General features: G+C 37.1%; 4 protein-coding genes and 2 pseudogenes across 10 annotated transcripts in view; 4 read left to right on the forward strand and 2 right to left on the reverse strand.

Moving 5' to 3' along the window:
* Window positions 1–31,905: 31,905 nt before the first annotated feature.
* Window positions 31,906–37,058, forward strand: LOC122026819 (annotated as a pseudogene).
* On the reverse strand, window positions 36,625–43,986 carry LOC122027298. 6 transcript variants are annotated; one of them, XM_042586234.1, is made up of 3 exons: window positions 43,793–43,986; window positions 40,798–43,687; window positions 40,129–40,715 (listed from the first exon to the last, which is right to left on the reverse strand). In XM_042586234.1, exons 2-3 carry the CDS (start codon window positions 41,296–41,298, stop codon window positions 40,692–40,694), a joined length of 525 nt encoding a protein of 174 aa, XP_042442168.1. In that variant the 5' UTR covers window positions 41,299–43,687; window positions 43,793–43,986; the 3' UTR covers window positions 40,129–40,691. The 6 variants fall into 6 exon arrangements, with proteins under 6 accessions (XP_042442170.1, XP_042442171.1, XP_042442168.1 ...); XM_042586235.1 differs by having other exon boundaries at window positions 40,798–42,804; window positions 43,722–43,986; XM_042586233.1 differs by having other exon boundaries at window positions 40,798–42,804; window positions 43,552–43,986.
* Window positions 43,987–48,409: 4,423 nt separating this feature from the next.
* LOC122026820 lies at window positions 48,410–52,685 on the forward strand (annotated as a pseudogene).
* Window positions 52,686–53,426: 741 nt separating this feature from the next.
* LOC122026821 (dynamin-2B-like) lies at window positions 53,427–53,997 on the forward strand. Its single transcript, XM_042585534.1, has 2 exons — window positions 53,427–53,761; window positions 53,860–53,997. Exons 1-2 carry the CDS (start codon window positions 53,427–53,429, stop codon window positions 53,918–53,920), a joined length of 396 nt encoding a protein of 131 aa, XP_042441468.1. The 3' UTR covers window positions 53,921–53,997.
* A 1,125-nt stretch (window positions 53,998–55,122) lies between these two features.
* On the reverse strand, window positions 55,123–60,312 carry LOC122027297. 2 transcript variants are annotated; one of them, XR_006124351.1, is made up of 5 exons: window positions 60,197–60,312; window positions 59,875–60,051; window positions 58,037–58,253; window positions 56,754–57,964; window positions 55,123–56,671 (listed from the first exon to the last, which is right to left on the reverse strand). XR_006124351.1 is itself a non-coding variant. In XM_042586231.1 (4 exons), exons 1-4 carry the CDS (start codon window positions 60,212–60,214, stop codon window positions 57,720–57,722), a joined length of 657 nt encoding a protein of 218 aa, XP_042442165.1. In that variant the 5' UTR covers window positions 60,215–60,312; the 3' UTR covers window positions 55,123–57,719. The 2 variants fall into 2 exon arrangements, 1 of the variants encoding a protein (XP_042442165.1); XM_042586231.1 differs by having other exon boundaries at window positions 55,123–57,964.
* Window positions 60,313–65,589: 5,277 nt separating this feature from the next.
* Window positions 65,590–66,219, forward strand: part of LOC122027300 (protein RRC1-like) — a 1,679-nt gene continuing 1,049 nt past the window's right edge. Inside the window, exon 1 of the mRNA XM_042586238.1 lies at window positions 65,590–65,735. Within this exon, the coding sequence (XP_042442172.1) occupies window positions 65,661–65,735 (75 nt within the window). The 5' untranslated portion in view covers window positions 65,590–65,660. The remainder of the gene's footprint in view (window positions 65,736–66,219) is intronic.

Raw genomic sequence — 66,219 nt, forward strand, 5'->3', positions numbered from 1 at the left:
TTTCTTTTCTTTATCTTTCTTATACTTGTTAATAGCTCTATTAAAAAGATGTCTCATACAAAACTGCACTAAAATGCTTATTAACTCTGCACTGAAATGCCTAACAGAATTGCATGGAAATACTTAATAAAACTGTACTGAAATGCTTATTGAAACTGCACTAAAACTAAATCTGCATACAAGCTTAATCAAATCTGCCTACAAACTTAATCAAAATTCTGCACTATAAACTTAATCAAAATTCTGCACTATAAGCTTAATCAAAATTCTGTACTATAAGCTTAATCAAATCTGCCTACAAACTTAATCAAAATTCTGCACTATAAGCTTAATCAAAATTCTGCACTATAAGCTTAATCAAATCTGCACTATAAGCTTAATCAAATCTGCCTACAAACTTAATCAAAATCTGCTCTAAGATTGGAGTTCTGCATATAATACTTATCAAAATCTGCAAGCAATACTTATAAAAATCTGCATACCATACAAGCTTAAACTAAATCTAAAACTTGTTGGAATTAAAACCTATACTGCATGCTTCGAATTAAGAGAACTAAACTAGCTGACTCTAACATATGTGAAGCTTGCTGGAATAAACGGTAGCAAGGAAACATATCTAAACCTCATGTTAGAATAGAGAAACTCAAATCTGTATCCTAGAATGAGTGTAACAAGAAAACATATCTAAACCTCATGCTAGAATAAAGAACTTCAAATCCATATACTTGAATGGAAGTAGCATATCTCAACCTCATGCTATAGCAGCCCTAAAGAACTACTATTAATACACGACAAGGAAACATAAAAGAAGTTCTGGCTGTACATGTTTATCAGATCAGCCTGAAGTAAACCCAAACGGACAAAATGGTGAACAAGGGACTAACAGCTAACAATAAGCTTCCAAAGGCTGATCATCTTCATTACTTAACACAAGACCAACCAAATTAAGCTTGCTAAAAACTTAAAACATAAACCTCTACAAAGCTGATTCACAACTTGAACTTTTATAATCAAACCTATGTAGAACTCATTCACAGCTTATGTCTTAATGGAGCAACAAAATTCGAAGACTTTAAAAATCCACCTTGATCCGAGCATGCTTCAAAAACTACATCCCAAAACCACAATCCGTTCCCCTATTCAGAACTACGGCAGAAAACCAAAAAGGAACAGAATACTCCACATAATCCAATTATGAGATGCTTATTATCAGAATTGAGAATCCTAAACTATATGCCAAATCCATTAAAACCAAAAGAAAACACCAAACCAAACTCAAAACTACTCTTACCGCAGGTGAGTAGCAACTTACCGAGGTGTTCTTGGACTTACAACCGAAGGGGAGACTTCTAATGCTTCTAGGGTTTTGGAGAGGCTCGCCGTTCAGCGATCTCTTCCCGTCCGCGTGCTCCCCTCGACGAGATGACCGAGAAGGTGTGAAAGACTCCCGGAAATCTCCCTTGGTCGGCCGCCGGAGAAGCCCTAGCTTCCAACTGCGTTTTCGCCCGAGAAGAGGAACGCCGCGCGAGAGGGAGGTAGGGAAAGGAATTAGGGTTCGGGGAGAGAAAATGATTCCCTTTTTATAACTTAGGTTATTTCTGTTATCAACTATTGCTTAAGAATATTTCGCGCCTTACTCTTTCATGAAATATCTGCGGAACACTTGGTCAGTCGGATTTGCTTAAGGCTTTGTTGGGGTCGGAGGTCATGGGTTCGAATCTCGGCTTGGATATTTTTTTTTTGAAACTTCTTTCGTTTAGTAAAAATACCAAATAACCTCCAAAAATTACATAAAAATACTCTAAAAATATCTAGAATATTTTTATAGCATTTTCAAATATTTTTAAACCAAAATTAGATCTCTAAATGAGGAAATTCGGGTTGTTACACCATGATGAAATTTTGATATATCAAAATTTTAGCATATCAAAATTTTAATACAATGTCAATATGATTTTTTTATATCAAATTTTGAATACGATATACGATATATAAGTTTGAAGTTCGGTATATCATACTGAACACACCTAATCAACACCCAACTTTGTTACATTATATAAGTTTGAAGTTCTTTATACCATATCGAAAGCACCTAATCAACACCCACCTTTTTTATGTTTGCCTGCATAATCTTTAACGATATGGGTGAGAGTTCCATCGATGTAGTTAACGAGGTACAAAAGATTTCTATTCAAGTCCGTACATAGCGTAATTTGTATTGCCTCTTCTCAGCTCTCTACTGCTTGTTTCAGAATGTAGTCAACTTGGTATACTTGGCCGGTAGTACCTTCATGACATTATTTTTGGGTAAAGGATAATTCTTGATTTATTTTATTGTTAATTTGAGATGATTGAGGTGATGACAAAGGGCTATTGTTGGATGAGAACAGGGAAAGGCAGGGGTCACGGATGTGCGCACTATATCTAAGGGTATTCATAATGGATATTTGGAGAAGATATTTATTCAAATATTCCCATATCGTATATATCCACCATTGGAATGGATGGACATGAAGATATTAAAAATTATAGGGCAAAAAGTTTTGCCTTATAATCTCTATTTTAAAATAAAAATTAAAAAACAAAAAAGGTTTGTGCACGATTAGCATGTGTGTGGGTCTGTTTGTAGCAGCATCCACCATGTATTGTGGCTCTCTTTAATTTTTATTATTATTTTTTAAAAAACCAATATTAAGAGTTAGAAATATTTGATAAATGAGATATTTAATTTTGAAATTTAAAATTTTTAAAAGTGAGATATTTGATGGGTGGAACTCATAATTTTTTATTTGTGGTATATTTAATTTTAGAATTTGTTGGGACCTTGACGTCCCTAGAGGGGGGTGAATAGCGACTCACCCAACGTTTGTTTCCTACAATGGTAGTATGCAAAGTGGAATACAAAAACAAATACTAATAAGAGAAAGCAAACTAACACGTTGATTTATCGTGGTTCGGAGATAAGACTCCTACTCCATGACTGCCCGTAAGGTGAACGATCTCGATCTTTCGGTGGATGACTCCCCGGAAAACCTCGGGTTAGCTTACGTAGCTCCTTGTGGGTGGAGAAACCTTGCCGCAAACTCGCACAAGCACACTAGGCACACAGGAGCACTTTGGAGACTCTAATAGGGGTTAACCACCTCTATTTTCGTTAACTATGGCCAAGCACCCCGAGTTCTCTTTAAAAGAGCTCAGGAGTAAACACCTAGCTGTGTTTCTCGCCACCAGTCAACTGATAAAACCACAAGTTGACTGGTACTAAGTGGAATTCCACCGTTACAGACTAACGACTCGATACCAGTCGACTGGTAAAAGTATCAGTCAACTGCTCCACATGGGTTGAGCGAACAGAGGCATTCTGTTCGCTAGCAATCGATTGATGAAAATATCAGTCGACTGCTATAGTAACTACTACAGTGTTGTTACAGTACTGCTATAGTAATTGCTACAATTAAACCCTAAACCTAGAATTTTACCCTGAGTACAATCTCTCATGCAATTGCCCTTGTCCGCACAACCTAGACCTAGCTTTCTAGCCTCCTCCATCAGCTTCGCATCCCTCGAATGTCCCACCATCCTTCATGCCTTACCTTCTAGAGCTTCCTTTGACCTTGTTCTTGTTGTCGGGTCTTCCTTTGCCAAGAGGTCGCGCCTCTGGGACTTTGATAACCATGATTTAGCTATATTATTTTAATTCATAATGTATGCTTTTGATGGTTAATTCATAGCCTAATCTCACATTTACATTACATTTCATAAATTGCATATGATCTTGGACTTAATTGCAATTTAGCTAATTATCACGGTATTTGATGCTAATATTTGATTATCATTTTGTAGGCATCAAAAGGGTCATGGACCCAATCAGATCAGGCCACACTTGGGCTCGAATCTAGGGTTAAACGATGCGATCAAGTTTTGGATCGATTTGGACCGTTCGTTGAAGATCGGAGAGATCTGAGCCATCCGTTGAGAATCTGGTCCATCCGACCTAATGAGAAGCAGATCACATCCGTAGATGAAGATCCAGGAAGTTTGATCCAGATCAGAGACGATCCAACCGTTGATCCAGCCCAAATCAATCTGGACCGTCCGATTAGTTTTGAGGAGGTTTAAAAACCCCGAGAAGCCATAGTACCCAGTGGACTCAGCTCGCGATTTTAGCTACAGTATTCTTCTTCTCCGCCGCGACGCCGAAGTTCCCATTCCCAAATTCAGATCCGAGAGCTTGCCTTCTTCTCCGACGACGATATCCGAGCTCCGGCGTTCACTTTCCGGCGTTCAGAGAGCGATCGAGGGAGGTCTCCAGTTCGCGATTGGGTTCTGTTTCATCGCCGCAAACCCGATCGAGGGAGGTTCCAGATCGACGTAATTTGCCTCCACCAGAGCTTCAAGGGAGGTCTCCGGGAGCTACTGATACTCTTCCGATCTTCATTCCACAGTAAGGCTGGGTTGATTTGGCTGGTCGATCTAGTTTTCAAATCCACAGAACTCGGCTCTGTTCTTCGGATGGTGAGGTTATTAGACGAATGTGAGCTTCGAGGGAGGTCGCCAGGAGCTGTGAGCAATCTCTGATGATAGTTTGAATCTTGGTTTATTGCTTGTTGGGTGTTTAAGGGAGGTTTCCGAAACACATCTGTTTCTGGCAGATTGAAGAGGTTTTGGCTACGATTTTGAGTTGAGGAATGTTTAGGGTTTAGCTTTCATTGTTTTTATCGTTGAATTGTGCTTGACTAGCTCAGATCTTCATATCTGATACCTTCCTTGCAATTTCATTTCTGTTTGAGTTTTAGATTTTTCGTTTTCAATTTCTTGCTTTCAAACCCGGATAATTGATCTGATACTGATACTAATCTTAGAGCTGTAGGTTTTGTTTGCAACACTGACACTGATAGTTTGTAGGTTTTATTGACTTAGTTAGCAATCCTTTGTTCTACACATTTAATCTTTGCTATGGTGAATAAGTGTGAATGATGAATGCTTTAACTAGAGATTTTTAATTTCTACTGTGAATGAGAATGTTGAAGGCTTGAATGATTTATTAATGTGAATTTGAGTATAAGGTACATTAATTGACTCATTTGATTCAATGTGGCATAAGAATCAGAATTTAGTTGATGCTCATTTGTTGAGATGGAAAAGAATCATGATTAGATGATATTGATTTCCTTTGAGTGAATTCTTGAATTTATTAGATGAATTTAATGGAATTGTGAGTTAAATGGAAAGACTAAGTTGAATTTGTTGATGTAAAGAATTGATTGGAATTAATTCTAGAATTATCACACATTTAATAGTTACCATCGGAAAAATACGACTTGGGACTCCATACTATACGAGTTTATTTTAGTTTATGTGAGTTTTAATTTTTATTAATTTGGAGCGCCTCGTGACATGCAAAAAGGCCGACACCAAATTTTGGCGCCGTTGCCGGGGAACACTAGCAATGTGTGTTTATTTTGGATTTGATTGATTTTATTTTGTTAGCATGTTGATTGATTTGATTGCTTATTTCTTTTTGTATTTTCATGTTGGTTTATTCTTGAATTTTTAAATGCTTTTACTGTTCATGTTTTCATGTGATTGAAACTTTATGCATTTGAGTCTTCTAACATTGATTTCTAGTGTTGTAGTGAAGAACAGGAGATTTCTTAAGCATGAATCCATATTTTCAGAATTTTGGAAGTGAAATGGAAAATCAGAACTTTCAGCCTAATTATCAGTTTTACCCAAGCATGGATCAACAAAATAGGTATGAGTCATTTTCTAATGATTTTAATGCTAATTGGGTAGATAATTCATGTTTCAGGTATGAAAGTGCACAAGGACAATTTGTAGAGTCATATCCAAGCTACCAGAGTTCATATGGATTTCAAGAGGTTTCAACAAATTTGATGCCACAATCTTTTCAACAAAATGACCCTCAGATGGATGAGTCAACATGGAAACTCAAGGAGATCATGCAACAAATGAATGAGCATCAAGAGCAACAATTTTCAAGGATACAGAACATACAGAATCAGTTAGATCAGATTGCATCATCCATCAATCAACTGCAAGCACAAAATTCTAGTGGAGAGATGGAAAGTAGCGATTCTGTCAGGCCTGACCCTACTTCCATTGATTCGCATAATTTTTCTAGTATCTTTTGTGATGATTATGTGATTATGCAAATTTCTGATCCTACTGATATTGTTGTTGAAGATGTTGTTAGTGATTCAGGTTCTGAACATATTTTTGAAGATGATCTAAGTGTAGGGGATTGCTTACTGGAAGCATTACCTCAAGAATCACCAAGAATTGAAGATGTAAGTGTAGGGACTTGTGTTATGGAGCCAAGCACCCAAGAATCACTACATGAGGATGAACATTCACCGGAACCACAGTTTGAGCCATATCTTGATGAAGAGGAGGTAACAATCACCACTCTAGGTACCTTTCTAGATGACAAAGTGAGTATTTCTTGTGATTTTTCAGAAAATTTCATTGAGGTACCAATTGTTGACTTTATTAGATGTGATTCATTCCTTGATACATATTTTACCCACAATAATATTCTCCTATATTCTTTTTACCCCACATGCGTGTGGGAGACGTTTTCTTTGATTGATGTTGTAGGAGAACATAAGCTTCCGGAGTGGATGCTTACACTGAACCGCCTTAGACCTCCAGAGAGAATTTACAATGGAAAAAGGGTCAATAAAAAGAAGTTAATCGCAAACAAAAGTACTCCACTACTGGCATGGATTATTCTTCTCACTCTTCTTCGACCACCGGAATTAAAGGGGAGTTGGTTCTAATTTCACTTTCTTTTGCATTTTAATTCATGCTTTGTTAATAAATTCTTGCTTCATACGTTTCTTTAGTTTCATACTTAGCAATTGCATTTTATTTCCACATTTTGCTTTCATATTTTGCATTTTGTCTAGTATATATAGCATTTCATAGGAATAAAATTCTCCATGGAATTTTCTAAGTAATATTTTTAAGATAATAAAAGCTTCTTAAATTTGATCATCAATTTAGATCATGTGACATGATTGGATGTTTTTCTTACATGATATTGGTTAATATGGTAGTGGAGTCCAATTTGATTGATTAAGCTTGTTTGCATGAATACTACCTAGTGAGGACCACTTTAAGCCTAAACTCTATTATATTTTTGTGTGGCATGTACTCATAACAATTGAAACCCTAGAACTTGCTTAGTTTCTTTTCAAAATCACAATATCATAAGTATGCATGGAAATTGAGGATTTTGTCAATTTTGTTCCCATTACTTTCCAATTCCTTTCCTCATAATTTTCTTGAAACATTCTCATCTAGCATTCTAAATCTTAATTCTCTTTGCTTGTCATATTTCTTTTATTTCATTGAGAGTTTGGATGAATTGCTTGATGAGTAAGGATGTCCAAGATTTTAAGTGTAGGGGAAGGAACATCACTGAATTTGAAATGGCAGAAATGGATCAAGATTTGAAAAATGTTTGAGCAAGGGCTGATTTTAGGAGGTGTTTATGGTGCAAAATTCGGAAAATTCGTTTGTGAAAGAATGGCTCTAATGTTCTATGCTAAATGTGTCCATTTCTTGAGCCTTATCATGTCAAGAGCAAGCTACAATTGTTTTAGATTTAGAGACTTGATACTATGTTGATACGTTTAAAGCTTTAGGAGATATTTGTGGTAAGAAGATGTTGATGTGCTAAATCCAGGCCCGGCCCAGAGGCAGGGCCATCCTGGGCGATTGCCCAGGGCCCCAACTTTGGGAGGGCCCATAAATATTAAATATTTATATAATATATATATATATATATATATATTAATTATTTTAAAAACTAAGTTTTATAATTTTTCACTGTTGCATTTGTCTTTCGCCGCCGCACAACCTAAAATTCTTGGAGGGGCCCACAACTTTTAACTTTTATATATATATATATATATATATATATATATATATATATATATATATATATTAATTGTTTTAAGAATTAGGTTTGGTAAACTATTGTCTGATTTTTATTTGCTCTCTTTTCTACTAGCGACTCTATGAGATCGCGACGGCATCACAGCGAGGCTGTGACTTTGCCACTTCTTTACACAGCTACACCACCACCTCTGACACGTTGCTCCTGGAGGTTTTGAGCTTACGGTGCGGAGGTTTGCGAGTTGCGACGGTTGCGGACTGTCATCTACAGATCTACTCATCTTTTTCATTCAAGTATAATTATTTTAATTGATTTAAATTATAGTTTTATTTAGTTTATTTAAATTATAGTTTTACAATTATTGTAATGAAAACATTTGGTGAAATGATAATATTTGAAAATATATTTGATTTTTTGTTTGATTCGAAAACATTAAAATCATTAGATAATAATGAGTTGAGAAAATATTGTATTAACATCCACTTTTACGCATGAAAATTTATTAGATGTTGAGTTAGATGATTTGTTTACGGAATTAAAAATATTACAAGTAACTTTACCAAATGAGATAATGTCAGCAATTGATATTTTTAATTTTATGAAAAATATAGATTGTTATCCAAATGTTGCAATTGATTAGAAAATATTGTTAACTATGTCTGTTACCGTAAGATCAACTGAAAGGAGTTTCTCGAAATTTAAATTGTTAAGAATATACATGAGATCAATAATATCACAAAGAGATTGCATGGATTAACAATTTTATCTATTGAAAAAAAGATTTTAGAAAATCTTGAAATTAATAATATTATAGATGATTTTGCATCTAGAAAAACTAAAAGAAGTTATTATAAATAATTTTTACTTTATGAAAAAAAATTAAGGGTCTATTTTGATTGTTTCGCCCCGGGCCTCCTGATTGTTAGGACCAGGGCTGGCTAAATCCTGCAGAGATGAGAATGAAACTGAAATTCTGCACTTGAAGATCAGATACAAGGGTTGAATCAAGGTTGCAAGTGTGCCATTTTGTGGATTGTTTGTGCAAAAATCAGTTCTGGTTTTAGTTCTTTAAATCTGAATGGTATGAGATCTGAAAATTAAAAAAAAAAAAAACAGAAAACAGAACTTGGAAATGTAGAATTGAAGATCTTAAAGTTACCAAAATTCTGTTATGGTGTGCTTAAGTTGAGTTAATAGTTGACTTGGTGGTTTTTTATAGAGAAATTCAAATCTGCAGAAATGGATTTGCAGGAAATCAGTAGAAATTGAAGTGCAGGGACTTTTATAGAGCTGGAAATTAAAGTGGAGAGCTGCAATATAAGGTGCGTACTGTATCAGAGTTGTATCAACAATTGGAATGCAATGTTCAATGAGGGAAGCTTAATTGAAATCTAAGAGTAAGCTGAAACAAATGGATTTTGAGAATCAAGTTGCTGAAATTCTGAAGTTGCAGTTAACTGTCTAATTGATATTATAAGTTGAGACAAGATGGAAATCAAGCTATCATTTGATTTAATGATTGAAAAAGTTCTATGGGAATAAATTGTTCAAGCTTGAACTGAAGCATCAAAGGTAGAACTAAACACATTCAAGGTTCTGCAATTGATTTGTTCAACTGAAATTTCTGAAACTGGAATCAGAAAACTGGAGATGCAGTTTTGTTCAGAACCTAGCGCCAGAATCAGAAGCCAAACAAAGTCTAGCAGAATTGTGAGAAATCTGCAGAGGAAGAAACTGACTTTGATGAATTAGTTGCATGCCATCCTCTGAGAAGTTGAATTACAGAGTCAAATCAGATACTCAGGAAACTGATGTAGAATTGCAGAATGCAGAAGTTGCTGAATTTGGAACTGGCCAGTTACTTTGAAGAAAGTAGGATGCTAGTATGTGCACAGCAGATTTCTTAAACAGGAAGAATGCAACTTTTAAGATGTTTAGACAACAAGTTAGTTTACAGAAAATGTGTAGAGGGAAGGAATTAAAACTTAATGCCAGTCAAGTGCAGAAAAGGATGTTAACAGAATGCAGATTGGTATGCTTGCAAAAACAAAATCAGTAACAAGTTTGTTGCCAAATTTCTGTACTAATTCTGACCAACAGCAACTGAAATTGAATTGTGGTACAAATTTTGTTTTGCCTCTTGTGATTAATTAAACTGAACTGAATTTGAAGGAATGAAATGGTCCATGAATGTATCAACAAGAGCCAGTTGTTGGATTGCTGCGAATTCTGTTTGCAGATTTTTAATTAGCAAATGCAAAATTGTCAAGAATAACAATTTTTAGCAACTGTGGAGTATCAAATTGCTTGCAAATTTTTAAGTTCAAGAGAATCTGTTGGATTCTAAATGTCATTTAAGATGAGATCTGTGATAGCACATTAAATTTTGATACACTGAAGTTGGCATTGGACACCAATCAGAATTAGTAGCAATATAATCTAATGATTTAAAGGCAGATCAGTTTGTGCCATAGATAATTTGCTGATTTATGCCATCTGAATTCTTTTCTTGCTGCTGTAATTGCATGAATTTCGCAACCTGAAGTCTTTGGAGCTGTGCTGATTGTTGTTGCTGGAATCAGAGAGTTGGAATCTGGGAATGTTGAAATTGAAATCTGGAAACCAGAGAAATCAGTTGTATTTCTTAAATTGGCATGATTCATGAGTACATGAATTGCAGTAATTAATTTGATTGGAATTTGATCTCGGAAGCTGCAGTTGGATACAATAATTTATCTTGCTGTGTAGTTATAGATACCATCTGATTTAACAGTGTAATTTTGGCATGCTGAAATTGGGAATTAGAATGGAATTTCAGAACCTGTACTAGGATGTAGAGCATGAATTTCAGAATATGGAATTATGAAAATACACTTCTAGAAACAGAGAAAAGAAAAGAAGAAAAGAACCTGCAGAATGATGCTGAACCATGTTGCTGAGATTCTGAAATGATCCTTTCAGTTCAATGGTAAATGGGATCTCATTCCGAGCTAATCTTTCTTAATGCAGGCCAATTTTCCATGAATATTGAATTCTGAAACTAAAGATCAGAAACAAGGTGAATTCAATACCATGCTTGCTGAATATAGCTGAATTTCAGATTTCTGTACAGAAATTTCAGAAACCAGAGGTGTAAAGAACATACCATGAAAGGAGGAATTATAATGAATTAAGATTGGATTCCTTTAATACCATGATTGCATTGCATTCCTTCTAATGCTTGTGAGAGTTTTATGTGCTAATTCTTGTCATTGATATCTTGGAGTTCCGGTTGTACAATTATTGAGGATATTCTCTTGAAACTGAATTTTCATGGGTACAAAAGTCTGCAGAATGAGAACAAGATCAGTACATTGAAGAGTATCAAGTCATTTTATACATGTTGTGTTTCATTGTCCAAGATGGCCAATGTTTTAAGTGTGGGGGAGGGAATTATTCTTCATGATTTGAGATTATTTTTGAGCTTCCAAATGCTGGAATGAAAGTGTAAGAGCTGGAAAAAACAGTGAAAACAGAAAAAAAAACAGAGAAGAGGAAATGGCAAGACAAAAGAGTATCAAAGTTGGAGATTGAGTATCAAGATTCTTTGTTAGCCATCAATTTGAAGGAGAGGTTAGCTTGATGCTTTGAATTGGTAACGACAAATGGTATACAACTCTTTTCACATCAAATTGGTCAATTCATCAAGTATATTCCTCTAATACTCTTATCTTCTCATTTTCTTCATTAAATACTTTTCTTTTGTCATTTTCATTCACTTTCATTGTTCTTTTTGCTTCCATTTCAATTCTTGTTGATAAAATCCTTTTGATTCATGTATGCTATGTTTATAGTGGTGGAGAATTAGAAAATAAGTAAGCTTATGGTAGTGAAATGTTGTGAGTGACATTGAGTGAGCTCCACTTATATGCAATTTTGAGTGTGAGGGCTAGAATAGGTTAATACCTTGTGAGATTGCAACTTGCTTAATTTTTCAATTGGATTGAAACCACCATACCTACTGATTATTGTTTGGATTGTATTTATGATTGTTTGTGATCTTTAAGATGACCTTAGTTTAATTCTTTTTACTATCTTCTAGGTATTGCTAGGGAATTTGTGTGGAGATGATTTTTAAATTTTCTTGACTTGAACAGGACGTCCAAGATTAAGTGTGGGGGATTTGATAACCATGATTTAGCTATATTATTTTAATTCATAATGTATGCTTTTGATGGTTAATTCATAGCATAATCTCACATTTACATTACATTTCATAAATTGCATATGATCTTGGACTTAATTGTAATTTAGCTAATTATCACGGTATTTGATGCTAATATTTGATTATCATTTTGTAGGCATCAAAAGGGTCATGGACCCAATCAGATCAGGCCACACTTGGGCTCGAATCTAGGGTTAAACGATGCGATCAAGTTTTGGATCGATTTGGACCGTTCGTTGAAGATCGGAGAGATCTGAGCCATCCGTTGAGAATCTGGTCCATCCGACCTAATGAGAAGCAGATCACATCCGTAGATGAAGATCCAGGAAGTTTGATCCAGATCAGAGACGATCCAACCGTTGATCCAGCCCAAATCAATCTGGACCGTCCGATCAGTTTTGAGGAGGTTTAAAAACCCTGAGAAGCTACAGTACCCAGTGGACTCGACTCGCGATTTTAGCTACAGTATTCTTCTTCTCCGCCGCGACGCCGAAGATCCCATTCCCAAATTCAGATCCGAGAGCTTGCCTTCTTCTCCGACGACGATATCCGAGCTCCGGCGTTCACTTTCCGGCGTTCAGAGAGCGATCGAGGGAGGTCTCCAGTTCGCGATTGGGTTCTGTTTCATCGCCGCAAACCCGATCGAGGGAGGTTCCAGATCGACGTAATTTGCCTCCACCAGAGCTTCAAGGGAGGTCTCCGGGAGCTACTGATACTCTTCCGATCTTCATTCCACAGTAAGGCTGGGTTGATTTGGCCGGTCGATCTAATTTTCAAATCCACAGAACTCGGCTCTGTTCTTCGGATGGTGAGGTTATTAGACGAATGTGAGCTTCAAGGGAGGTCGCCAGGAGCTGTGAGCAATCTCTGATGATAGTTTGAATCTTGGTTTATTGCTTGTTGGCTGTTTAAGGGAGGTTTCCGAAACACATATGTTTCTAGCAGATTGAAGAGGTTTTGGCTACGGTTTTGAGTTGAGGAATGTTTAGGGTTTAGCTTTCATTGTTTTTATCTTTGAATTGTGCTTGACTAGCTCAGATCTTCAGATCTGATACCTTCCTTGCAATTTCATTTCTGTTTGAGTTTTAGATTTTTTGTTTTCAATTTCTTGCTTTCAAACCCGGATAATTGATCTGATACTGATACTAATCTTAGAGCTGTAGGTTTTGTTTGCAACACTGACACTGATAGTTTGTAGGTTTTATTGACTTAGTTAGCAATCCTTTGTTCTACACATTTAATCTTTGCTATGGTGAATAAGTGTGAATGATGAATGCTTTAACTAGAGATTTTTAATTTCTACTGTGAATGAGAATGTTGAAGGCTTGAATGATTTATTAATGTGAATTTGAGTATAAGGTACATTAATTGACTCATTTGATTCAATGTGGCATAAGAATCAGAATTTAGTTGATGCTCATTTGTTGAGATGGAAAAGAATCATGATTAGATGAGATTGATTTCCTTTGAGTGAATTCTTGAATTTATTAGATGAATTTAATGGAATTGTGAGTTAAATGGAAAGACTAAGTTGAATTTGTTGATGTAAAGAATTGATTGGAATTAATTCTAGAATTATCACACATTTAATAGTTACCCTCGGAAAAATACGACTTGGGACTCCATACTATACGAGTTTATTTTAGTTTATGTGAGTTTTAATTTTTATTAATTTGGAGCGCCTCGTGACATGCAAAAAGGCCGACACCAGACTTCATCCATTGTCAAGTCACACTTGGACTTACGTTGTCAAGACTACATGCTTGGACTTATACCACCAAGACTCACCCTTGGACTTTCCTCCTTTGCCAAGATCACACTTGGACTCTCCTTTTTGTACCTGTATCCTATACATTCACAATACATATCAAATACAACAATAAACCTAACTTAAACATTTGCCCAAATATCAAAACTTAGGGTACCCATATTGCTCCAACAGAATTTAGAATATTTAAAAAGTGAAATATTTAATTGATGATATGGAAGTGGAGGTCACAAATATTAAGAAGAAATATTTACTCAATATAGTAATGCCCTTAGAGTGGTTCTCCAACAAGATATTGAATACTTTGACCTTAAATCCAGTAGTACTAGAACAGAAGTCATCACAAGCATCACCAACGACAACCTCATCATCCAAGATTATCATCGCGAGAAGGTGCCCAACTTCATCGTGAACAACACCACCTTCTTCGGCTACTACAAAGGGGGTTCTTCATGATGTGGCGGATGGCGTTGGTGGCATTGCGCAAGGTCGTGTTGCTTATCAACTCCAATTTCATGTACGTTCGCATTCTCATAGAGCTCTCTTGAAAGATGCAGGGAAAGTACTAGAAAGTCGACATGGTGAAACAGTGTGTCCTCTATCCACACAGTTTAGTCGAGAGAGTCCTCACGTGACTAAGACTTTTTTTATATTTCCTAATGATTAAAATTGATACTAAGGGTTTGACTGATACCTCCTAGTTAAGTCAGACAAAAGTTATTAAACTAATCAAAATAAAATCGGTGAAGAGTGCATCCCTTTCCCTTGTAAGTATAAAGGTAACCATCTCCAATTGTTTTCTTCTCATTTGTTGAGTTTATGTACTCATGTCAAAATGAGCTTTTCATCCTCCTCTTCATTTTCTTTGCTTCGATTCATATTCAGACATGGGGACTTGGTGGACATGCTACTGATCAACTAGGGTTTTGTCGGTGATGGCTTATCAACACTAAGAATGGGAAAAAATAATGAATTTTTGGTATATCTTATTTACCGTATCAAAATATATCGAATTATATCAATATTATTGGTATACTGGAAATTTCAGTATTGTATCATACCATATCAAATGTTTCTATTTGATATGGGATTTAGTGTTTCGGTAGGGTATACACCATACCGATATTAAAATTTTATTATAAATGGTATGAAATTTATATCATATCGAAAATTTGATATACCGAAAATTTAGTATATGAAAATTTTAATACAACATCAATATGAATTTTTTTATGTCAAATTTTTTAATACGATATATATACAATTTATAAGTTTAAAGTTCGGTATAACGTACCGAATACACCTAATCAACACCCGCCTTTTTTATCTTCGAACATGTGATCTTTAATGATACGCAGTTAACAAGGTACAAAATATTTCTATTCATGTCCATAGAGTATTTTTTGTTGTCTCTCCTCAGCTCTCAATTGATTGTTTTAGAATGTAGTCAACTTAGTGTACTTGGTTGACGATAGCTTCGTGGCATCATTTTTGGGTATAAGGATTATTGTTGAGTTGATTTAATTTATTGTTGATTTGGATGATAGAGGGTTATTGTTGGACAAGAACAGGGGGGCGATAGGCGTCACGAATGTGGGCTCAATATCTTAGGGCATCTATAATTGGATATTTGGAAAGGATATTTATTTAAATATTTCCATTGAAGGGATGGAGATGGATATATTAGAAATCATCGGATAAAAAGTTTTGCCTGAGGTTTTTATTTAAAAAAAAAAAAAAAGTGTGAGCTGAAACACCGTCTATATGCCTAGCAAGAGCACGTGGGTGGGCCTCTTGCAAGGTCCACCACGTGTTGCAACTCTATTTAATTTTTTTATTATTATTATTTTAAATTCAATGTGAACGGAGCTAGGGATATTTGATCGGTGAAATATTTGATTATGAAATTTGAAATTTTGGAAGTGGGATATTTGATGGATGAGAGTCATAATATTTAATTTATAGTATATTTAATAGTGGAATTTATAATATTCAAGAAGTGAGATATTTAATTGATAATGTAAATGTGGAGATCATAAATATTTAAGAGAATTATTTACTTAATATAGTGATGCCTTTAGAGCGGTTCTCTGATAAGACGTCGAATACTTTGACCTTAACATTGACACTAGCATAGAAATCATCACTAACATCACCAACGATAGCTTTGTCACCCAAGATTGCCTTAACAAAAAGGTGTCGAACTTCATCATGAATGATGCCACCTTCATTGGCCGCTACGTGGTGGGGGTTCTTCACGATGTAGCGGCTAATGCAGATGGTATTGCCCACGATTGTGCTGCTCATCATCCATGGCTTCATGTGCAGCTAATTTCATAGGGCTCGCCCGGAAGATATGAGGAGAGTACTAGAAGACAGGCATGATGATGGAACAGTGTGTGTTCTCCATCCGCACTTTACTCCTTTGTGGAGGAGTGCATCATGACCAAGTTCTCTGCCACACTTGATAACTCTATGAAATTCGATCTCCACCATGGTCTGGCCGTCGGTAGCAACGACATCACCTTTTCCATTATGGCCTTCTTGGTCTGGTATGGCAGCCACCTTGTCATGTATCATGGTGACAGGGGTGACACTGTAGTCTGGGTCATCTACAACTCCATCATCTCTTGAAGCCTGAAATTTGCTAATTTTATTCTTCTTTCCTCTCCTTTCCTATCACAAAGTTCATTGGGACAGGGCAGTTAGCTCATGACTTTCCAATGTAAAGTACTTCTTTGAGGTGAACTCCACCAACGAACGTAGGGGGTTGCAACTATTCGGTTAAAATGAAAAAGCCTACTAAACTGATTTATTTCAAAAAATTGGTTTAGTCAATTCGGAAATTTGGTTTTTATTTTTAAAAATATCGATCAATTCAGTTAATTTGGTTTAGTTTCAATTTTCAAATTAAAAAATCTAGTTAACAGAATTAACCAAATTATTTAAAATAAAATTTTGAATTTTATTTATTAGACTTTATATATAATATTTGTTTAATGCTTTATATTTAATATTGTTTGTAATTTTTACTATTTTAATGCGATAAAAAATATCAAATTAAAATTATTAATTTTGTATATATATTTTAATTATTTTTAAAAATAAATTCAATTAATTCGATGTTAATTGATATAATCAATTATCAATTCGGTTCAGCTAATTCGATTTTATTAAAACTTTTCAATTAGGTTCGGTTAACCAAAATTAAATTGATTTTCATTTAATTCAATTTAGTTAGTGATCGAATTAATTGAATGGTCATTCCTAAGCAAAATGATCTTCTTCTCCGTAAGTTTCTTAGTACCCATTAATCTTCTTCTCCATCAAGTTTATGTTCTCCATCAAGTTTATGAGTACCAATTTATTTTCTTCTCCATCAAGTTTCTGCCCCCTGTCAAGTTTTTGTTCTTCCATTGATCTTCTTTTCCGTCAAGTTTTTGAGTGCTCATTGATCTTCTTCTCCATCAAGTTATTGTACTCAATCAAAGTGAGTTCTTCATTCTCTTCTATTCGATCCATATTTAGCCATGGAGGCATGGTGGTCATGCTGCTGATGACCTTGGGCTTCATCGGTGTCGTCGGCAATGGCTTTCCAACACTTGCATTTTTTATATTCATCCGCCTAATCTTCAACAATATGGGTGAAGGTTCCACCGACGTAGTTAACAAGGTACCAATGATTTCTATTCATGTCTTGTAGTATTTTTTATTTTTCCCTGCAACTCTAAAATTTGCTTTCAGTTAAGAATGCAGTCAATTTGGTATACTTGGCCGACAGTAGCTTCGTGACATCATTTTTGGGTACAAGGCTTGTTGATTAGATTGAATTAATTTAGTTTAATTTATTGTTGATTTGAGTTGATTTAGTTTATACCAATACTGTATATCATATATGTTACTGAAAAAAATTTGATATAAGAAAATTTATACCATTATTATACTAAAATTTTGATATACCGAAAATTTGATATACTGAAATTTTGCTATAGGATAAATTTTATACCATTTAGCTTAAAACGTTGGTATCTCCCATAACGATACCGATACCAAAAAATTCTGTACGATATAATATCGTACTAAAATTTTAGATATACTTAAATATCAATATATTTCGGTATATTCCATTACAGTAAGTACGATATACTAAAATTTTGATATTTTTCCCGCCCCTAGATTATCTATATGAATTAAAAGAGATATGATAATGGTATAAATTAGTTATACTTTAATGCACAAAAATCACATAATTATCTCCAATCTATAGTATGTTAACACCCCTGAGTCTCCTGATTTGGAAAGACCCAAGTCTTCCTCTTGGAGGGTCGCAAATAAGATGACTAGGCTTTGGCTAAATTGCTGAGCTTAGAGTAGTCGAGCGACGAGTTATGAATGGTAGGACACCAAATATTAGAGCATCAATTCCCAAGCGCCGAGCTAGCACTTGGGATAGTATGTATTATGTGGAACTAGACAATATATATCCTTTTGTAGCAAAATTCATAGATCTTCCATGTTTAGACTAGAGATTAATGGATGATTACATTGTAAATTCCCATTTCTAATTGTGTAATTGCATTTAATCTCAGTTTCTATATAATGTTCGGGTATGATGTTCTAAGTTTTCTTTCTTCAGGACAGTGATTATGGTGCACACAATAAGCAACACCCCATATGCCAAACTATTCTGACCTTGAGATCTGTCACTAAACCACTTTCCTCTTCAGCATTACATGTAAACAACATGTTGAACTAGTTCAAACATGCTAAAGGTATACTTAATGTGGATAGTGGGTGGATAATTAGCTAAATTTATAGACTGTTAGATTTAACTTTTAATGGGTTCTCTTTCATATTTTTAGAATCACATAAAGAAGATTTGCCCTTTCCAATTGCCATAGTTTGCCCCTTCCAATTCATAAATAAGAACTATATCATTTTTTGTGTGAATCGTGAGTGAATCATGAATTTTATGATTCTAACCAACTATGTCTGCTATGATAATCTTCAGTTAATTAAGAAAGCTTGACTTAATTTGAACTTATTTGAGTTGCCCTCATTAGTTTTGACTTTGTGGGCCCTGTACACTTTCATCATATAGCCAGAAATGCTTGAGTTAAGAAGTAATGCTATATATTGGTTATTGTGCTTGTTAAGTGTCACTTGATGCACTGATGCATTTCTTCTACATTGTTGCTGTCATTGATACAATCTCTACTTTTTTATCTTTTTGATCTTTTACATTTCTTCAATATTATTAATTTTGAACATGATACATGCAGATTACAAGGTAAGTCCTAATATATGAGGTAGCTTGGTTCCTTCCATAACATCTAGAACTTAGGATTGCCCATGAATCTTGATGGCACATGCATACAATGAGTTCCAGACTTATCTATCAATATTGCATCTTGTGCAGCAACACGCACATAGAAGTTGCTTAGCCAATCAAGTATAGAAAGGTATAGATTTTTTATCTGAGTTTGGTTGACCAAGTATTTATGATCCATACGCACCCAATCTGTATTTGATCTATGATTTTGCATACAATCTACATGACTGTTGAGTTTCTCTTCAAGTTCTACTCTGTGTTATATATCCTAGTAAAGTGCATTATGATTTTTTGTAATCATAATGTTATTAGCTCTTAATATTTTTCTTATTAACTGCCTTACTTGATTAAGTTAATGCTTCTGCCTTGGGGAGCTGAAATTCAAGCTTTTTAATTCTTGTTGCTTGTGATCAGTTAATTGATACTTCAGCGAGATACGCTCACAAGTTCACTTCATTAAATTGAAACATTAACCTGCCTTGTAGCCAATCACAAATTACAAAATCAAGTAGCAAGGAAATCAAATTCAACTATATCAGTTTCAAGAAGAACACTCGTAATATTTCTACTATGATTGAGAAAAAAAAAGAGTCAGATTGTCTCCAACCAAACCTTTCAGGTATATGTAGTTTCTGTATGAAACTACAATTTTGGTAGCACAAAATATTGCTTCATATCAAACTTCAGCAGCAAATAGATCTGATTGCGACTCCTCTCCCATTGCCGCCTCCTTCTCCGTTGTGAGATGGAGCTCACAAATCTCTGCCTGCGACCTCTCCTCCGGTCCTCCCTCTTCCTTGTATCAAAGGGAAAAAAAGAAATGTCTCCTTTTCTCTCGACCCCTCGTCTCCTAATTCCCAATGCATTCCTTGCTACGGCAACAGAGACGTTTAATGCTGTGAGAAATTAGCAACCCCCAAGTTTGAGCATCTCTCTCCGGCCGCAAGTTGTCGGCCTTGCCTATCTATGCTGTCCGTGGGGGTAGAATCATTTGTAAGATTCCACCGATATTGTAAGATTACAGTGATCTTGTTCCAATTCCACTACAAAACTCAATGCCAATTGATTCTTCATTGATTTAGTACTTCCGGATTATAGGATCATATGATCTTAAGATCCCGATTGCGGTTTTACAAACCATGCCTGTACATGTTCTTTTTTCAGAATTCCAATCTTTTACTGATTTCGGTTGATGGACTTAGAAGTCATTGAAACCATTTCAAGGCTGATAGATTTTCCCAGTAATCAAAAGATTTTTGAAGTTTCAGTATATTTTTCCCGAATAACAAATGCTAATCAATATCAATGTATTATATTTGTAGTTATTTAATTTTTACTTTTTTATTTTTTTCTAATTATTTTTTTAAAATAATAATAATAATAATAATAATTTTTAATACCATTCCTTTAATTTTATAATGGTTTATTAATCTTATTTTGTATTTGTATTTTTATTAAAATTTTAAATTAAAAAATATGGATATTTTTAAGAGATGATCCTGGGTTTAATGACATAAATTTTTAAAAAGTAATTTTTTTACGAAACTTTTGTATAAAATTATTTGATAAATAATTAACTCTTTTTTTTACTTATTCAGTTAAGTTTAAATAAAGAATTCTATTTTTTTCATTAATTTAAATGTTAAAAAAGGGGAAGGATATAATCGAAAATAAGTACGTTCTTTTAAAAATATAAAATTTTGATTTTTTGTTAAGTATTAAATGTAAATAAGCTCGTCTAATTATGTTAAGTGGAAGAGTAATATTTTCCATTAAAAACAAAATAGTATAACTTTTTAATAAAAATTAATTGATTTATTAAAAAATAGTTGTGATAGTCATAATTGTGCGGCTAAATCTGATGCGGCAAAGACAACCATCATGAACAGCCAAGGTAGGAATGCCATGCGGCCAGATCAATCGCAACCAAGGCCACAATCGTCCCGTGAGAGATCGTAGGTATAATCATTTGCGTTAAATTTATACTGATAGTTTTTTATATGTATTTTTAATAGAAAAGATATTTTTTAAAAATATGCATCCTTTCTTAAGTACTAATATTTTTTTAAAAAAAATATGCATTTAGTTATATTTTTGAAATATAATTTATTTCGTGTTTGATTTATACAAATTTTATAAGTGATGCGATTGTATTCTCCAATTGGCCATTGTACTCTTTACTCCCTCAATTTCTAATATTTCTTAACGCAAATCAATCCTCGCACGCTGTTGTCGTTGCATCGTATTTTCAATTTTAGTTAAAGTCCTCACATGAAGAGGATGTGACTTTATTTTCTAATAATTAGAAGACAACTACCTCATCCAGTTCTCCTCCAGTTGAGAGAGTCCTTACGAAGAGAGTTCTCGCAAAGTTACTTCCCAAGGAAACCACCTCGATCTTCTTCTCCATAAGTTTCTAAGTATCCATCCTCTTCTCAGTGAGTTTCTCCGACAAGTTTCTGAATACATATTGTCCATTGATCTTCTTCTAGGTAAGTTTCTTTCTATGTCAAGTTTTTGAGTATCGTTTCTATTCTCCATCGAGTTTCTGAGTACCCCGTCAAGTTGGTATACTCCGGTCAACATGAGCTCTCCATCCTCCACTTCTTTTTCTTCCCTTCAATCCATATTCAGCCATGGAGGCATAGTTGACACATTGCTGATGACTATGGGCTTCGTCGGAGTCATCGGCGATGGCTTATCGACACCTACTTTTTTATGTTCACCCGCGTGACTTTGGGCTTTGTCGGAGTCATCGGCGATGGCTTATCGACACCTGCTTTTTTATGTTCACCCGCGTAATCTTCAACAACATGGGTGAAGGTTCAATCGAAGCGGTTAATGAGGTACAAATTATTTATGTTTGGTATTTTTCATTGCTCTCTTTTGCTCTAAGTTGCTTTCTGTTCAAATCGTAATTAACTTGGTGTATTTGGTCGGTGGTAGCTTCTTAGCATCATTTATGGGTAAGGCTTCTTGATTTGATTAAGTTGATCATGAAGTTTAATTTTTGTTGATTTGAATTGATTGAGGTGATTTGGCAAAGGGCTACTGTTGGACAAGAACAGGGGAGCAGCAAGCGTCGCGGATGCGCGCGCGATATCTTTTAGCGGTTCTCTGACAGGATGTCGAATACTTCGACCTTAACACCGGCACCAGTACTGAAATCATCACCAGCATCACTAGTGACAGACTCGTCATACAAGATTGCCTCAGTGAGAAGGTGTCCAACTTCATCATGAACAGCGCCACCTTCATCGGTTGCTACACAGTGGGGTTTTTTATGATGTGGCAACTGGTACTGGTGGCATCACCTATAGTGGTGTTGCTCATTATCCCCGGCATCATGTACGACCACATCCTCATGGAGCTCGCTCAGAAGTTGCGGAGGATGTGACTTTCTTTTTATATTTCCTAATAATTAGAAGGCAACCACCTCCTCAAGTTCTCCTCCAGTTGAGAGAGTCCTTACGAAGAGAGTCCTCGCGAAGCTGCTTCCAAGCAACCACCTCGATCTTCTTCTCCGTAAGTTTCCAAGTACCCATCTTCTTCTCCGTGAGTTTCTTTGACAAGTTTCTAAGTACACATTGTCCATTAATCTTCTTCTCGACAAGTTTTTGGGTGTCGTTTCTGTTCTCTGTCAAGTTTCTGAGTACCCCGTCAAGTTGATGTACTCCAGTCAAAATGATCTCTCCATGCATCCTCCATTTCTTTTTCTTCCCTTCAATCCATATTCAGGCATGGAGACATGGTTTTCACGCTGCTGGTGACTCTGGGATTTGTCTCAACCGTCGATGATGGCTTATCAACACCTGCCCTTTTTTATGTTCACCCGTGTAATCTTCAACGACATGGGTAGAGGTTCCATCGAAGCGGTTAATGAGGTACAAATTATTTGTGTTCAGTAGTTTTCATTGCTCTCTTATGCTCTAAGTTGATTTCTGTTTAGACCGTAATCAACTTGGTGTATTTGGTCGGTGGTAGCTTCTTAGCATCATTTGTGGGTAAGGATTGTTGATGTGATTGAGTTGATCATTCAGTTTAATTTATTGTTGCTTTGAATTGATTGAGCTGATTTAGCATAGGGTTACTGTTGGACGAGAAAAGGAACAGCAAGCATCGCAAATGCGGGATTGGTATCTTATAGCGGTTCTCCGACAGGATGTTGAATACTTTGGCCTTAATGCCAACACCATCACTGAAGTCATCACCAGTATCACCAACGACAGCCTCGTCATACAAGATTACCTCAGTGAGAAGATGTCTAACTTTATCATGAACGATGCCACCTTCATTGGTTGCTATGCGATGGGATTTTTCTTACCTATAATGGTGTTGCTTGTCATCCCTGGCATCATCTATGGTTGCATCCTCATGGAGCTCGCTCGGAAGATGCAGAGGATGTGACTTCCTTTTTATATTTTCCAATAATTAAAAGGCAACCACCTCCTCTAGTTCTCCAGTTAAGAGAGTCCTCGCAAAGCTGTTTCCTAAGTAAACCACCTCGATCTTCTTCTCCATAAGTTTCTAAGTACCCATCTTCTTCTCTATAAGTTTCTCCGACAAGTTTCTGAGTACACATTGTCCATTGATCTTTTTCTCGTTAAGTTTCTTTCTCTGTCAAGTTTCTGAGTATCATTTTGTTCTCCGTCGAGTTTCTAAGTACCCCGTCAAGTTGTTGTACTATGGTAAAAATAAGCTCTCCATCCTCCACCTCTTTTGTTGGTGCAATTTCCCTAGGTCATGGTTGGCCAGGTTGACTAAACTTGAGTTAGCTCAAGCTTAAGTCTTGATGTTAAGTTTTGATGTTTGACAATATATAGAGATTGTAGGTACAATTGCCCATTTGGGGAGATTGCTGTTGTGATTCCTCTTTGGTCAAGATTTGACCAGTTTGATGTAAATAAGAGTCAAGTAGGTCAAGGTTAATCGAATATTTAACTGGGAAAGTCTTAACTAGAGGTTAGGCAAAGGCTAGATCAATGGGAAGGTTGGCAGAAGAAGAAAATCTAAGTGGGTCAGTGTTGACCAGACACTTAGTGTGGAAAGTCCTAGTGAGTAAAACTAGGCAGTTGGAAATTTTTGGTGAGTGGAGTCAGATGAAAGTTCTAATAAGTGAAGTTAGGTAGATGAAAATCCTAGTGAGTGAAGCTAGGTGCTGAAAAGTCTTTGTGAGTGAAGCCAGGTGAAAAGTCCTGGTGACTGAAGCCAAGCGAAAAGCCCAAGTGAGTGAATCTGGGCACTGAGGAAGTCCTGGTGAATAAAGTCAGGCAGTTGAAAATTTAGGTGGGTCAAGGTTGACCGGACATCTTGTTGTTAGAAGTCCAAGTGGGTCAAAGGATTGACCGGACACTTGACATGAGATCATAAGTCCAAGTGTGTCAAGGTTGACCGGACACCTGGTATGAGGAGAAAAATCTAAGTGGGTCAAAGGATTGACCGGACACTTGGTGACAAAGTCCCAGCAGGTCAAAGTTGACCGAATGCTAAACAAGGAGAAGTTGTTAGATCAAGTCACACGTGAGAGGGGGGTGAATCACGTGGATTTTGAAAAACTGGTCTTTTCATTTTTAAGAACTCAGTACGCTGTGGAAAACTACGTGAAAAGACAGAAATAGAAAAGCAAGTAAAATAACACACGTTCGATTTTACTTGGTTCAGAGCCTTTGGTGACTCCTACTCCAAGACCCAGGTCTCGTGGACCTATCGATGGACAATCCACTAAAATACCTTTTCTGGTACCTCCGAAAAATGGAATCGAGTACAAAAAGACGGAACAAGTGCAACACCCTGCACATGTCCTATGGCAATATTTAAATACACAAATTACAGCTCGTTACCCAACACCTTTGATGGTTATCAACTTAGGCTAGGTGTCAGTCGGTTCCTCGATAGTAATCGGGTGCAACAGCGTCATAACATAGTCACAGCAGTAGACTGGAGCAGTCAAAACCTTAATCGGATGCGTAGAAGCTTGTATGTGAGTTGTGTCTTGAATCATGCACAAACAGGGCTTATATAGGCTGTGGAAGGAGCCTTCAACCTCCTCCAAGGTGCCTCCAGAAGCAAATATTATCCTCCAATCTTCAATGATGATAAAATCTGCAAACTGTAAGTTTTATCCACTAGAAGGCGCCTTCAAAGCACTTCAAGGAGTCTTCAAAGCAAGCTCAAGGTGTCTTCCATTGCTTGAAGGCGCCTCCGACTGCTGGTCCGACACAGCAATCTTCTGAAGGCCATAACTTTTGACTCCAAACCGGAATTAAGATCTGTTAGTTGATACGCGTGCAGAATTCGAAGGTCTACATTTTTCTCTACAACATAGAGTTAGAAAAATATATTTATGAATATTTTATAAATATTTATAAGTTAGATCCTGTCTTCCCAAGACCAAAATCTAGTCAGCGTCTCAATTTAGGTTTCTGAAATGGGCATAAATTGGACCGACGCTTGTTGTCCCCTCAAATGGGACGTGTCCTCACCAAGTCACTCTCCTCCAGTGACTTACCTTTACTTACCAGTTTGCCAGTTGTCCGATCTGTAGACCCAACTAGACTTCCTGGCAGATATTCGGTCAACCCGTCGACCTATCTGAACTTTTTGCTAGATATCTCGTCAGAGTTTGGAGGTTGCAGAAATCTAGATTTTCGGCCATTATTGGGTTTAGGGTTGTTTCCAGCGTGTCGGGGGTGGTCCGTCAGCACTGTTGAGCACTCCTTGAACTGAGACGCAGTTGAGATGCTCCACTGAGGTCCAGAGTTGGGTGTTCTCGACTTTGACATTCTTGTGTGACGGCAAGAGTGTGAAGTTTGTATGGATTGGTTGTGAATTGGATCGGTTAGGGTTTATTTCATTTTGTTACTGTTTTTTACAACTTAGAATAGATTCATTTTAATGTTTGTTATGTTTTAGCAAGTAATCTAGCATTTCATTTCCTTGTTTAAGTTTAATTTGTGTTTAATTTGATGCTTGGTTAAGTGTTTAGTGTTTAAGTTCTAAATTAGGGTTTACATCTTGCTTAAGATCAGATTTAATTTGATATTTGTTATTTCAATCTTAGGTTACGTATGTGTTAATAATTTAATCACAACGTAGAGTGACAATGTGTTTGGGTTTGATTGTTGGCACACAAGTAGATTTCATTTATGCATTAGATTAATTTCTTTATTGCTGTGCTTCACTTTTGTTAGATTTAGATTCAAGTTTTAGCCCCCATCTTTACATTAGAAATCCCAAAAATAGGAATAAAATACAATCCTAAATTACATCATACCGTTGGTTCCTCGAGGTTCGATCCTGTGCTCGTTACTACAACATTATTGCGAAATTAAGGGGTTCAGTGAATATTCATTGTTAATTTGATTTACGAGTGTGACAAATATTGTTATCAGCCAGCATGCTAAAATGGATTTGATTTAGCACGTTAAGTGTGTGCTAAATTTGGGAAGCTTGGACTTTTTGCTATTATGTGAATATATTCTACGAGGCTTGTTTTTGAAAAGCTCATTATTAAGGACCCATGAAAAAGATAATTCCAATTTCAGACAAGAAAAATGAGTGGATAAATAAATTCTTGTACATGAATGAAAACATTTTTGTATGGAAATCATATACACCAAATTTTCAGTTAGAATCTTGGTCTGGAAGCATTTTATTGTGTTGGAGCCATATTATAGAATTTTTAAAATGGAGGGTTATGCTTGGGTGTTTCTGAACAACAAAGGTCTTGATTGGGCTTTTCCCCAATTACTGATACTAATATCCTTAAAAGATTAGGTGTAAGCTGTGATGTAAATGAGAGAAAATAGTTTAAAATGGTACAAACCTGTTCAACGGTAAATAGATTCTATAGTTAGGCTTAATAAATTGATTAGAGTTGAACTTGTATGGGCTTAAGGGAGATAAAAGCAAACCTAGATAATGTAAAAAGGGCAAGCTAAGAGATTTGAATATTACTAAATAATAGATATAGCTTTGCATTAAGTTCAATGAAGGAACAATATCCATACAGCTGAATCGTAGACAAGTGTAGTTTGCAGTTTGGGAGTACCGTGAATCTCTTGAGGAACAAGGTCTCCGTAGTGATGAAGTAATAGATAGGAAGGTAGCAGTTTATCATCGACAACTTGAATTCGAATTTGGTTTATCTGATACTACAAATGATCAAGGAAGCAAGAAAAGTTAATCAGATAAGCTGGTTAACAAATTGTATTTTCTTCTAGATCATATTTTTGTGAAAGTTTTCTGTAAACTATTAAGCTCTTTAGTTCGATAGGAATTTACGCTGGCAAGTGGTTAATAGGACCATTAATTTCTATATCATTTTCCTGGACGGAAGTGATAACAAAATTCCATTGTTCGTTCCATTTTTTTTTCACTTTTGAATTGTAAATTTTCTCAATTGTCCATTTGTTTAGTGTACAATGGAGAGATCAACTGTCATTTTCTCATTTTTCCTTTCTAACAGTGTACCCTTTTTTTTTCTCTAGTTTACACTATTGATCATTGTAGTATGATCCCTTGTAACCAACATATAACAGTATATATATTTTAGTGCTAGAATAATTTATCTAGAAGTCATTTAATTTTAAATAATTATTCAGTTAGGAAAAGGTGAATTCTTTGTTCCACTATCAAACTTTCTTTTGACTAATATTCCATCATCTCTGATTCACCCTCCACCTCTTTGTGTATTTTCAAATCAAAATGTGTCTCCGGTGCCATGGTATCGTGGTAGGATATCCAAGTTGTCACTTAGATATATATAGTTCGAATCCTAGCTATGGCGTATTTATAGGAATTTTTTCTTCAAATGGAGGGCGTAATCAAAGGATGTTGGGCTTCTAGATTGGTCGTCGCGTGCGTTTTCCGATTTACCATGGTGGTCGGTGGAAATTTTCCGTAACATCGGGCCGGTCATCATAGGGATAGCAATGAGACTATTTGAGATTATCAAATTTTCAAATCAAAATGCTTGCATGTCTCTAATTAGTGGGGAAAAAATTGAGAATATCAATCTATTGGTTTCAACAAGAATTTCCAATTTTAGTGATTTTGAGAGTAAAGGGATAAACTTAAGCTGGAAGGTAATGATCATCTTGAGAAGATCAAGAGTGCTTAAGCCAAATTGAGAGTAGCACCAAACTTTTACAAGAACACTAAAATTTTCCAGAAGGGTATAGTGCATCTATTGTGATGGAAAGAGAAACTTATCATCTCATTTGCAACATTGTGGTGGAAAGAGAAACTTATGATGTTCTCACTTGCAATATTGTGATGAAAAGAGAAAAAATATATATTTGTTTGTCGAAACTTATTTCAATCAATCAATCAATCCGGACCTTTGTTAAACGTATTCGACAAAGGACACCAGTACTGATTGCGTTCAATCTGTCTCTACATGAGGAGACCTTATTGCGCTCTTTATCAATCATGCTAAATCTATTGTGATGGAAAGAGAAACTTATGATCTCATTTGCAACATTGTGGTGGAAAGAGAAACTTATGATGTTCTCACTTGCAATATTGTGATGGAAAGAGAAAAAATATATATTTGTTTGTCGAAACTTATTTCAATCAATCAATCAATCTCGACCTTTGTTAAACGTATTCGACAAAGGACACCAGTACTGATTGCGTTCAATCTGTCTCTACATGAGGAGACTTTATTGCGCTCTTTATCAATCATGCTAAATATAATGTCTTTGAACCTTTCAAGTGACTTCCCTGTAAATATTCATGCTATGATTGCAGAGGATTTGATGATCTTGTCCAAGTATAAACCTATTTCTTCGATCGAGTTGAGGTATTCTATGGTCAGCACGTTTGGAACATTATTCTTGAGTCTTGTATAGAATAATATTCCTCTGTTTAGTCGCAATTTTATTTTTGAAATTTTGAGTTTGCTAGAATTTGTATTCATTCTTTGCTTACCGAGAATGGTTGTCCGGCTTGCCTAGTTAGCTCAACTAACTTTGTGCTTGACTGATCAAGTCAGATGAATTAGGTGAGTCCATGTAGAAGGGCAGCTAGACTAGACGGGTTGGGTGAATCGATTGAGTTTGAAGAGCTAGTCTTATCCATTGGGTTTAACAGTTGAATTATATCAATAATTATTTGTTAATCTTATGCTGGATTAATTTGGGGATAGAATTAGATGGGCCAGGATCAGATACTAGAATAACATAGTATGATCCTATATTTTTTTTTTTAAAAAAAACATAATTTAATATTTAATAGGAAGATGAATTTGATCAATGAAAACTGAATCAATTTGATATGTAATTAATTTTTTAAAATAAATTAAATCAAATTAATAATAATATTAATCATATTAATGACAATAATAAGTTGATTTATATATAAATTTAAAAAAATTTATAATTCAAAATAAATGTATATATATTTTAATGGGGTAATTAGATTAGGATTTGAGTAAGTTTATTTAAACTGTCTTATTTAAATTAGAAAAATAATTAGAAGTTGATTGGATGAATTAATTAAACCTTTAATTTTCAATTAAAAGTCTAATGTTCACTTCTCCCTTCACTGAAGGGTTGCTGCCTCCTCTTTTCTGTTGCGAGATGGATCTCACAAATCTCTGCCCACGACCTCTCCTCCGATCCTCCCTCTTCCTTTATGGAAAAAAGAAATATGGCTCCTTTTCTCGACCCCTTGATCTTTGTTGTCTATAGTTCTGCCAATGAGGATGTTATCCGTTGGAATAGAATCATTTGTAAGATTCCACCGTTACAATGATCTTATTTCAATTTCACTACAAAACTCGATGTCAATTGATTACTCATCGATTTAATACTTTCGGATGGTAGGATCATATGATCTTAAGATTCAGATTGTGATTTTACAAACCATGTCGGTACATGTACATGTTCTCTCTCTCTTTTTTTTTATTAATTCCAATTATTTCACGTTCATCAATGGATTTCATTGATCTAGTAAAATCTAATTAAAATCATTTCAAAGCTGATAGATTTTTTTATAGTGCTGAAAAGGTTTATATAGTTTCGAGATGTTTTGTTCTCGAACAACAAATCCTTGAAAACCAACATCATATAATTTTAATATTTGTGGTTATTTAATTTTTATTTTTTTTTATTTTTTTTATAACTATTATTTTTTAAAATAATAATAATAATATTTTTTAAATTTTACAAGCATTCCTTTAATTTTTTAATTTTATTAATCTAATTTTGTATTTATATTTTTATTAAAAAAATAAATTAAAAAATATTGATAATTGTAAGAGATGATCCTGAGTTTAATGACATAAATTTTAAAAAAGTTTTTTTTTTCGGATCATCAACTTTTGTATAAAATTATTTGATAAATAATTAAGTTATTAAATTTTTTATTTATTCAGTTAAGTTTAAATAAAGAATTCTATTTTTTTCTTTAATTTAAAATTAAAAAGGGAGGGGCATAATCGAAAATAAGAACGTCCCTTTAAAAAAAATATAAAATATTATTTTTTTTAAGTATTCAGGAACGTAGATAAAATATCTAAAATTTGAAGCTCGTCTAAAAGTTGAAGAGTAATCAAATTACTCGAACTTTTTTTAAAAAAAAAACAAGTAAAACTTGTTAATAAAAATTAATTGATTTATTAAAAAATAGTTGTTAATTGTGCGGCTAGAATTCATGCGGCAAAAGATAATAATCACCTAAAGATCATAGGCATGATCATTTATGTTAATTTTATAATCGATAATTTGTTATATCTATTTTTAATAGAAAAAATATTTTTAAAAACATATGCAGCCTTCTTAAATACTAATGTTTTTTTTTAATATGCATTTAGTTATATGTTTGAAATATAATTTATTTATACAAATCACCTTATTCTCTAACTCTTTACCCCCTCCGCTTAAAATATTCTTAACGCACCCTCGCGTTGTTACCCCTTGCACCTGATTTTCGTTCTGAGCTCGAGCCCAGGGGTGGTTTGGTACAGTATCCCGAACCACCAACTCCCATACCGTTACCGTACCAAAAAATACGATATAAAATTTTTTTATACCGATACCGTACAAAAATTTCGATATACCGAATTTCTAGTATTCATACCGTTTAGAGTAAATTTTCGGGATCGGTACGGTATACCAAAAATTTCACTAAAAATCATATACCGATTATTTTACCGTACAAAAAATTTCGATATACCGTAAAATCGGTATAATTCGGTAAATTTCGGTACGATATGTGCGGTATATCAAAATTTCGGTATTTTTTTCTCACCCCTACTCGAGCCCATCACATGAATAGGCTGTGACTACCATTTTTATATTTCACCGCGTCCTCCATTTCTCTTCCGCCTCCTCGCTGCTTCCCAAGCGCGACCATCGACATTCTTTTCTTGAGAGAGTTCTCCGAGCTGCTTCCCCAAGGCGACCGTCTCTCGATCTTCTTCTTCCCTTCGGTTGAGAGAGTTCTCTGCTTCCCAAGGCGACTATCTCTAGATCTTCTTCTTCCCTTCGGTTGAGAGAGTTCTCTGCTTCCCAAGATGACCGTTTCTCGATCTAGAGCCTTCCTCGCGAGCTGCGACATCTCCGTGAGTTTTTCTGATAACATTGTTCATTAGCTTCTTCTCGTGAGTTTCTCAGTACCTCTTTTGTTCTTGTCAGTTTCAGAGTACCTGTTGTTCTACGCCGGTCAAAATGAGCTCTCCAGTCTTCACTTTTTTTCCTTCCCTTCAGTCCATATTCAGCCATGGGGACATGGTTGACACGCTGCTGATGATTTTGGGATTCGTCGGTGCCGTCGGCGATGGGTTTGCAATACCAGCCTTTTTCATGTTCGCCCGTGTCATCTTCAACGACATGGGTCAGGGTTCCATCGAAGCGGTTAACGAGGTACAAATTATTCCTATTCAATAGTGGTTTTTTAGTGCTCTTTGGTTCTAAGCTACTTTCTGTCCAGAACGTAATCTACTTGGTGTATCTAGCCGGCGGTAGCTTCTTAGCATCGTTCATGGGTAAGATTTATTGATTTGATAGAATTGATTATTTAATTTAATTTATTGTTGATTTTAATTGATTGGATCATTGGCCAGAGGGTTACTGTTAGTCGAGAACAGGGGAGCAGCAGGCATCGCAGATGCGAGTGCGGTATCTTACAGCGGTTCTCCGACAGGATGTTGAATATTTCGACCTCAACACCGGCACCAGCAGTGAAGTCATTACCAGCATCACCAATGACAACCTCGTCATACAAGACTGCCTAAGCGAGAAGGTGCCCAACTTCATAATGAATTGCGCCACCTTCGTCGGATGCTACACGAGAGGATTTTCCATGATATGGCGGCTGACGCTGGTGGGATCACCTACAGCGGTGCTACTCGTCATCCCCGGCATCCTGTACGGCCGCATCCTCATGGAGCTAGCTCGGAAGATGCGGAGGGAGTACCAGAAGGCTGGCACGGTGGTGGAGCAGTGTGTTTCCTCCATCCGCACCGTTTACTCTTTTGTGGAGAAGGAGCGCACCATAGCCAAGTTTTCTACCACGCTTGATGACTCCGTTAAGCTCGGTCTCTGCCAGGGCCTCACGAAGGGACTGGTCGTCGATAGCAATGGCATCATCTTTGCCATTATGGCTTTCTTGGTTTGGTTCGGCAGTCGCATCGTGATGTATAACGGCGGCAAGGGAGGCACCGTGTTCGCTGTCAGCAACTCAATCATCTTCGGCGGCTTGTAAATTCCCAAATTTCTTCTTCTTCCCTCCTCTCCTCTCCTCTCCTTTCCTCTAACAAAGTTTATTGGGACAGGGCACTCGGTTCGGGGCTCTCCAATTTGAAGTATTTCTCTGAGGCGATCTCCGTCGGTGAATGCATCTTGGAGGTGATCCGGCGAGTGCCGAAGATAGACTCTGGCAGCTCGAATGGAGAAGTTCTAGAGAACTTGACCGGGGACGTGGAGTTCAGAAATGTGGAGTTCACATACCCTTCCAAGCCGGACAACTACATATTCCGGGACTTCAACCTCAATGTGCCAGCAGGGCGAACTGTGGTATTGGTGGGAGGCAGCGGGTCAGGAAAGTCGACGGTGATTGCGCTGCTAGAGCGGTTTGCCGGCGAGATTCTGCTCGACGGGACAGACATCAAGAGGCTGCAGCTGAAATGGTTAAGATCGTAGATAGGGCTGGTCAGCCAAGAGCCCGCTTTGTTTGCCACCTCTATTAAAGAGAATATACTATTTGGGAAGGAAGACGCCACTATGGAGGAGGTGGTGGCCGCCGCCATGGCTGCCAATGCCCATAGTTTCATCTCGCTACTTCCTCAGGGATACGACACGAAGGTAAGATGTGTGTTTTTTATTTGGTCAAGACAGGTGATGCTGGAAAGAATGGTGTGTGCAGGTGGGAGAAAGAGGAGCGCAGATGTCCGGTGGCCAGAAACAGAGAATCGCCATCGCCAGGGCGGTGTTGATGTCTCCTAAGATCCTCCTGCTCGACGAGGCCACCAGCGCCCTCGACTCCGAGTCGGAGCGCATCGTCCAGGAGGCCCTCGACCTCGCCTCTGTCGGCCGCACCACGATCGTCGTCGCCCACCGCCTCTCCACCATTCGCCACGCTGATGTCATCGCTATCGTGCAGGACGACCGCGTCTCGGAGATCAGCTCTTATGATCACCTCATTAACCGCTCCAACGGCCTCTACTCCTCACTCGTCCGCCTCCAGCGGACCACCCAGTGGTGGTTCGGTACGGTATACCGAACCACCACTCCCATACCGTTATCGTACCAAAAAATACGGTATAAAAATTTTTTATACCGATACCGTACAAAAATTTCGATATACCGATCTCGATATACCGAATTTCTAGTATTCATACCGTTTAGAGTAAATTTTCGGTATCGGTACGGTATATCGAAAATTTCACTAAAAATCATATACCGATACCGATACCGCAAATTTCGGTACGATATTTTACCGTACCGAAATTTTTGATATACCGTAAAATCGGTATAGTTCGGTAAATTTCGGTACGATATGTACGTTATACCGAAATTTCGGTATTTTTTCCCACCCTCAGGACCACCGCCCACCTCCTCAAGGAGAGACCGGCTCCGGCTCCGGCTCCGGCCCCAGCAGCGTGAACTCCTGCTTCTCCGCCGCCAGTCCCAACAGCTCCGACCGCTCCATAGCGTTGGCATCGCCGGAAGAGAACGTCGATGATAGCACCGGGATGCCGAGGCTACCGGTGCCATCCTTCCCGCGGCTGCTGCAGTTGAACGCGCCGGAGTGGCGGCAGGCGCTGCTGGGCAGCGGCAGGCGCTGCTGGGCAGTGGCAGCACCATCGTGTTCAGCGCTATCCAACCTACCTATTCCTACACCTTGGGCAGTATGATATCTGTGTTTTTCCTCAAGGACCATGATGAGATCAAGAACAAGACGAGGACCTATGCCTTCGTCTTCCTTGCCCTCTCCTTGCTCTTATTTATCCTCAACATTGGGCAACACTATAACTTCGGCGCGACGGCGAGTATCTCACCAAGCGCATCCGCTTGCGGATGCTGTCCAAGATCCTCACTTTTGAGGTTGGCTGGTTTCATCAGGAGGAGAACTCCACTGGCACCATCTGTGCGCCAACGACGCCAACGTCGTCCGCTCCCTCGTCAGCGATCGGATGGCCCTCATAATACAGACCGCTTCTGTCGTGGCCATCTCCTTCACCATGGCGACTGACCCTCGTCATGATCGCCATCCAGCCCATCATCATACTCTGCTTCTACTCCCGCTGTGTCCTCCTCAAGCGTCTCTCCTCCAAGGCCATCAAAAGCCAGATCGACAGCAGCAAGCTTGCGGCGGATGCCGTCGTCAATCTCCTCACCATCACCGCCTTCTTCCCACAAGAACGCATTTTACACATGTTCGAGGAGGCGCAAGCCGGATTGCGTCCGACAGTCGTGGTTTGCCAGCGCCGGAATGGCTTTCTCCCAGAGTCTCATGATTTGCACATGGGCTCTAGATTTTTGGTACGGAGGCAAATTGATCGCTGGCGGATTCATATCCGCCAAAGCTTTATTTCACACCTTCATTATCCTTGTCCCCACCGGCTGCATCATCGGTGAAGCCGGCAGCATGACCACCGACCTCGCTAAGGGTGCCGACGCCATTGCCTCCGTTTTTGCCATGCTCGACCGTGTCACAGCCATTGAGCCCAACGACTCAGACGACCACTGTCCCTAGCGGATTGTCGGTGACATCGAAATCCACGGAGTCGACTTCGCCTACCCGGCGCGCCCCGACGTGGTCATCTTACGAGCCTTCTCGCTCGGAATTGAGGACGGTAAGTCAACGATGCTCGTCGGGCAGAGTGGCTCCGGGAAGTCGACCATCATCGGGCTCATCCATAGGTTCTACGACCCGGTCAGAGGGACGATCAAGATCGACGGCAGGGTCCTCAAGTCGTATAACCTCCGGGCGTTAAGAAAGTACATTGGCATGGTGGGCCAAGAGCCGACGTTGTTCGCCGGAAGCATCCGTGAGAACATCACGTACGGGAGCAACGGCGAAAAGACACCGATAGAGATCGAGGCGGCAGCACGGGCGGCGAACGCACACGAGTTCATCAGCTCGCTGATGGATGGGTACGAGATGCAGTGCGACGACCGGGGATTGCAGCTCTCTGGCGGTCAGAAGCAGCTGATCGCCATCGCGCGGGCGATCCTGAAGGACCTAGCGATCTTGCTGCTGGACGAAGCGACGAGCGCGTTGGACAGCCAGTCGGAGGAGGTGGTGCTGGCGGCTCTAGAGCGTCTGATGGTGGGGCGGACCAGCGTGGTGGTGGCGCACCGACTCAGCACTATCCGACACTGCCACCTCATCACCATTCTTGACCAGGGCGCCGTCGTGGAGAATGGGACCCACGCCTCTCTCATGTCCAAAGGGCCTGCTGGGGCCTACTTCGGACTACTCACCTTGCAAAGTGGCGGCGCCACGTCTATGTGATCCGATACTATTTTATTTCCCAAACCAAAAACATAGGATTATCAATATGAATTGACATTTGATCATATTCAATAGCTTTTCTGATTATTTCTGTTGCTTGTTTTTAGCCGTATTTACAGCTTCTGTAATATATAACAGAGATGCGATGCTATTAATTAGTTATATTTTAATGCACAAAAATCAACTAATTTGGAATTGCATTTCTAATATGTTGTATGTTTTCTCTGAATTTATGCCAGTTAAATTGGTTTTAATTGCTTGCAGCCCACTGGAGAGAATGGTGCTACTCGAGCCCCTATCAGTATTGATCTGCAAAGAGATAGTTCACTTGGCACTAAATCAATTGTTTTGCAAATAGACAGCAAATCTCAACAGCCTCTTCAAGTAAGAACATAAATCTATGCAATAGCATTTTTGATTTATTTACAATCACAATTTGCATAGCTCGAGTTCAAGGTTCCGGAAAGGGCCGAGCAAATGAGATATATTTGAAACTTCGTACTAGTACAGGTTTTACCTTTTTCTTTTCCTGTCTTTTCTTCTTGTTTGTTTGCAGTTTTGTAGTTCTTATTTATGAAGCTTTAGTTATACTCACTATTTGCAGTTTTGTAGTTCTTTTGATCAAGCTGCTGGGGACCAGAAAAGTCTTGCAGCAGTTCAAGCTCTTCTTTTGTCTCAGGGCCACCTCTACTGCAGATATTCCTTGGGTTGCTCTGATTGGTCAATCTGTTTCTATTGCTTCGGCACAGGCAGCATGGATCTATTGGATCTGAAAGTTCACTTGAAACAGCATGGAGAGCTGAGACTGAAAGTCTTAAAACTATACTTACTGGAGCTCCACAAAATAAGTTCGGAAGAGTAGCGTTAGTTGATACACTTCCCAAGCAAATCTGGAGTAGAATGAAGCTCAGACTGCCAAACCGTCTTTCAGGGTAAATTTTATTTTGATAAATTTGTCATTGTTTTCACTTGTGTACTACACAAAATGGTAAGTTTTCATGGCGATGCTACTATTTTATCAAATGCATGTCTTGGTTGCTTGGAAATCCTTTGAAGAGTAGTTCGGTATGTTGAAGGAAGCAACTAAACCAATAAAGTCAAGATGCGCATGGGTTTTGGCCAGAAGAGGTTCCTTTCTTATTAAATACTTTGAAGTCTTGAAACTTTGTCTGACAGCTCTTGAACTGTAGATCCCTGGTTTGTTTCCTTGATTGTGACAAGGAAGGTGGGCTGGCTTTTTCTGCTTTACAAATCCTTCTTCGCCGACTTTGCTATTCAGTAGCTAGAACTATATATGCCAAACTATTCTGATCTCGAGATCACCTGTCACTAAACCACTTTCCTCTTCAGCATTACATGTAAAAAACATGCCGAACTAGTTTAAGCATGCTAAAGGTATAAATTAATGTGGATAGTAGGTGGATAATGAGCTAAATTTATAGACTGTTAGATTTAACTTTTAATGGGTTCTCTTTCATATTTTTAGAATCACATAAAGAAGATTTGTATCAAATTAAATTGCCATAGTTTGCCACTTCCAATTCATAAATAAGAACTATATCATTTTTTTTGTGTGAATCGAGTTTTATGATTCTAACAAACTATGTCTGCTATGATAATCATCAACTAATTAAGAAAGCTTGACATAATTTAAACTTATTTGAGTTGCCCCGTACACTTTCATCATATAGCCAGAAATGCTTGAGTTAAGAAGCAATGCTATATATTGGTTATTGTGCTTGTTAAGTGTCACTTGATGAAGTGAGGCATTACTTCTACCTTATTGCTGCCATTGATACAATCTCTACTTTTTATCTTTTTGATCTTTTACATTTCTTCAATGATATTAATTTTGAACATGATACATGCAGATTACAAGGTTAAGTCCTAATATAGGAGGCAGCTTGTTTCCTTCCATAACATCTAGAACTTAGGATTGCCCATGAATCTTTATGGCACATACAATGAGTTACAGACTTCATCTGTCAATATTTCATCTTGTGCAGCAACACACACATAGAAGTTGCTTAGCCAATCAAATATAGAAAGGTATAGATTTTGGATCTACGAGTTTGGTTGACCAAGTATTTATGATCCTTATCATGATTGAGTGTATGAATATGTACCCAATCTGTATTGTATCTATGATTATGCATCCAATCTACTTGACTATTAAGTTTCTCTTCAAGTTCTACTCTGTGTCATATATCCTAGTATAGTGCATTATGATTTTTTTAATCTAATTATATTTTTTGGTTTCGTTAGTGTTATTAGCTCTTAATATTTTTCTTACTAACTGCCTTACTTGATTAAGTTACAGCTTCTGCCTTACGAAGCTGAACTTCAAGCTCTCGAATTCTTGTTGCTTGTGATAAGTTTACTGTTTCTGCTTCTTTAATCTGAATACACATTTAAATTGACACTTCGGCGAGATACGTTAACAAGTTCACATGATTAAATTGAAACATAAACCTGCCTTGTAGCCAATCACAAATTGTTGGGAAAAACATGGCTATGATGATGATAACAAATTATAAAATAAAATAGCTTAAGAAAATCAAATTCAACAGTATCAGCTTCAAGAAGAACACTCGTAATATTTCTACTAAGATTCAGAAAAAGAAGAGTCAGATTGTCTCTAATCAAACCTTTCTGGCAATGTAGTTTTTGTATGAAACAACAATTTGGGTAGCAACGAAATATTGCTTCATGTCAAACTTCAATAGCAAATTATCGTTAGGGATGTACCTTCAGTCAATTTATTATAGTAACACATCAACACATTACAAAAATGTACCACAAATAATTCAAGATTCTTCATCAACAATATAAGACAACCAATATGAACACAGACAACCTTTCGAGTGGCAGACAATCGACTTACTACATAGCACATGGGCAACAAGCAAAAAATGACTTAAGAGATTATTATTTTGTTCCATGTTGAACTGCGATCAAGCCAAAGCTTTCTCCAAGTGACATAAATTTAAATGAATTGGCATTCAGCTTTCATGTACATGTGACAATGAATTCTTAAAAATAACATCTAGATATGCTAGGACTTTTTTGCTTGAGCAGAACAAAAAGCCTAAAAAGAATGCAATCAAACAACAAATAAAACATCATATTTTCTTACAACAATAATTTATAGAATGCAATTTCATTCTCTTAATTTACCCTCAGATCTTTCATGTGAAACAAGAGTGGATTTAGACTAAAAAATGACCAGACATATGCATTGAATTGTAGAATCGACCTGAACTATGTAAAAAATAACACTTGCAAGTGTTTTCAAGAATACATAGACTCTAAGGTCTTATTTGTCGGTTGACAGTGTACGATTTACGAGTCTTCGAATAAAAAAAGGGGACAAATACAAAAATCATCCATATTTAGTTCTATTTTTCTAAGTTATCCTCTATACTAGGCATCATGTATTTCACAGAGATCATACGGGCTAATTAATAAACATGTTCAGGCCAACATATTTGCTGGCTTCACACTGGTAGATGAAGACTATACATCATATAAAACTCTCTTTTCACGCGATAACCATATTCATAACTCCACATGAATTTAGTACTCTGAAATAATGCATTGTCGTATTGTTGCAGGTCCCACTAGTTTGCAGCGAGTAATACACTGCAACAGACTGCCCCAACTAATTACAAGAACCAGGTAGGAGATATAGTTTTGGAGAATGCAGAAATGCATTGATAGTATAAGCTGTATTGCATGCCACAATTCTTATATTAGAGTTCTTGAAATCAATATGTACCTGGAAAAAGGCTAAGTCGTCCTTTCTCATGTAAAAAAGACTAAATATATATAAATATATATTAGCTATTTTCATTTTTAAGGATATTTAGGATAATTTAATTAGTTCTACAATGATGTCTGTACACCATAGAAAAAAGCATTAGAAACACTAATTGCATAATTGTCCTAGTTTTATTAGATTCCTTCAATTATATAGTCATGCAGAGTTGAAGATCAAATTAATTTATAGCTGACTACATATATTTTACATCAATAATCAAGCAAATTATATCAAATTGTTCCCCCCTTATCCTCACTTCTCTTTTATACTCTCCTAAGGACGGCCCGGTGCACAGAGCTCTCGCCAATGCGAGATCTCAGGGAAGGATCTATCCTACACAGTAACCCTGCTTTGCAAGAGACTGTTTTCTCCTTCTCTTTTATCCTCTCCTAGGAAAAACAATTTTATCTCTCTAAGGATCTACCTATCATCACCTGTAACAGTAGTACTCCATCCTTGGTGTTCCCAACCATCAGAGAATTTTGAAACTTGCGACAAACTCTCTCAGTAAGTAACTGAATGGTTGAGTCTAATGCTGCAGATTATTTGGTATACTCCTTTTTTACTTCATCCTTCTTTTCATTTAAAACATGATTATGTGACGTTGCTTCTCCAACTAGGTTGTAAAGTAAGCACTCTTGCTCCTTTACACTAGTAGTAAGTAATCTTGCTCCTTTACACCAGGGATTGAAGCAATTCCTAAGTGTGGCCCAGAGCACATCATTATTTGCAATACATGTGATTCGAAATTTAACAAAACAGAAATGGATCATTTACTAACCTGACGAGCAACTTGTGCTAGCCTCCTACTGTCTCTGGTTGACTCCATTATCTTGTCTGGTTTCTCATGCAAGGCACTTTCTTTATCTGTTTTTCTCAATTTCTTATTTCCTTCTAAATAAACATCTTTGTTCTTGTTATCTGGAGATACCCTCTTTCTGGTCCTTTTAAAAGTATATTTTGCAATTCTGTCATTTCCAACTTCAGCAGGTAGCCTACTTGATTTGCAAGGTTCTTCATCTTTAGAACAAAAATCAGTGGAGGGAGTATCAATCTTTTCATTGTTTCCTTTTAATACTGAAGTATCTGAATACCCGGTTAATGTATGATCTGGTGTCTTCAACATTGTTTCGCACTCAATGGCATCCTCCTTAATGGCTCCATCTAAAGGATCGCCTTCTTCACAGTCATGTGTGGTTAGTGCAACTTGATCGTTTTCAATGCTTACTTGACCAGCATTTGGACTGTTGAGATTATGCAGTTTCATACTTCGCTTGGTCATTATTCTGCCGGTGTTCAAATTGCAGGGATTACATGATTGGGGAACTCATTCAACTTCATATTTCTGTCTACAGAAGTTATTTTATTTTTGACAGAAGCCTCATCTGAACATGTAGTATCTGCATTTCTTTGCCCCTGCCTTTCATGAGACGTGGGCATGCCAGTTTTTCCAGCAATTTTAGTATCACTAATGTCTGGTTGTTCATGATCTTCAGTTTCATGAGAAGTACTGCAGCTTTTTGTGACGAGCTTTCTAGCTCTTCTTCTTGTAGAACGCAACTGGAAAACTTACCTTTCTGGTTGATTACGGATTTGTTTCCTTGTTGTGCTGCTTCTGAATCAAGTGTGCTTCTTCTGAATGAAGTGATTTTGCAACCTCTATTAGCATTTCGGCTGCCAGGATTAGGTCTCCAAGCCAAAAACTTTTCATCTAGTTCATTCTCACATATTGCAGCTTCTTGCTTTACATTAGAGATCTGCGCATTGTCTTTCAGCAGGCAGATCTCTATCAGTCAACACATTTCGCTCCAATGGACGTATCAGCTGAGTACAACCATTCCTAAAAGGCTCTGGCTCCTTGTTTCTCAATATCAAGGACACTAAATCAGGAGTGCCAGTAGAATCATCAGATGCAGTCGAATCTTTTGTAGGCTCCTTTTGGTTTGAATATTTAGCATAGGTGCTATGAGGTACAGTTTCCTGACTCGATGTAGCTATTAAGATAAAATTTAGAGAACACGCAGCTACAAAACTGAGGCCAGGTTGCCAGATCAGAGATATATTACCTTCATCAGGGTTATTTTTCTGCGAACTGATGCGGTCATCTGTGTCTTTACCTTGTAGAGACTCACTTTTATCACTCTTCTGATTCTCCAGTTCAGAACTATCTTTCTGCAGTTTAGAATTTAAACGACGAATTGTATGGTTCGCCTCACGGAGCTGAACTTCAATATTTTGGTAGCAACAAAATATTGCTTCATATCAAACTTCAGTAGCAAATTATGGTTAGGACTTAGGGTAGCCAGTCAAAAGCACAAAATGGTTTGCAGATATATCATCAAAGCATAAGTTATTATAGTAACACATCAACACTTTACAAAAATGTACCAAAAATACGTTAGAATTCTTCATCAACAATAGAAGAAAACTGATAAGAACACAGACTTTGCATTTGTACAATTACATTACATCTAATTGAAAAAGAACAAGTGCTTATTAGAGCATATTATGTGGCCTTCAGAGAGTTTAAATCTACCTTGACATGATGAACTCTGCCTTATCACGCATGGTTAATATATATCATTGTCTCTTTCATTACACTTTCAAGGTCGAAAATGTGAAGGAGAGATCCCTTGGGAACGTTTGTGCCAAGATTGCAAAAGGCGTTTTCAAGTGGCTGACAATCGACCCACTACATGGCACTCAGGCAACAAGCAAAAAAGCTGACTAAGAGATTATTATTTTGTTCCATGTTGAACCGCCATCATCAAGCCAATGTTTTCTTCAACTGACATATAAATATAAATAAATTGACATTCGGCTTTCATGTATAGTAGACATGAATTATCAAAAATAGCATCTAGATATGCTACGAAAAGACTTTTTTGCTTGAGCAGAACAAAAGCTGTAAAATGCAATCAAACAACAAATAAAACAGCATACTTTCTTACAACAATAATTTACAGAAATGCAGTCTCATTCTCTTAATTTATGTTCAGATCTTTCATATAAAACGAGACTGGATTTAGACTAAAAAATGACCAGACATATGCATTTGAGTGTAGAATCAATCTGAACTATGTAAACAAATGACACTTACAAGTGTTTTCAAGAATATATATAGACACCAATGTAATCTTATTTGTCGGTTGACAGTGTACGATTTATGAGTCTTCAGATAAATAAAAAAGGCATATTCAGACAACAATAGAACATTTTGCTATCAATGACAAAGAATACTGCTCGAACAGCAGTTGGATCAGAATTTTTTAAAAGTTAATCTGGGATCAGAAGAAAGAACAGTTGAATAGTTCTTTCATGAATAAACCCTATTTGCAGGGGGCTAACAAGGAGGTTAGGCAGCTTGTAACATCCTTGCAACCAAAACGTAGCAATCCAAATAACAACAACTAATTTCACTGGACGCAATAGATTAGAACAAACAATGGCAGATCTCGAAGGGAAAAAGATTCCAGCTTTCGCACAAAATTAAATAAATAAAAAAAAATTGGGGTTAGATCGTGCAAGCACTAACTGGAGGTAAACAGTCAAACAATTAGGGCAACAGAATCTTCCTTGACGAGCGACGAGCTCTGCTTCCATTGTAGCATCCGGCGCTCCGCCGCCAAAATCCTGACGGCCGCGTACGCCCTCTTGAGCACCGCCATTCTCTGATTACGATGTAAGAAAGCAAGAAACACGCACCGTCAGAGGCGATGAAAGGAACGAACAAGATGACGCCGACAACAGTGTAAACATCGAGAAAAGTGGGGAACCGCGAGCGGAGCGAGAAAGAATACGAGCGATGAAGTGAAGGATGAGAAAGCGAAGGATAACGATGCTTTCCGTTCCTTCCTATTAATTTTGAAGGAGATCAACTTGGCCCTATAAAAATTTTCTACCGTAATTGAAAAATACTCGTGAATCTATCCGAGCATCAATATTTTTAGAATTGTCATCCCTTCCGCAGCATCACAGGGATTATGATTGTTAAAGCTTACTATAATATTTTTTGATAATAAATCATTTTAATTAAAAGATTTTTATAAAAAAATATATATATAATTTTTGAGTGAGTTAAAATGGCTACTGTGCAATTAAAACGGCGAAGGAACTCCGAGGACCTCCTGTAGATAGTACTAAACAGTTAGGCTAATAAAATAGCTTAAAATGGTGCAAACCTGTTCAACAGTAAATAGATTCTATAGTTAGGCTTAATAAATTGATTAGAGTTGAACTTGTATGGGCTTAAGGGAGATAAAAGCAAACCCAGTTAATGTAAAAAGGGTGAGCTAAGAGATTCGAATATTACTAAATAATAGATATAGCTTTGCATCAAGTTCAATGAAGGAACAATATCCATACAGCAGAATCGTGGACAACTACAGTTTGCAGTTTGGGAGTACCGTGAATCTCTTGAGGAATAAGGTCTCCGTAGTGCTGAAGAAATAGATAGGAAGGTAGCAGTTTATCGTCGACAACTTGAATTCGAATTTGGTTTATCTGATACTACAAATGATTAAGGAAGCAAAAAAAGTTAATTAGGTAAGCTGGTTAAGAAATTGTATTTTCTTCTAGATCATATTTTTGTGAAAGTTTTCTGTAAACTATTAAGCTCTTTAGTTTAATATGAACTTAAGCTGGCGAGTGGTTAATAGGACCATTAATTTCTATATCATTTTCCTGGACAAAAGTGATAAACAAAATTCTTCCACTTTTTCCCCCTTTTGAATTGTAAATTTTCTCAATTGTCCACTTGTTTAGTGTACAATGGAGAGATCAAATGTCTTTTTCTCTTTTTTCCTTGCTAACAGTGTACCCTTTTTTTTTTCTCTAGTTTACACTATTGATCTTTGTTGATCATTGTAGTGTGATCCCTTGTAACCAACATATAACAGCATATATATTTTAGTGCTAGAGTAATTTATCTAGAAGCCATGTAATTTTAAATATTTATTCAGTTAGGAAAAGGTAAATTCTTTGTTCCACTATCAAACTTTCTTTTGACTAATATTCCATCATCTTTGATTAACCCTCCACCTCTTTGTGTATTTTCAAATCAAAATGTGTCTCTGGTGCCATGGTGTCATGGTAGGATATCCAAATTGTCACTTAGATATACGTAGTTCGAATCCTAGCTATGGTGTATCTGTAGAAATTTTTTCTTCAAATGGAGGACGTAATCAAAGGATGCTGGACTTCTGGACTGGCCGTTGCGTGCGTTTTCCGATTTATCATGGTGGCTGGTGGCAAATTTCCGTGACACTGGGTCGGTCATCCTAGGGACAACAATGAGGCTAATTGAGATTATCATATTTTCAAATCAAAATGCCTGCATGTCTCAAATTTGTGGGAAAAAAATTGAGAATATGAATCTATCGGTTCACCAAGAATTTCCAATTTTAGTGATTTTGAGAGTAAAGGGATAAACTTAAACTGGAAGGTAATGATCATCTTGAGAAGATCACAAGTGCTTAAGCCAAATTGAGAGTAGCACCAAATTTTTACAGGAACACTAAAATTTTCCTGAAGGGTATAGTGCATCTATTGTGATGGAAAGAGAAACTTATGATGTTCTCACTTGCAACATTGTGGTGGAAAGAGAAACCTATGATGTTCTCACTTGCAATATTGTGATGAAAGAGAAAAATATATATATTTGTTTGTCGAAACTTATTTCAATCAATCAATCTAGACCTTTGTTAAACGTATTTGACAAAGAACACTAGTACTAATTGCGTTCAATCTGTCTCTACGTGAGGAGACTTTATTGCGCTCTTTATCAATCAAGCTAAATATAATGTCTTTGAACCTTTCAAGTGACTTCCCTGTAAATATTCATGCTATGATTGCAGAGGATTTGACTATCTTGTCCAAGTATAAACCTATTTCTTCAATCGAGTTGAGGTATTCTATGGTCAGCACGTTTGGAACATTATTCTTGAGTCTATATTCCTCTGTTTAGTCGCAATTTTGTTTTTGAAATTTCGAGTTTGCTAGAATTTGTATTCATTCTTTGCTTACTGAGAATGGTTGTCCGGCTTGCCTAGTTAGCTCTACTAACTTTGTGCTTGACTGATCAAGTCAGATGAATTGGGTGAGTCCATGTTGAAGGGCAGCTAGACTAGACGGGTTGGGTGAATCGATTGAGTTTGAAGAGCTAGTCTTATCCATTGGATTTAACAGGTGAATTATATCAATAATTATTTGTTAATCCTATGCTGGATTAATTTGGGGATAGAATTAGATGGGTTGGGATCAGATACTAGAATAGCATAGTATGATCCTATATTTTTTTTAAAAAAAAAACTTAATTTAATATTTAATAGGAAGATGAATTTGATCAATGAAAACTGAATCAATTTGATATGTAATTAATTTTTTAAAATAAATTAAATCAAATTAATAATAATATTAATTATATTAATGACAATAATAAGTTGATTTATATATAAATTTAAAAATTTTATAATTCAAGATAAATGTATATATATTTTAATGGGGTAATTAGATTAGGATTTGAGTAAGTTTATTTAAACTGTCTTATTTAAATTAGAAAAATAATTAGAAGTTGATTGGATGAATTAATTAAACCTTTATTTTTCAATTAAAAGTCTAAAGTTCACTTCTCCCTTCACTGAAGGGTTGCTGCCTCCTCTTTTCTGTTGCGAGATGGATCTCACAAATCTCTGCCCACGACCTCTCCTCCGATCCTCCCTCTTCCTTTATGGGAAAAAGAAATATGGCTCCTTTTCTCGACCCCTTGATCTTTCTTGTCTATAGTTCTACCAATGAGGATGTTGTCCGTTGGAATAGAATCATTTGTAAGATTCCACCGTTACAATGATCTTATTTCAATTTCACTACAAAACTCGATGTCAATTGATTACTCATCGATTTAGTACTTTCGGATGCTAGGATCATATGATCTTAAGATTCAGATTGTGATTTTACAAACTATGTCGGTACATGTACATGTTCTCTCTCTCTCTTTTTATTAATTCCAATTATTTCACGTTCATCAATGGATTTCATTGATCTAGTAAAATCTAATTAAAATCATTTCAAAGCTGATAGATTTTTTTATAGTGATGAAAAGGTTTATATAGTTTCGAGATGTTTTGGAAAATAAGCACGTCCCTTTAAAAAAATATAAAATTTTGTTTTTTTTAAGTATTCAGGAATGTAGATAAAAATTCTAAAATTTGAAGCTCGTCTAAAAGTTGATGAGTAATCAAATTAGTCGAACTTTTTTTTTTTAAAAAAAACAAGTAACACCTGTTACTAAAAATTAATTGATTTATTAAAAAATAGTTGTTAATTGTGCGGCTAGATTTCATGCGGCAAAAGACAATAATCACCTAGGAGATCATAGGCATGATCATTTATGTTAATTTTATACTCGATAATTTGTTATATGTATTTTTAATAGAAAATATTTTTACAAACATATACAGCCTTCTTAAATACTAATATTTTTTTTTTGAATATGCATTTAGTTATATGTTTGAAATATAATTTATTTATACAAATCACCTTATTCTCTAACACTTTACCCTCTCCGCTTAAAATATTCTTAGCACACCCTCACGCTGTTGCCCCTTGCACCCGATTTCTGTTCTGAGCTCGAGCCCAGGGGTGGTTCGATACGGTATACCGAACCACCAACTCCAATATCGTTACCGTACAAAAAAATATGGTATAAAATTTTTTTATACCGATACCGTACAAAAATTTCGGTATACCAAATTTCGGTATACCGAATTTCTAGTATTCATACCGTTTATCGTAAATTTTCGGTATCGGTACGGTATACCGAAAATTTCACTAAAAATCATATACTGATACCGATACCAAAAATTTCGGTACGATATTTTATCGTACAGAAATTTTTGATATACCGTAAAATCGGTATAGTTCGGTAAATTTTGGTACGATATGTGCGGTATACCGAAATTTCGGTATTTTTCCCACCCCTACTCGAGCCCGTCACATGAATAGGCTGTGACTTCCATTTTTATATTTCACCGCGTCCTCCATATCTCTTCCGGCTCCTCGCTGCTTCCCAAGCGCGATCATCGATCTTCTTTTCTTGAGAGAGTTCTCCGAGCTGCTTCCCCAGGGCGACTGTCTCTCGATCTTCTTCTTCCCTTCGGTTGAGAGAGTTCTCTGCTTCCCAAGGCGACTATCTCTCGATCTTCTTCTTCCCTTCGGTTGAGAGAGTTCTCTGCTTCCCAAGGCGACCGTCTCTCGATCTAGAGCCTTCCTCGCGAGCTGCGACATCTCCGTGAGTTTTTCTGATAACATTGTTCATTAGCTTCTTCTCATGATTTTCTCAGTACCATTTTTGTTCTTGTCAGTTTCAGAGTACCTGTTGTTCTACGCCGGTCAAAATGAGCTCTCTAGTCTTCACTTTTTTTCCTTCCCTTCAGTCCATATTCAGCCATAGGGACATGGTTGACATGCTGCTGATGATTCTGGGATTCGTCGGCGATGAGTTTGCAATACCAGCCTTTTTCATGTTCGCCCGTGTCATCTTCAACGACATGGGTCAGGGTTCCATCGAAGCGGTTAACGAGGTACAAATTATTCCTATTCAATAGTAGTTTTTCAGTGCTCTTTGGTTCTAAGCTACTTTCTGTCCAGAACGTAATCTACTTGGTGTATCTGGCCGGCGGTAGCTTCTTAGCATCGTTCATGGGTAAGATTTATTGATTTGATAGAATTGATTATTTAATTTAATTTATTGTTGATTTTAACTGATTGGATCATTGGGCAGAGGGTTATTGTTGGTCGAGAACAGGGGAGCAGCAGGCGTCGCGGATGCGAGTGCGGTATCTTACAGCGGTTCTCCGGCAGGATGTTGAATATTTCGACCTCAACACCGGCACCAGCAGTGACGTCATTACCAGCATCACCAGTGATAACCTCGTCATACAAGACTGCCTAAGCGAGAAGGTGCCCAACTTCATAATGAATTGCGCCACCTTCGTCGGATGCTACGCGAGAGGATTTTCCATGATATGGTGGCTGACGCTGGTGGGATCGCCTACAGCGGTGCTACTCGTCATCCCCGGCATCCTGTACGGTCGCATCCTCATGGAGCTAGCTCGGAAGATGCGGAGGGAGTACCAGAAGGCTGGCATGGTGGTGGAGCAGTGCGTTTCCTCCATCCGCACCGTTTACTCTTTTGTGGAGGAGGAGCACACCATAGCCAAGTTTTCTGCCATGCTTGATGACTCCGTCAAGCTCGGTATCTGCCAGGGCCTCACGAAGGGACTGGCCGTCGACTGCAATGGCATCATCTTTGCCATTATGGCTTTCTTGGTTTGGTTCGGCAGCCGCATCGTCATGTATAACGGCGGCAAGGGCGGCACCGTCTTCGCTGTCAGCAACTCAATCATCTTCGGCGGCTTGTAAATTCCCAATTTCCTTCTTCTTCCCTTCTCTCCTCTCCTCTCCTCTCCTTTCCTCTAACAAAGTTTATTGGGACAGGGCACTCGGTTAGGGGCTCTCCAATTTGAAATATTTCTCTGAGGTGATCTCCGTCGGTGAATGCATCTTGGAGGTGATCCGGCGAGTGCCGAAGATAGACTCTGGCAGCTCGAATGGAGAAGTTCTAGAGAACTTGTCCGGGGACGTGGAGTTCAGAAACGTGGAGTTCACATACCCTTCCAGGCCGGACAACTACATATTCCGGGACTTCAACCTCAATGCCCAGCAGGGCGAACTGTGGCATTGGTGGGAGGCAGCGGGTCAGGAAAGTCGACGGTGATTGCGCTGCTAGAGCGGTTCGCCGGTGAGATTCTGCTCGACGGGACAGACATCAAGAGGCTGCAGCTGAAATGGTTAAGATCGCAGATAGGGTTGGTCAGCCAAGAGCTCGTTTTGTTTGCCACCTCTATTAAAGAGAATACACTCTTTGGGAAGGAAGACGCCACTATGGAGGAGGTGGTGGCCGCCGCCATGGCCGCCAATGCCCATAGTTTCATCTCGCTACTTCCTCAGGGATACGACACGAAGGTAAGATGTGTGTTTTTTATTTGGTCAAGACAGGTGATGCTGGAAAGAATGGTATGTGCAGGTGGGAGAAAGTGGAGCGCAGATGCCCGGTGGCCAGAAACAGAGAATCGCCATCGCCAGGGCGGTGTTGAAGTCACCTAAGATCCTCCTGCTCGACGAGGCCACCAGCGCCCTCGACTCCGAGTCGGAGCGCATCGTCCAGGAGGCCCTCGACCTCGCTTCTGTCGGCCGCACCACGATCGTCGTCGCCCACCACCTCTCCATCATTCGCCACGCTGATGTCATCGCTGTCGTGCAGGACGACCGCGTCTCGGTGATCAGCTCTCATAATCACCTCATTAATCGCTCTGACGGCCTCTAAACCTCACTCGTCCGCCTCCAACGGACCACCCAGGGGTGGTTCGGTACGGTATACCGAACCACCAACTCCAATATCGTTACTGTACCAAAAAATACGGTATAAATATTTTTTATACCGATACCGTACAAAAATTTTGATATACCGAATTTCGGTATACCGAATTTCTAGTATTCATACCGTTTATAGTAAATTTTTAGTATCGGTACGGTATACCGAAAATTTCACTAAAAATCATATACCGATACTGATATTGAAAATTTCGGTACGATATTTTACCGTATTGAAATTTTCGATATACCGTAAAATCGGTATAATTCGGTAAATTTCTGTACAATATGTGCGGTATACCAAAATTTCGATATTTTTTCCCACCCCTAGGACCACCGCCCACCTCCTCGAAGGAGAGACCGGCTTCGGCACCGTGCAATTGGGCATCAGCAGCAGCGTGAACTCCTGCTTCTCCGCCGCCAGTCCTAACAGCTCCGACCGCTCCATAGTGTTGGCATCGCCGGAAGATAACGCCGATGATAGCACCGGGATGCCGAGGCAACCGGTGCCATCCTTCCGGCGGCTGCTGCAGCTGAACGCGTCGGAGTGGCGGCAGGCGCTGCTGGGCAGCGGCAGCACCATCGTGTTCAGCGCTATCCAGCCTACCTATTCCTACACCTTGGGCAGTATGATATCTGTTTTTTTCCTCGAGGACCATGAGGAGATCAAGAACAAGACGAGGACCTACGCCTTCGTCTTCCTTGCCCTCTCCTTGCTCTCATTTATCCTCAACATTGGGCAGCACTATAACTTTGGCGCGATGGGCGAGTATCTCACCAAGCGCATCAGCTTGCGGATGCTGTCCAAGATCCTCACTTTTGAGGTTGGCTGGTTTGATCAGGAGGAGAACTCCACCGGCACCATCTGTGCGCCAACGACGCCAACGTCGTCCGCTCCCTCGTAAGCAATCGTATGGCCCTCATAATCCAGACCGCTTTTGTCGTGGCCATCTCCTTCACCATGGCGACTGGCCCTCATCATGATCGCCATCCAGCCCATCATCATACTCTGCTTCTACTCCCGCCGTGTCCTCCTCAAGCGTCTCTCCTCCAAGGCCATCAAAAGCCAGATCGACAATAGCAAGCTTGCGGCGGATGCCGTCGCCAATCTCCTCACCATCACCGCCTTCTCCCCACAAGAACGCATTTTACACATGTTCGAGGAGGCGCAAGCCGGAGTGCGTCCGACAGTCGTGGTTTGCCGACGCCGGAATGGCTTTCTCCCAGAGTCTCATGATTTGCACATGGGCTCTAGATTTTTGGTACGGAGGCAAATTGATCGCTGGCGGATTCATATCCGCCAAAGCTTTATTTCAGACATTCATTATCCTCGTCTCCATCGGCTGCATCATCGGTGAAGCCGACAGCATGACCACCGACCTCGCTAAGGGTGCCGACGCCATTGCCTCCGTTTTTGCCGTGCTCGACCGTGTCACAACCATTGAGCCCAACGACTCAGACGACCACTGTCCCGAGCGGATTGTCGGTGACATCGAAATCCACGGAGTTGACTTCGCCTACCCGGCGCGCCCCGACGTGGTCATCTTACAAGCCTTCTTGCTCGGAATCGAGGACGGTAAGTCAACGACGCTCGTCGGGCAGAGTGGCTCCGGGAAGTCGACCATCATCGGGCTCATCCATAGGTTCTACGACCCGGTCAGAGGGACGATCAAGATCGACGGCAGGGTCCTCAAGTCGTATAACTTCCGGGCGTTAAGAAAGTACATTGGCATGGTGGGCCAAGAGCCGACGTTGTTCGCCGGAAGCATCCGTGCGAACCTCACGAACAGGAGCAACGGCGAAAAGACACCGACAGAGATCGAGGCGGCAGCACGGGCGGCGAACGCACACGAGTTCATCAGCTCGCTGATGGATAGGTACGAGATGCTGTGCGGCGACCGGGGATTGTAGCTCTCTGGCGGTCAGAAGCAGCGGATCGCCATCGCGCAGGCGATCCTGAAGGACCCAACGATCCTGCTGCTGGACGAAGCGATGAGCGCGTTGGACAGCTAGTCGGAGGAGGCGGTGCAGGTGGCTCTGGAGCGTCTGATGGAGGGACGGACCAGCGTGGTGGAGGCTTACCGACTCGGCACTATCCGACACTGCCACCTCATCACCGTTCTTGACTAGGGCGCCGTCGAGGAGAATGGGACCCACGCCTCTCTCATGTCCAAAGGGCCTGCTGGGGCCTACTTCGGACTAATCACCTTGCAAAGTGGCGGCGCCGCGTCTATGTGATCCGATACTATTTTATTTCCCAAACCAAAAACATAGGATTATCAACATGGATTGACATTTGATCATATTCAATAGCTTTTCTGTTTATTTCTGTTGCTTGTTTTTAGCCGTATTTACAGCTTCTGTAATATATAACAGAGATGCGATGGTATAAATTAGTTATATTTTAATGCACAAAAATCAACAAATTTGGAATTGCATTTCTAATATGTTGTATGTTTTCTCTGAATTTATGCCAGTTAAATTGGTTTTAATTGCTTGCAGCCCACTGGAGAGAATGGTGCTAGTCGAGCCCCTATCAGTATTGATCTGCAAAGAGATAGTTAACTTGGCACTAAATCAATTGTTTTCCAAATAGACAGCAAATCCCTACAGCCTCTGCAAGTAAGAACATAAATCTATGCAATAGCATTTTTTATTTATTTACAATCACAATTTGCATAACTCGAGTTCCAGGTTCCGGAAAGGGCCGAGCAGATGAGATATATTTGAAACTTCGTACTAGTACAGGTTTTACCTTTTTCTTTTCCTGTCTTTTCTTCTTGTTTGTTTGCAGTTTTGTAGTTCTTATTTATGAAGCTTTAGTTATACTCACAATTTTTTATCTCCTCACCAGCTCCATCTTTAAAATTAGTAGATCTTCCAAGTGTAAGACCAGAGATCAATGGATGATTCCATTACAAATTCCTATTTCTAATTGTGAAATTGTATTTGATCTCAGTTTCTATATAATGTTCGGGTATGAAGTTCTTCTCAGTTTCAAGATTGATCAAGCTGCTGGGGACCAGAAAAGTCTTGCAGCAGTTCAAGCTCTTCTTTTGTCTCAGGGCCACCTCTACTGCAGATATTCCTTGGGTTGCTCTGATTGGTCAATCTGTTTCTATTGCTGCGGCACAGGCTGGATCTATTGGATCTGAAAGTTCACTTGAAACAGCATGGAGAGCTGAGACTGAAAGTCTTAAAACTATACTTACTGGAGCTCCACAAAATAAGCTCGGAAGATTTGCGTTAGTTGATACACTTCCCAAGCAAATCTGGAGTAGAATGAAGCTCAGACTGCCAAACCGTCTTTCAGGGTAAATTTTATTTTGATAAATTTGTCATTGTTTTCACTTGTGTACTACACAAAATGGAAAGTTTTCATGGCGATGCTACTATTTTATCCAATGCACAGGTTGCTTGTAAATCCTATGAAGAGTAGTTTGGTATGTCAAAGGAAGCAACTAAACCAATAAGGTCAAGATGCATATGGGTTTTGGCCAGAAGAGGTTTCCTTTCTTATTAAATACATTTTTAGTCTTGAAACTTTGCCTAACAGCTCTTCAAGTGTAGATCCCTGGCTTGTTTCCTTGATTGTGACAAGGAAGGTGGGCTGGCTTTTTCTGCTTTACAAATCCTTTTTTGCCGACGTTGCTATTCAGTAGCTAGAACTATATATGCCAAACTATTCTGATCTTGAGATCATCTGTCACTAAACCACTTTCCTCTTCAGCATTACATGTAAAAAACCTGCCGAACTAGTTCAAACATGCTAAAGGTATAAATTAATGTGGATAGTAGGTGGATAATGAGCTAAATTTATAGACTGTTAGATTTAACTTTTAATGGGTTCTCTTTCATATTTTTGCATCCAATCTACTTGACTATTGAGTTTCTCTTCAAGTTCTACTCTGTCATATATCCTAGTATAGTGCATTATGATTTTTTTAATCTAATTATATTTTTTGGTTTCGTTAGTGTTATTAACTCTTAATATTTTTCTTACTAACTGCCTTACTTGATTAAGTTACTGCTTCTGCCTTACGGAGCTGAAATTCAAGCTCTCGAATTCTTGTTGCTTGTGATAAGTTTACTGTTTCTGCTTCTTTAATCTGAATAAACATTTAAATTGACACTTCGGCGAGATACGTTAACAAATTCACTTGATTAAATTGAAACATAAACTTGCCTTGTAGCCAATCGCAAATTGTTGGGAAAAACGTGGCTATGATGATGATAACAAATTAGAAAATAAAATAGCTTAAGAAAATCAAATTCAACAGTATCAGCTTCAAGAAGAACACTCATAATATTTCTACTAAGATTGAGAAAAAGAAGAGTCAGATTATCTCTAATCAAACCTTTCTGGCAATGTAGTTTTTGTATGAAACTACAACTTTGGTAGCAACGAAATATTGCTTCATGTCAAACTTCAGTAGCAAATTATCGTTAGGGATGTACCTCCAGTCAATTTATTATAGTAACACATCAACACATTACAAAAGTGTACCACAAATAATTTAAGATTCTTCATCAACAATATAAGACAACCAATATGAACACAGACTGCCTTTCAAGTGGCAGACAATCGACTTACTACATAGCAAATAGGCAACAAGCAAAAAATGACTTAAAAGATTATTATTTTGTTCCATGTTGAACTGCGATCAAGCCAAAGTTTTCTTCAAGTGACATAAATTTAAATGAATTGGCATTCAGCTTTCATGTACATGTGACAATGAATTCTTAAAAATAACATCTAGATATGCTAGGACTTTTTTGCTTGAGCAGAACAAAAAGACTAAAAATAATGCAATCAAACAACAAATAAAACAACACATTTTCTTACAACAATAATTTATAGAATGCAATTTCATTCTCTTAATTTACCCTCAGATCTTTAATGTGAAACAAGAGTGGATTTAGACTAAAAAATGACCAGACATATGCATTAGATTGTATAATCGACCTGAACTATGTAAAAAATGACACATGAAAGTATTTTCAAGACTACATAGACTCTAATATCTTATTTGTCGGTTGACAGTGTACGATTTATGTTCAGATAAAAAAAGGGGACAAATACAAAAATCATTCATATTCAGTTCTATTTTTCTAAGTTATCCTCTATACTAGGCATCATGTATTTCACAGAGATCATACGGGCTAATTACTAAACATGTTCAGGCCAACATATTTGCTGGCTTTACACTGGTAGATGAAGACTATGCATCATATAAAACTCTCTTTTCACGCGATAACCATATTCGTAACTCTACATGAATTTAGTACTCTGTAATAATGCATTGTCGTATTGCTGCAGGTCTCACTAGTTTGCAGCCAGTAATACACTGCAACAAACTGCCCATACTAATTACCAGAACCAGGTAGAAGATATAGTTTTGGAGAATGCAGAAATGCATTGATTGTACAATCTGTATTGCATGCCACAATTCTTATATTAGAGTTCTTGAAATCAATATGTACCTGGAAAAAGTCTAAGTCATCCTTTCTCATGAAAGAAAGACTAAATATATATATGTAAAAAATAGCTATTTTCATTTTTAAGTATATTTAGGATAATTTAATTAGTTCTACAATGATGTCTGTACACCATGGAAAAAAGTATTAGAAACAGTTATTGTATAATTGTCCTATTTTATTAGATTCCTTCAGTTAAATAGTCATGTAGAGTTGAAGATCAAATTAATTTATAGCTGACTACATATATTTACATCAATAATAAAGCAAATTTATCAAATTGTTCCCTCTTATCGTTACTTCTCTTTTATACTCTCCTAAGGACGGTCCGGTGCACGAAGCTCCCTCCAATGCGAGATCTCAGGGAAGGATCTATCCTACGCAGTCTTACCCTGCTTTGCAAGAGACTGCTTTCTCCTTCTCTTTTATCCTCTCCTAGGAAAAACAATTTTATCTCTCTAAGGATCTACCTATCATCAACTGTAACAGTAGTACTCCATCCTTGGTGTTTCCAACCATCCGAGAATTTTGAAACTTGTGACAAAACTCTCTCAGTAAGTAACTGAATGGTTGAGTCTAATGCTGCAGATTATTTGGTATAATCCTTTTTTACTTCATCCTTCTTTTCATTTAAAACATGATTATGTGACGTTGCTTCTCCACCTAGGTTGTAAAGTAAGCACTCTTTCTCCTTTACACTAGTAGTAAGTATTCTTGCTCCTTTACACTAGGGATTGAAGCAATTCCTGCGTGTGCCCCCGAGCAAATCACTATTTGCAATACATGTGATTCGAAATTTCACAAAACAGAAATGGATCGTTTACTAACCTGACGAGCAACTTGTGCTAGCCTCCTACTGTCTCGGGTTAACTCCATTATCTTGTTTGGTTTCTCATGCAAGGCACTTTCTTTATCTGCTTTTCTCAATTTCTTATTTCCCTCTAAATAAACATCTTTGTTCTTGTTATCTGGAGATCCCTTCTTTCTGGTCCTCTTAAAAGTATATTTTACAATTCTGTCATTTTCAACTTCAGCAGGTAGCCTACTTGATTTGCAAGGTTCTTCATCTTTAGAACAAAAATCAGTGGAGTATCAATCTTTTCATTGTTTCCTTTTAATACTGAAGTATCTGAATACCCGGTTAATGTATAATCTGGTGTCTTCAACATTGTTTCTCACTCAATGGCATCCTCCTTAATGGCTCCATCTAAAGGATCGCCTTCTTCACAGTCATGTGTGGTTAGTGCAACTTGATCGTTTTCAATGCTTACTTGACCAGCATTTGGACTGTTGAGATTATGCAGTTTCATACTTCGCTTGGTCATTATTCTGCCGGTGTTCAAATTGCAGGGATTACATGATCGGGGAACTCATTCAACTTCATATTTCTTTCTACAGAAGTTATTTTATTTTTGACAGAAGCCTCATCTGAACATGTAGTATCTGCATTTCTTTGCCCCTGCCTTTCATGAGTCGTGGGCATGCCAGTTTTTCCAGCAATTTTAGTATCACTAATGTCTGGTTGTTCATGATCTTCAGTTTCATGAGAAGTACTGCAGCTTTTTGTGACGAGCTTTCTAGCTCTTCTTCTTCTTGGAGAATGCAACTGGAAAACTTACCTTTCTGGTTGATTTCGGATTTGTTTCCTTCATGTGCTTCTTCTGAATCAAGAGTGCTTCTTCTGAATCAAGTGATTTTGCAACCTCTATTAGCATTTCGGCTGCCAGGATTAGGTCTCCAAGCCAGTACTTTTCATCTAGTTCATTCTCACATATTGGAGCTTCTTGCTTTACATTAGAGATCTGGGCATTGTCTTTCAGCAGGCAGATCTCTATCAGTCAACACATTTCGCTCCAATGGACGTATCAGCTGAGTACAACCATTCCTAAAAGGCTCTGGCTCCTTGTTTCTCAATATCAAGGACACTAAATCAGGAGTGCCAGTAGAATCATCAGATGCAGTCGAATCTTTTGTAGGCTCCTTTTGGTTTGAATATTTAGCATAGGTGCTATGAGGTACAGTTTCCTGACTCGATGTAGCTATTAAGATAAAATTTAGAGAACACACAGTTACAAAACTGAGGCCAGGTTGCCAGATCAGAGATATATTACCTTCATCAGGGTTATTTTTCTGCAAACTGATGCGATCATCTGTGTCTTTACCTTGTAGAGACTCACTTTTATCACTCTTCTGATTCTCCAGTTCAGAACTATCTTTCTGCAGTTTAGAATTTAAACGACGAATTTTATGGTTCGCCTCACGGAGCTGAACTTCAAGCTCTCGAATTCTTGTTGCTTGTGATAAGTTTACTGATTCTGTCTCTTTAATCTGAATACACATTTAAATTGATACTTCAGCAAGATATGCTAACAAATTCAACTTTAACCTGCCTTATAGAATTCAAAAGAGGGACAAAATTGTTATAGCGAAATCGCAAATAGTTGGGAAAAACGTGGCTACGATGATGATGACAAATTACATAACAAAATAGTTTAAAGAAACCAAATTCAACAGTATTAGCTTCAAGAAAAACACTCGTAATATTTCTACTAAGATTGAAAAAAAAGTGTCACATTGTCTCCAATCAAACCTTTATGGCAATGTAGTTTTTGTATGAAACTACAATTTTGGTAGCAACAAAATATTGCTTCATATCAAACTTCAGTAGCAAATTATGGTTAGGACTTAGGGTAGCCAGTCAAAAGCACAAAATGGTTTGCAGATATATCATCAAAGCATAAGTTATTATAGTAACACATCAACACTTTACAAAAATATACCAAAAATACATTAGAATTCTTCATCAACAATAGAAGAAAACTGATAAGAACACAGACTTTGCATTTGTACAATTACATTACATCTAATTGAAAAAGAACAAGTGCTTATTAGAGCATATTATGTGGCCTTCAGAGAGTTTAAATCTACCTTGACATGATGAACTCTGCCTTATCACGCATGGTTAATATATATCATTGTCTCTTTCATTACACTTTCAAGGTCGAAAATGTGAAGGAGAGATCCCTTGGGAACGTTTGTGCCAAGATTGCAAAAGGCGTTTTCAAGTGGCTGACAATCGACCCAATACATGGCACTCAGGCAACAAGCAAAAAAATGACTAAGAGATTATTATTTTGTTCCATGTTGAACCGCCATCATCAATCCAATGCTTTCATCAACTGACATATAAATATAAATAAATTGACATTCGGCTTTCATGTATAGTAGACATGAATTATCAAAAATAACATCTAGATATGCTACGAAAAGACTTTTTTGCTTGAGCAGAACAAAATCTCTAAAATGCAATCAAACAACAAATAAAACAGCATACTTTCTTACAACAATAATTTACAGAAATGCAGTCTCATTCCCTTAATTTATGCTCAGATCTTTCATGTAAAACGAGATTGGATTTAGACTAAAAAATGACCAGACATATGCATTTGAGTGTAGAATCAATCTGAACTATGTAAACAAATGACACTTACAAGTGTTTTCTAGAATATATATGGACTCCGATGTAGTCTTATTTGTCGGTTGACAATGTACGATTTATGAGTCTTCAGATAAATAAAAAAGGCATATTCAGCCAACAATAGAACATTTTGCTATCAATGACAAAGAATACTGCTCAAACAGCAGTTGGATCAGAATTTTTTAAAAGTTAATCTGGGATCAGAAGAAAGAACAGTTGAATAGTTCTTTCATGAATAAACCCTATTTGCAGGGGGCTAACAAGGAGGTTAGGCAGCTTGTAACATCCTTCCAACCAAAACGTAGCAATCCAAATAACAACAACTAATTTCGCCGGGCGCAATAGATCAGAACAAACAATGGCAGATCTCGAAGGGAAAAAGATTCCAGCTTTCGCACAAAATTAAATAAATAAATAAAAATTGGGGTTAGATCGTGCAAGCACTAACTGCAGGTAAACAAAAACAATTACCCTAGTGTCCATGAGAGCCTTGAGTCGAAGAATTAGGGCAAAAGAATCTTCCTTGACGAACGACGAGCTCTGCTCCCACTGTAGCGTCCGGCGCTCCGCCGCCAAAATCCTGACGGCCGACTCCTTCGTCGTGTTCAGGATGACGTCCGCGTACGCCCTCTTGAGCACCGCCATTCTCTGATTACGATGTAAGAAAGCAAGAAACACGCACCGTCAGAGGCGATGAAAGGAACGAACAAGATGACGCCGACAACAGTGTAAACATCGAGAAAAGATGACGCCGACAACAGTGTTCAGGATGCTTTCCGGTCCTTCCCATTACCTCGGCGTCGCCGGCCATGGCGGAGAGAACGGGGTTGGTTGGCGGTTGAGACGAGCGGTGGAAGGGAAAGGAAAAACAAAGGGAAAAAAGAGGAAGCGGAAGTGGTTTCGTTAGCTCGTGTTTTTGTCGCAGTAAACAACAGTAAGTGCCATTTCGTTAATCCTCAGGGTCATTTCTGTTAATTTTCCCGCCGTTCTGTTCGCCCTATTGCCGATTGGCTTACTTCCTCGAGTTGGTTGACTCATTTACTAATATACCCTTATTAAAATAGATTTTTTATAATTTTAACCCTTAATTTTGACAAAATCATGTCCATTCACGGAATTTTTATTGTGCAGAAATAAAAAGGATGAACTATTAAAATTAAATTAATTTTTATTTAATTTAATAAAAAATGCTATACATCAAACAGCTTATATAGAAACTTTTTAATAGTCTGATCATATTATTTAATTTTTATTAAAAGTATTTTAAAATATTAAAATCGCTATAAAAATTAAAAATATTTTAAATGGCTACTATAATAATTCTAACAACTAGCTAATAATTATTAGAATGTTATTTTTTTTATCTAGATATCTAATTTTTAGAACCTATTAATTTTGAAGGAGATAAACTTGGTCTTATAAAAATTTTCTACCGTCCACTAAAGTAATTGAAAAACACTCGTGAATCTATCCGAGCATCAATATTTTTAGAATTGTCATCCCTTCCGCGGCATCACAGGGATTATTATTGTTAAAACTTACTATAATATTTTTTGATAATAAATCATTTTAATTAAAAAAATTTTATAAAAAAAAATTATATAATATTTTGAGTGAGTTAAAATGGCTACTATGCAATTAAAACGGCTAACTCCGAGGACCTCCTGTAGATAGTAATAAAAAGTTAGGCTAATAAAATAGTTTAAAATGGTACAAGCCTGTTCAACAGTAAATAGATTCTATAGTTAGGCTTAATAAATTGATTAGAGTTGAACTTGATGGGCTTAAGGGAGATAAAAGCAAACCCAGATAATGTAAAAAGGGCGAGCTAAGAGATTGAATATTACTAAATAATAGATATAGCTTTGCATCAAGTTCAATGAAGGAACAATATCCATACAGCAGAATCATAGACAACTGTAGTTTGTAGTTTGGGAGTACCGTGAATCTCTTGAGGAACAAGGTCTCCATAGTGCTGAAGAAATAGATAGGAAGGTAGCATTTTATCATCGACAACTTGAATTCGAATTTGGTTTATCTGATACTACAAATGATCAAGGAAGCAAGAAAAGTTAATCAGGTAAGCTGGTTAAGAAATTGTATTTTCTTCTAGATCATATTTTTGTGAAAGTTTTCTGTAAACTATTAAGCTCTTTAGTTTGATATGAATTTACGCTGGCGAGTGGTTAATAGGACCATTAATTTCTACATCATTTTCTTGGACAGAAGCGATAACAAAATTCCATTGTTCGTTCCATTTTTTTTCCCTTTCGAATTGTAAATTTTCTCAATTGTCCATTTGTTTAGTGTACAATGGAAAGATCAACTGTCTTTTTCTCTTTTTTTAACAGTATACCCTTTTTTTTCTCTAGTTTACACTATTGATCTTTGTTGATCAGTGTAGTGTGATCCCTTGTAACCAACATATAACATTATATATATTTTAGTGCTAGAGTAATTTATCTAGAAGTCATTTAATTTTAAATATTTATTCAGTTAGGAAAAGGTAAATTCTGTGTTCCACTAGCAAACTTTCTTTTGACTAATGTTCCATCATCTCTGATTAACCCTCCATCTCTTTGTGCATTTTCAAATCAAAATGTGTCTCCGGTGCCATGGTGTCACGGTAGGATATCCAAGTTGTTACTTAGATATACGTGGTTCGAATCCTAGTTACGGTGTATTTGTAGGATTTTTTTCTTCAAATGGAGGACGTAATCAAAGGATGCTGGACTTTTGGACTGGCCGTCGCGTGCGTTTTCTGATTTATCATGATGGCTGGTGGCAAATTTCCGTGACACTGGGTCGATCATCCTAGGAATAGCAATGAGGTTAATTGATATTATCATATTTTCAAATCAAAATGCTTGCATGTGTCTAATTGGTGGGAAAAAATTGAGAATATGAATCTGTCGGGTTCACCAAGAATTTTCAATTTTAGTGATTTTGAGAGTAAAAGGATAAACTTAAGCTGGAAGGTAATGATCATCTTGAGAAGATCACAAGTGCTTAAGCCAAATTGAGAGTAGCACCAAACTTTTACAGGAACACTAAAAATTTTCTGAAGGGTATAGTGCATCTATTGTAATGGATAGAGAAACTTATGATGTTCTCACTTGCAACATTGTGGTGGAAAGAGAAACTTATGATGTTCTCATTTGCAATATTGTGATGGAAAGAGAAAAATATATATATTTGTTTGTCGAAACTTATTTCAATCAATCAATCTGGACCTTTGTTAAACGTATTTGACAAAGAACACCAGTACTAATTGCGTTCAATCTGTCTCTACATGAGGAGACCTTATTGCGCTCTTTATCAATCATGCTAAATATAATGTCTTTGAACCTTTCAAGTGACTTCCCTCTAAATATTCATGATATGATTGTAGAGGATTTGACTAGGTCTGGGTTGGTACGGTATACCGTATCCAAAATCGAATAACGTATATCGTACTGAAAAAATCGATATTCTAAGAAATGATACCGATACTGTACCAACATTTCGGTATACCGAAATTTCGCTATACCGAAATATCGATACATAAAATACCATCATGTCGAAGTTATATATATTACATATAATATATAAAAAATAATTTTCTTATAATGAAGGGCAATAATCATTATTCGGCAATACAAAATAAATTAAAAAAAAATCGGATCATCAACTTTTGTATAAAATTATTTGATAAATAATTAAGTTATTAATTTTTTTATTTATTCAGTTAAGTTTAAATAAAGAATTCTATTTTTTTTTCTTTAATTTAAAGTTAAAAAGGGAGGGGCATAATTGAAAATAAGCACGTCCCTTTAAAAAAATATAAAATTTTGTTTTTTTTAAGTATTCAGAAATGTAGATAAAATATCTAAAATTTGAAGCTAGTCTAAGTATGTTAAGTTGAAGAGTAATCAAATTACTCGATTTTTTTTAAAAAAAAACAAGTAAAACTTTTTAATAAAAATTAATTGATTTATTAAAAAATAGTTGTTAATTGTGCGGCTAGATTTCATGCGGCAAAGACAACAATTACTTAGGAGATCATAGGCATGATCATATATGTTAATTTTATACTCGATAATTTTTTATATGTATTTTTAATAAAAAAAATATTTTAAAAAACATATGCAGCCTTCTTAAATACTAATGTTTTTTTTTAAATATGCATTTAGTTATATTTTTGAAATATAATTTATTTCATATTTGATTTATACAAATCACCTTACCTTATTCTCTGACTCTTTATCCCCTCCACTTAAGATATTCTTAATGCAGACCCTCGCGCTGTTGCCCCTTGCACCCGATTTCCGTTCTGAGCTCGAGCTCGTCACATGAATAGGTTGTGACTTCCATTTTTATATTTCTTCGCGTCCTCCATTTCTCTTCCGCCTCCTCGCTACTTCCCAAGCACGACCATCGATCTTCTTTTCTCGAGAGAGTTCTCCGAGCTGCTTCCCCATGGCAACCGTCTCTCGATCTTCTTCTTCCTTTCGGTTGAGAGAGTTCTCTGCTTCCCAAGGCGCCCGTCTCTCGATCTAGAGTCTTCCTCGCGAGCTACTGAGAAGGGGTAAGCATTCGGTTAATTCGGTCCATAAATTAACCGAATTAACCGAAAACTGATTTAGTGTTGGCTAACCGAATCAAATCAAAGTTTTACTAAAATTGAATTAACCGAATTAGTTATTTCAGTTAACACCTAATTAACTAAATTTGTTTAAAATAACAATAAAAAGAATTTATATAAAATTAATATCAAATTAAACCGAATTAACCGAATGCTCACCCGACATCTCCCATCGATCTTCTTCTTCTCCTCTGTACTTTCTCCGTGAGTTTCTCTAATAAGTTTTTAGTATCCATTGTTCATTATCTTCTTCTTCTTTATAAGTTTCTTTCTCCCAAGTTACAGCTTTTGTTCTCGTCAGTTTCAGAGTACCTTCGCCTGTTATTACTAATTTGGAAACGAGTAATAAATTATTATAATATTATTATAATATTATTACTATACATTTTAATTGCTATTTAAAAAAAATTATCAATCAATTTTAACTTTGAGGAAAGAAAATCTTAACACAATAGTAATTATTGTGTAACCTAGAGAAATAGGTTCAAGTACAAGATATAGTTACTACATAAAATAGACTCTTTCTTGGAATCCTGTATTGAAGGGCGCTTTGTAAATCAAACTATCTTTTTATCAATTTTAACTTTGATAAATTATTAAGAAAATTTATTTAATAAAAAATAGTTAGCTAATAAACATCAACGACGAATTATTAACAAATTGAAAGAAAAATAAAAATTTTTAAAAATGATAACGGAGTAGATAGAAAAAAAATTAGAAAAAAATAATAGTGTAATATTAAATTTTTATAAAAAATATATCAATTAAGTATAACTAATAAATATTTTTAATTTACTAACAAAACTTAATTTTGATTAGTAAATTAAACTTTTACTAGTAAAAAATTAATAATTACTAATTAAATTTTAATAAAAAAAATTATCAACCAAATCTAATTTTAATTATAAGAAATTAAAATTATCAATTAAATTTAACAAGAGAAAAAAAAATAAAAACGATCTAGACTTTAATCTATTAAAAATTTAAATTATTGATTAAATCTAAAAAATTTAAAATTACTCACTAAATATAATTTGACAAGTAAAAAAAGTAAAATTACCAATGAAAATAAATCTCAACTAAATTTACTTTAGCCATAATTTTAAATATTTAATATACAACTTCATATATTTTTAAATTAATATTATATATATATATATATATATATATATATATATATATGTAATCTGGTGGGCCCTAATATAATAGGAGCCCTAGGCATAGGCCTTAATGGCTTATGCCTTGTGCCGACCCTGCTTTGGAAATAGATGTACCCAGCAGCTAGACCACCAATTGGGTGGCCATTAAGATTCAAAAATAAGTTAGGTTTATAGAAATATAAAAGTATAAGGGAAAGGTTACGTCAAAAGATACAAGAGAAAAAGGTATCCATCATCACTTTGTCTCCCTCTCTTTGATTCCAGCTGCTTCCTTTTCATGACACATCACAAACAGATGAATACGACACTAATTGAGCATGGCCACAAACCTTTCTAAACTAATGATTATCTACTGTCTTTAGCGTTTACTACTTTAAAAGATGACATTGTATGTATGTTTATTGTGTGGCATTGCTAAGTTCTTGTCATCACATTGTACAAGGACCTATAGTTGTGTATCAAATGTATTCTTGATGTCATTATTCTTTGACAGGTATGTGCCATCTTTTCTGCCACCTCCATCTCATGGAAGAGAACTTGAGGAAAAGGTTAGTATGAGTTGGCAGTCATAGTTTCAGGACAATGAATCTCCAAATTCTTTTGCCATTTCTTAATGACACTTTTTACAATGCATGGTTTTACCGATAAGATTGTAGCTTCTGTGAGGAACATCATATCTTTCACTTATTATCTTGAAAACAAGTGGTCAGAGAGATTATACTGGAAATTTTAATGATCAACATGTTGGATTTTGCCATTTAGTTCATTGGATTCCATCATGTGTGGAGTTCTGAACAAAGAAAAAGTTTTTTTAGTGGGATATCGCAAATATATTTATTCGTGGAGTAGCATAATGGCGACGTCAAACTTTCACTTATTGATCGACTGCTTGTGCGGACTCAGTTCTTCAGCAACAGACATACTCCTGCTTAAATCTTGATGTTTTATTTTTTTCTAAAAAAGCTGGTGAATAAATGATAACAAGATATTTTTGACGCTTGTATTGGCTTAGCTTGCGATAGCATTATTGTT

Source organism: Zingiber officinale, chromosome 10A, assembly GCF_018446385.1.
Source record: "Zingiber officinale cultivar Zhangliang chromosome 10A, Zo_v1.1, whole genome shotgun sequence".
In the NCBI taxonomy this organism is placed as follows: Eukaryota; Viridiplantae; Streptophyta; class Magnoliopsida; order Zingiberales; family Zingiberaceae; genus Zingiber; species Zingiber officinale.

Bases quoted from the DNA above. Each gene is read 5' to 3' on its own strand.
- LOC122026821 (XM_042585534.1), top strand. From the start codon at position 53,427: ATGAAGTTCTTCTCAGTTTCAAGATTGATCAAGCTGCTGGGGACCAGA. The intron at 53,762-53,859 runs GTAAATTTTATT...TCCAATGCACAG, and splicing joins CTGCCAAACCGTCTTTCAGG to GTTGCTTGTAAATCCTATGA.
- LOC122027297 (XM_042586231.1), bottom strand. The intron at 58,254-59,874 runs GTAATTGTTTTT...ATGTGTATTCAG, and splicing joins AGGCTCTCATGGACACTAGG to ATTAAAGAGACAGAATCAGT. The intron at 57,965-58,036 runs GTAATATATCTC...TTATCTTAATAG, and splicing joins GAAAAATAACCCTGATGAAG to CTACATCGAGTCAGGAAACT.
- LOC122027298 (XM_042586234.1), bottom strand. From the start codon at position 41,298: ATGACCAAGCGAAGTATGAAACTGCATAATCTCAACAGTCCAAATGCT. The intron at 40,716-40,797 runs GTTAGTAAATGA...GGCCACACTTAG, and splicing joins TAGCACAAGTTGCTCGTCAG to GAATTGCTTCAATCCCTGGT.